We start from the raw sequence: 72,089 nt of genomic DNA, 5'->3' as shown, positions 1-72,089 counted from the left end.
TGCACTTTTGCACTAGCTGCAGCCAACTCTGTTTCAGTTTCAACTCTTTCCATTGTATTTTGCACTTTAATTCTTTCCATTTCCAAGGCTTGTTTTTTCTTCAGTCCTTCAGCACGTTGCAATAGAGCTGCCTTTTCAGCTTCAGCTATTAAACGTGCAGAAGACACTGACGAAGATTTTGAGGAAACACTGCCACCAGAACGTGAAGATTCTACTTTACTGGCACGTGCTGCCACAATGGATATACTGTCCAGAGGAGACACCACAGTTTGGGGTTCATAGCTTTGAGCACTCTTCCACATTTCTACCTCATTCAAAAACATTTTAAAAGTTTGCATCTTTGGTTGATACCAATCATCATTGTCACTTTTCTTTTCCTCTTCCTCATGCAGCACTTGCACAGATTGATGCACATCTTTAAATTCGTCCAATGCCACATGGAGCTGTTCAATGCCTGTGTCAACGGCTTCAATATCTCCACTTTTTAATAATTCCTTTAATTGGTTCATTTTACGTGTACACATGCCAAGTTTTCCTCTGCGCGTTGCGCAAAGCTCATTAATTTTGCCATCAGCCATATTTTAGATTTTTTGAGAACAAAAGAAAAAAAAAAAATTATATATATATATATATATAATTTTTTTTTTTTAAATTAAACAGCACAGTTATCTTCAACTCAGTTCATTCTCATCTGGCTTCATTTAAGCTTATATGTGTATGAACAAAATCATGGTCCGCTCCAGTAGCAAATCCAGTAACAAACAAAAATGCACTCTAATAGTGAACTTGAAAAGGTAAATTCTCAAAAGATCCAAAACTTTGTCCACTCCAAAGTATCTTTTTCACTTCAATAACAGTCAAACAAATGCTTCCATAGGTTCCAAACAATTAGATTGTGAAGCAGCGTAAACGATTGCAAAGTTCTTTACCTGGCTGTGATGGCGGACCACTCTTAGCTGGGACGTATTGCTTAACTTCTTTGGCAAGCTATCCAACACAGAGAAACTTAAATTGTACCTTTTTGCGGTGGATGACACGGAATTCCAGCAGGTAAGTAAATTGGTTGGTAAGCAGAGCAAGGCAGGCAGCGAGCAGGTAAGTAGGTTGGTAGTAGCAGACAAAGCATGGACTCCAGTAATCCAACAAACGATTGGTAGGTGATTGAAAAATGGTGGTTAACAGGCACAACTTAATATCAAAATAATGTCCAAATAGCGATCAAGTAAAAGTTTTGTCAAAAATTCTGGCCAATCGATTAAGATATGACATCTCTTCTACATATAGATCAGGTGGGGTTTATTTGGGGCTACAGCTCTTCTGATAACATTAGTTGATAACATCAATATCGTGTGGTCAGTGGCGAAGGATCAGACTCGGGTCGCTGCCATCTCACTTGATGCCGAAAAGACATTTAATATGGTAGAATGGGATTATCTTTAAAGATTTTGGAAATATATGGGTTTGGGAATAATTTTATTGGATGGATTAAATTTAGCAGCTTTAGACCAAAGGGTCTTAGCAGTGGTACAAACAAATGAATTAATTTCAGATTTTTGCTCTGTTTGTTTGGGGGTAAGAGCACGCTGCTCTCGCGTTGCAGCAGGGCGGGTGCGAGCACTGCGATTTGCTTTAAAGGGGTCATGACATGAGAAACCAAATTTGCCTTGATCTTTTGGTATATAAGAGGTCTTTGTATCATTAAAACGTCCTGCAAGTTTAATATTTTAAGACGTCCTCCCCATTCTAAACGAATCATTTATTTAATCAAGCTCAAAATACAGCTCGTTCTGGATTCATGGTTAGAAGTGACGTGATGGTTAGAAGTGACGTACCAGCATTTGCATATGACCGCCTCCAGCACAAGATAACTACGCTTTAAGCGCAAGACAACTACGCTCATTTCAGTATCGCCGTCGCCTCACAAGTGTTCAGTCGATGGACAGCGAGCTCTGACAGAGACTACTTGTGCACAGGAAAATTACGATGCCACACAGATGTGCTGTTCCTGGCTGTGGTCAAACAAAACCTCTGAATAAGCTGCCGAAAGATCCAGACGTCAGGGAAAAATGGATGCAGTTTATTTTTGTGGACGTCCCAGTCACGGCAGTGTTAACTTAAGCGTTTGTTCTGTACATTTTAAGGATGACTGTTTTGAGAACAAATCTCAATATGATGCTGGCTTTGCCAGAAAACTGTTGCTCAAAGATAAGTCCGTGCCGACTATTCTGGGAACAACGACGACGCAAACTGTAAGTAATCTATTTTAAACTTTAAACTACTTTTTAAAGCGCAATTTCATTCATTATGAATAATCACAGTGTTTTTACTTAGTTTACTTGCATATTGTTCTGGCTGGAGGCGTCAATAATTGATACATAGGCACTGACGTTAGCCAATCATAACAGTGGGCGTTAACACTGAAGTCTTAAATGGAAAACGCCCCCAAAACAGACTGTTTGAATCAGAGGATGAGAAACAGGGTGGGAAAAGGTCATAAATCACTAGATTTTAAAAGTTTTTCTTAAAAAAAAAAATATATTAATACTATAATTGCACCTAAGGGAACATAATAATACAATAAAAAAACCCATGTCATGACCCCTTTAACAGGCAGAGTGCGTCGTGCTCGCCTCGCTTGCTTCCGGGAGTCAGCACTGACGAAAAAAAAAAAAAGATTGTTCGTGGGGCTCTTGCATGGGTTTGGCTGAGGAGCAAGAGACGGGTTGATCCCTTTCTCTCACTCTCTCCCCAAACTCAGCTGGTCCTTCACATGATATCGAAGCGCGTTCCGACGCTTCTTCAGATCGAGGTGGATCGCGATTCTCTTCCCGCCTCCGAGCTTTCCGTCCGCGATAAAAAATCCACGGAGGAATTGCTCGATGTTGTTACTCGTGTGGTTGCCAGATTGGACTGGCCACGCGAAAAAGAGACCCCCAAACGCTCCAAATTAGGGGATAGATTTTATCTTCCAGTCTAAGAAAGGGAACGCCTCATGGGTCCCTTCCCTTCTTTGATAACCTCCATGAAGAGCTTTTTCGCTCTTATTATTATAAAAAATAATAATATATATATTTTCTTCCCATGTTCACATACCCTCGACGTCATTATATTCGACTATCGTGGGTGCTGAGGCACGGGGGTATTCAGTGATGCCGCCGGTCGAAGAGACGCTTGTGGGCTATCTCTCGCCGGGCTCGGCATCATCACTTAAAGCCCTCTCTCCCTCAAAGCCTTGTAGGACAACCTCCACTTTAGTGGGAAGGGCTTATCAAGCAGCAGGTCAGGCTGGTGCTGCTCTGCACACTATGCTGTTTTACAGGCGTACCAGGCTGACCTCCTGGACGACATGAGTGTGGGTTCTGCGCTTGACGAGCAAGCCTCAGACCCGCCTCGGTCCTGACTGAAGGGATGCTCAAAAGCAAAGCGTGGCGAGTCGTGCTCCTCCTCCCAGGGATTGGGGACAGTCTCGCCGCCCTCGCCAGCCCCCGAAGCAAGACCTCAGGACTATAAATTCTAGTAAGAGAAAACCCTGACGGTCTTGCGCCTAGATTAGGGGGTAGCTCCCCTCGGGATGGGGCGCATGCTTCACTTCACCCCTCCCGGTACCCCCTCGAAGCCCACCTCTTGGTGTTTCGGGTTGCAGAGGCTTCCGTCAAAATTGGATGTTTTCGCTGTTCCTGCATTTTATTCAGGACACGAAACACTCGACAACCCCTCAACAGGAAGTGTTAAAATATAATACCCATCTCAGAGATCCTGGCAGCGTGGAAACTTCTGCCGGATATATTCTTTTCTGTGGGTCTTATAAGGGTGTCAGGATTTAATTCACTCGCCGCTTTTCCGTGTTTCAACGGCGTGTTCTCACTACCGTGAACCGGATTTCAATTTATGTAAAAAAAAAAAAACCTCAATCTCCTGGTAAAAGGGGCCATGGTATGTGTTCCCCTTCCAGAGAGAGAGTTAGGTTATTACACTAAATACTTCCCGTTTCCCATGGAGGGTGAGGGGTGGCGCCTGGCTTAGATCTTAAAGCTTGAACTACCCGTGGGTTTTTGCCTCTTACTGATGGCACCGCGCTGGCTGAACAGGGCTTGGTTCTCGGAGCTAATCTCTTCCCTCGACGGCTCGCCTTGGGCGATTCCGAACAGGAAGGATCTTCTATCTCAGGCACAGGGCAATATTTCATCCCTGCCCCGAATTGTGGAATCTTTCATGTTTCATGAATCTTTCAAAGAGGCATCCTCATTATTGCCCGGGCCTACGAGGCGCGCGGTCAAGTTGCCAGTAGGTTTTAGGGTGCACTCTACCAGAGGGCTCTCCTCCTCTAAAACCTTGGCTAGAGGTCTCCCTCTGCAGCAAGTTTGTGATGCGGCAGGTTGTCCTCTCCGCACACTTTCATTAGATTTTTATAGTTTGGATGTTTTGCCACTCCGGGCTCTTATGCCCTTGAGTCGACATCTCAAGCTCATGTCTGGACAAGTGTGTGATGCGGCAGGCTGGTCCTCTCCGCACACATTCATAAAAATTTAATGGTTTATATGTTTATGCTACTCCGGGCTCTTATGCCCTTGAGTGGACATCTCAAGCTCATGTCTGAGACCTCTCGCGTTTTTGTGAGTACACTGCACAACCGTAGGGGTCCGGACAGCCCCAAGTGCGGCGGCGTGGGTATTGCGCAAATATCACAGAACAAATGTTTATAACATAACACTGTGTAATAATGTAATCACAACCAAGAGTTTAGAAAAATTAAATACAACAGTGTACTGTTTAATCATGGTGAGCAAGTGAGCAACACTATAACCGTAGGAGTAGTGTTCATAAGAATTAAGCTATATAAGCTAAGGATGTTCCTCACAGCATATGTACAGTAGGTTTTTGAAGATGAAAATTCTAAAAGACAGTTGTTCAATAACTAACAGTGGTTGATCATCAAGAATTATGAATTGGGTAAGCATCTCTGTTATTTATATAGCTCTTGGGTTATCTCTTGGCATTTTCTCTCGTCTCGCTATGGTTTGCTTCAGTGTTTGATGCCGAGTGCTACCGCTAGCAGCAAATTCTCTGTGCTAATTTTTGTGTTTCAATTCAAGATGTTTTATCATATTACTCGTATTATATGAGCTAGTTTTTGTTCCTCCTCTTGATACTTTTGAAGAACAAAGTTGCAGTCTGCCATGCGTGGGTTGTCATCATTAATTTTGAAATATTTCCACACTGCTGAGACAGACATTTTCTCTACTGCTGCCACCGGTGTTTCTGTGCACTGAAAGTTGTCAATTACGTCACGAGAGGTATCAGTCTTTGGTATCGGAGTATTTTTATGAGTACGAGTACAAGTACATGAGCTCGGTATTGGTATCCCTAATATTTGGTATTTTAAATTCATAATCCCGTTACATGTATTAGGTTTACTGTGTTGGCAGTAGGCCTATTACAAGTGCACACTAGGACGATGGAACATGGCAGCACTTACACAGTGTACATGTATATTCACTGATCAAGCGGAGATTTGCTGCCAAAATTATACAACAACATTAATGTAGCAAAAAAATGATGCGGTGCGGGTGGTTGCAGGAGAGGAAGACAAGCCAAGATAGGCAATGTTATATTTCAAGGGAAAATTGTCTATCAATTTAATTTGTAATAAAATCTGCGGCAACTTTATACCAACTACGTGGTCCTGCACACAAATCTGTGTAATAATTTATTGATGTATGCCTAATTATTTTATCATACATTAATTATTTATTTTTATTGTGTTATTTTATTTCATTTATCTATTCTATGTCTTCATTTTAAATTAGATATTAAATTGTAAAAAGCCTATGTATGCCTAATTGATATAAGTAGACCTATATAATTTATTCTATTAAATATAAATAAACAAAATTTTTAATTAAATTATCATGGTCACATTGTATACTGCAAAAAGTGTAAGAATCCCAAAATTAACTGAATTAAATTGTATGAAGTGTAATTTCTCAATAGTCCTACAGGTGTCTGTATAAGTCTCCTTATGATGCCCTTATGATCACTCCAGAGTCTACTCATAGAACTACGACCATTTTAGGAAACAGCCCTACATTCTACATAATGGAGTGGTGGTGGCGTAGTGGCTAAAGCACAGGGCTGTTAATCAGAAGGTCACAGGTTCTAACCCAACAGCCACCACCATTGTGCCCTTGAGCAAGGCACTTAACTCCAGGTTGTTCCGGGGGGATTGTCCCTGTAATAATTGCACTGTAAGTCGCTTTGGCTAAAAGCATCTGCCAAATGCATAAATGTAATTGTTCTAAGATGATTCGTATGATCGTTTCTACGATCTATTTTGGCACGATGCTTTTGGGAAACGAGGATAATGAGATCATTGCGTGCAATGTCTTAAGTTTAATACTGAGGTAATATGACCTAGTATTTTCAGAGAATCCCTGAAAATATCACATTTAATTTTAGACAAAATACTAATCGTTTTCAGTTTTGTTCATGGTGATTTAAATCAAAGTATTATTTTTTTTAATAACTTTCCAATAACTGACTGTAAAAGAATAGTATTTGAGGTGAAAAAAGCCCCCCTGTTTAAAGGGCAAATCCAGTTTTGTTATGGAATATTTTCATAGTGGGCTCACATTGACTGACCCAGTTACAATGGAGATTAATTTGTTTAAAATATACTTGAGATGTTATGAAATGCCAAATTATTAAAATGAACAGTTAACAGTCAAAAATTCTGAATTGTTTTTTTTATTTTAAATAAGTATTATTAAGTCTTAATTTGTTTCTCAAAAAAGCTTCTTGATGCTTAATTTGACACATTTTGCCCTATTGTCCTAGATTTACACAATATCACTTTAATCCCCTTGAGGGGTAAAAGACTCCATCGCCAGATTTTATTTTTATTTTTTATTATTATTAATTTAATATAAACTCTGAACGGCCATCCGTTATTTATTTTCACACAAATGAAGTTGCTTCATCAATATTATATTAAAATGATTAGATATTTTTTTTTCAATCTTGATACACTTTGTGACAAGAAAATAGCTACATTTCATTTAGCCCCATATCTTTCGCACATCTTTCACAATTTATCTAATAAATTATTATTCATATATTTTGATAATTGAAAAGCCATTGTACACTATTTCAGTGAATAAAAGAAAGAGTAATTAAATAAAATACAATAAAAATCTCGCATTTAAATAAATCTCTGCAATCCGCAGTCTGCGCAATTAGGTGTAAAGAGACTTTTACATTTACGGGTCAATATCACTGTAGGGTGCCTTTTGGTGTCCTGAACATAAATAACTAATTTTCCATTTTAACTTAACATACAAATGACTATGAAAGGGTGTGTTATATAAGGCTAAGTTTTGTATTCATAACAGTAGCATTATTTGGCTCTTTAGATACATTTTCAAGATTTTCTATAGTTTTGTATAAGAGTATGTATGTTATTTTGCTATGTCCCAGGCACTGCTTATCAAATTTGAATGAGAGTAAAATAGTCAAAATCATATTTATTTTTTATTTATTTTTTCCTATTAATATTTTGTTTAATAAGATATTACTCAAATTGAGTGTATTGATCAGTTTATAATAAAAACAATATTTTTATTTAATAAAAAAGAAGAGTTGGTCCATGTCCCTTAAATGGTTGTCCACCCTGTCGTATTGTGGAATCTGCCCCTTTAAGAATAGGCCACTCCCATTAGTGACATCAGGACAACAGATTTTTGTATCTCTTCAGTGGCGGGAAATTCAACTGCTGAGGTGAGTAGCTGCTGATTTTACAACTAACAAATTTTCTTCATATGAGTTTGCTTACTTGTTTTGCCAAAGCTTAACATGTCCACCCTGTCGGCATAAAATATACTGGAAGTGATTCAAATACAATAATTTCCAAATATGTACATTTTAATATACCAAATTCTCTTCAACAACCAGACTAACTATTTACCTAGTCACAGTTTGCTGTAAGCTAATATGCTAATTGAAGCTCAAAATGTCCACCCTGTCGTTGTTCCAAAATGTCCACCCTGTCGGCCACTTAGACTCGATAGGGTGGACATACACATGACAGGGTGGACATAACATTCATTTGTTGTTAATATGTTGAATCAAAGCCAGAGGTAAGAAAATAACCTAAATGTATACCTTACTTTTTTACAATTACCAACGTATATATACATGTACTTATTCATACGTATCTGCTGAAAGAAAATTCAGAGTACGTATACATACAAAATGAATAGTGGATAAAATGAACAGAGCCAGGATTCAAAGTATTGGTTGTAGAACAGCTTAGATGGTATACATCATACATACAACATTATTGTTAAAAGTATTATGTCATTGAATTCTCAAGTTCATACCATCTCTCTTCTCATCACACATCAGATACCTGCCATTGCTCCAATAAAAGGAACAATGAGGGTGCATCAGGTGCTAAGTGTTTCACCAGGCAAACTGAAATACCGGGACATCACATGTCTTTACAAGAGAGAGGCAGGTATGCTGGATTGTCCCTGTTACCAGTTAATGGAGGCAACTGTAAGTAAAGAACATAACCATGCCCCTGCATTTGATGGCACAACTGAAACCAGATGGCGTCCACAATTCATTGAGGCGAAACACATTGGAATTATGTTGTGTTATGCAGAATTGGTGTGTGGTGAATTATGAAGATGAAGCCTATCCTGGCATTATCATTAAAGTGGAGGAGCACAACATTATGGTTAAGTGCATGCACCGGAATGGGATAAATAAATTCTTCTGGCCTAGTCCCAGAGAAGATATTACCTGGTATGCAGACCAACAGATTCTCTGTCTGATTACAGAGCCACAGGGTCTCAATAAACGCTCTGTACAGATAGACAAGGCTTCATGGAGGTATATCGAAGAGCAGTTTAGATGAGCGGAGTTTAGATGAACAGGAATCTGTTCTTTAAAATGACTTATTGCTCGTGTTATTGTTTGTTAATGTGTATCCAGATTTCTTTTCAGAAGTGTGTTTTCCTGTTATGTGGTGTTTACATTAGGTTTTTAGTTAATGTAAAACCCAACAGAACCACACTGGAATACATTTAGGCAAGGGTCAACTGAAAGATCGAATCGTGTTCTGAACACAAATGTATATTTTTTTTCTAAATATCAGTTTGGGGCAAGTTGTTCCACATGTTGTAAATGTTACAAATTGACAGAATTTATTTACTACAATATTTCTTGGCCACAAATAACAAACTAATTGTTACATTTAATGTACTTGCTTTTTCATGTTTTGTTATTATAATTTTCCTTATGTTTACATTTTGCTGAAAAGACGGGCAGGTTTTTGAACTCCCTGCCTGTTTCATCTCAACCAGAGAGGCCATTCTAAATTCTCGGTTATATCAATGTGATTGAGAATGTAATTATATATTTATTTTTTTAAGTTGAATAAATGTTTAATTGTCATATTTTGTCATGCTTTTTGTGTTCTGCTTTATGTGTCCACTCCGTCGTGTGCTCGTCCACCCTGTCATCTTGGTATTTTTAAATAATAATAATAATATTTAAAATAATAATTTAATCATACCTATATAATCCATTGTGCTAGGTGTGGGGGCAATACCATGCAAACAAAAAACTGCATCCAAATAATCAAATATTTCTCCAAATAAGAAAAAATACATGTGCGAATTGTATGAGTTTCTTTAAAAACACATGGTTTACATAAAATCTTTTATGTATTTATAATTTGAAAGCAAACAAATAACCCTGATTAGGAAAGGGACATCATACCTTTCAGAAAGTATCATTTGTATCTTAATAATGCAATGAAAACATATTTAACAGTAATTTATTTGTCCACGACAGGGTGGACATATCTATGCTTTATGCTCTAAAAAATGGCCCATAATTAAAAAAAAAAAATTTGTGGGAGCTCAGATAATATATTTATTATAGTATTTGAGTGTCTACTATTATGACATGACATAAAGCGAATGGTAAATTAAAATCAAAATGTGTGAGTATTGTGAGGGTTGAAAGGCACTCTATGGTGATATTGACCCTTACATGACACATAAATTAGCCTTCTTTGAACAACATAATTATAATGGCAATATAACATTGTGGATTTAGTAAAGAGATTTCTTAAGAAAACATGTGAGTAATGTGACCCTTCTGTTTAAAACTAAAGTGATTCGTCTCTCTCTCTCTCTCTCTCTCTCACTCAATTCAATTCAATTCAATGGGCTTTATTGGCATGAAAGTTTCAAAAACAATGTTGCCAAAGCATCATATAGAATAAATAAAATAGAATAAAAGCAAAATACATTTTGTCCAATAATTTGGACGGTATATAATATTAGTAATATATAAATAACAGCAATATATAAATTATTATTATTATTATTTATTTGACCACATCACATTGTGTGTATTTGTCTAGAATCTTTCACTGTCCCTCAGGTTGTGGCATGCTGATACATATTGGGCAGCAAGATGTGCCCTGTCTCCTCCTAGGAGTATTTTCAATTTTGAGAGGTCATTTAGGTCTTTAAATTCTGAAGTTTCAGAGACAAACTTGTTTAGGTAAACATTCATTATTTCTCTGAATGTTTCACATTTTAGAAGGAAGTGCATTTCTGTCTGGACCTTACCTGTCCAACAGTGACCACATATTCTGTTTTCTTTTGGTTGCCATGATTTTTTGTGTCTTCCTGTTTCAATTGCCAATGTGTGGTCTGTCTCTGTTTTCTATCTCTGACAGTATATTTGTTCATGTCTCTCTCTCTCTCATTTCTCACATTTCAAGAACTAGAGGGGGCTTTGCTTAGGCTACTTTTATAACTTATCAACTGCATTAATTTAGTGATACCGGGAAAAAAAGCTCTGTATACAATATGTTAAGGTTTCACATCTTCATTCTTTGGTAGGGGTTAAGGAATCTAAATGGCAGGAGTTTTTCGGATCAGATACATCCCCTAGGGGTAGCTGGAGGACCTTGTACAAGCCTCCCATTGAGAAAAAGGGCCGGAGACCTTCAGTGGAGGACTGTGCATGGTACAAACAGACTCAAAGGTAGGGGAAGGGTGTCCATTTTGTCAGAAACCGTTTTTCATTTATTTGTTCAATGTGTGAGATTTCAGCCTTTTTTCAATTAGAGGTCTGGTGTCAGGTTTTTGGGGAAGTGTTTTCACCTGTGTTTTTTATTTACAGGCCCAAATCTAATTGGAGTAGAAAAGAGGTTCATGTTTTAATTCATTATTTGTTTGGACAAGACAAAATGGAAATTTGGCTATCACATAAAAAAAATAATAATAATGGTGAGGGGTCAACTGATGTTGTGTTAATTTTTAAGGGTTTAATAAAAGGTTAAACGTGGAATTTGCTTTTTATCGTCTAGTGGAAGATCTGGAAACCTTTATAAATATATGGGAAGCAATGTATTTTTGAAATCAACTCTGATGTCTTTTTTTTTTGAAGATTAATGTTTAAAAGAAGGGTCATAATGATAAAGAAAAATTATGTATATATATATGTGTGTGTGTGTGTGTGTGTGTGTGTTTTTGTGTATATTGTATTTTCTTGAAAGCATTTAAATTAAAGATGTAAATTATTTATTAATTTTTTTAAATAAAGAGACATAAAAAGTCTCTCTCTCCCTCTCTCTCTGTCTCTCACTCTTCATCCACCTCATCATCCTCTTATTTCTTCCTCCAATGTCTGTACAAATCGGCTACAGGGGCCGGTTGCACCAGCTGTGCACAAATTCAAGCTTACCCTAGTTGTTGCGTAAATGGGTACAATTAACGCACTACTAAATATTTGAGCGTAGTGGTGCGTTGCACCATTACATTTACGTAGGATGTAACCCTACACAGTAAAATACTGTAAAAATGCTACAGAAATAAAATGTTAATCGATTAACAAATATTAACTGTAAAATATACAGTAAAATGTTTTAATATATTTTAAAAGTCAATACAGTAGTTTTTGCAATAAAATTATGTCAAAATGTAATTATTTAAATGTAAAAAGTAAGATTTTCTGTGTAATTATTGTAAAAAGAACAAGAGAGTACATGTACTTTTTTACAGTTAATTATAGTTAAAATTACAGTAAAAAACATTAATCGGCGTTCCCACAATTCACAGAGTGACCCATTACATTTCATTATATTTTATGGGAATAGTTATGTTTCATCATATTTTTAATATCAGTCGTGTACACTGGGGTGTTCTGTGTTATTTGATGTAATTTAGTTTATGTTTATGGCATTATTTAAATCTCACATGTGTTACCATGATGGTGTTTAATGTTTGTGTGAGTGATACTGAGCACTGTCCCAGATAACAAAACATATCCGCGCAGCTTCTTTTTGCCGCCGTCCCTTAGCTGTCGGCTATAGGTGCGTTCCACTGGCGGGGATGAAACGTTTGCCGCCGAATTCGTCACTCCCATTTCTTGCGAGATAAGCCGCTTTGAAATACAAGGATTTCTACTCTTAAAATCGACCAGCCATGTTGGCTATTATTATTTTTTGCTCCAAAGCCATTAGGGTTTATAACAGAGTCTTGACTCTTGATTCCATGATAAGGTAAGGTTTAGGAAATGACATTTCAATTACTTTGAAACTCTGAAGCAATTATACAGTAATATATGTAAAATATATTGAATTATTTTATGCACAGGTGAAAATTGTTTACATTTCTTTGATTGCTGCGCATTTGAGACATGCACCAATAAACCAAAAAGAATTCCTTTTGTAAAACTTACTTGGCAATAAATATCTTTATGATTCTGATTAGGTTTTAAAATAGATATTTAATTCATGGTATGAACAATTTAGCAGAATAAATTGATGAAGTTAGACTTTTCACGAATGCCTGACTATCAGCAGTGAAAGACATCTGCAACATGGCCAAAATCTCGGGTATAATTAAATTTTTTTTATTAATTTGCAACCATGGTGATATCTATCATACACATGAAAATCCCTGTTTTGATGTGAAGGATAAACTCAATGAAAAAGCGAAATTATCCTCTGGTTTCACAGTTGCGCAGAAATTTCGTTTATGTCTACATTTTTTCCAACCTCGATTTTTTTTGTTATTTTACCTTTTACAGGTTTTGCAATTATGACCTGTACAACTGTTTAAGAAAGTGTTAAAATCCCTGTAAAGGCAATAAAACAAATCTAAACGCATTATAAATGCTGTCGCCATATCTGTTTCCGGTTTACTTGCGCGTCGCCCAAAATGTCTGTTTTTGCTCGATGTCTCCAGAATCTTGAGACATATCCAGCTGCAGACCCGCAGCACCACCAGTTTCAGAACCCCAGCGCCAGAACCTGAAGTGAGGGGCGGAGTTATTGACAATGAGACAAGCATGGCGGAGAGCATGGTGAGTTGTGTAACGTTGTCTAACGTTTTTGACATCATGTTGAGAAAAATTATCGCATATATTAAGTTCAGCGTTTATCTGCTAAATATTTAATTTGTGCATAACTTTATCATCTTAATGAAGCTTGAATATGTTGTCATACTTTACTGTATTAAAAAAAAAATTCTACGGATGGTTCTGATATATTTATTTATTTATTTATTTTTTTATTGCAAATTAAAGAAATTCTACAATAACAGAGAGCAGAAAAGACAAGGAAAAAAAATAAATAAAAAATAAAAATAATAATAATTACAATAACAATAAAAGAGGGGATACAGACAACAAAATAGAAAGCGTATCGGTTACCTAACGTAACCTCGGTTCTCTCTAGATGAGGGAACGAGTATTGCGTAAGCTAGCTTACGCTACGGGAAAGATTAATCTTTTCTGAGATATTGAAGCCAAAAAATTATCCTTAATTTTTGTATCCATTGTCAACGCAGTGCGGCAGCTGCAGACCTTGAGCGGGCTAGCTAGCGAGCTCATAGGTTGCTCTGCGGCAACTGCTGCAGCCTATAGACGAGCTTGGGCGAACTCGCATCCAATGAGAGGCGTCCGCGCGCTCACTGCATCAAAGCCCGCCAAAATGGGCGTGACTAGAGTGCATATAAGCGTAGTTCGTAGGCTGGAACCCTGGTTTTCATTGACTGAAGCGAAAAGTCGCCACACATATGTCGTGAATGGAAATTCCGCTGGACCATGCCCACGAGGATGCCATGCCTCTAGTGGAGTGAGCCCTAATGCCCAACGGGCATGGCAGGTCTTTTGACGCGTATGCAGCAGCAATAGCGTCCACTATCCATCTAGATAGTGTCTGTTTCGAGACGGCGAGACCTTTGGTGCGCCCTCCGAACGAAACGAAAAGCTGCTCGGAGCGCCTGAAAGCAGCGGAGCGTGCAGTATACAATCTCAGTGCTCTGACCGGGCAAAGGAGATTGGCGTCGCATTCGCTATCCGGTGCTGGCAGCGCCGATAGGGAAATGACCTGTGCTCTGAAAGGAGTACCGATCACCTTGGGAACATAGCCGTGTCTAGGCTTTAAAATGACCTTGGAGTCACTTGGTTCAAACTCAAGACACGCAGCGCTGACAGACAGCGCGTGAAGGTCTCCCACACGTTTGACTGATGACAGGGCAGTCAGAAAAACGGTTTTGAGTGAAAGGTATTTCAAATCCACGGATTGAAGTGGTTCGAAAGGGGGGGCTTTCATAGTTTCGAGAACTATAGAAAGATCCCTGATAGGAACCGATGGGGGGCACAGGGGGTTCATCCTTCTAGCTCCCCTTAGGAAGCGGATGACCAGCTCGTTTTTACCCCATGACTGGCCGTGCAGGGGTTCAGCGAACGCCGCAACGGCCGCCACATACACTTTGAGCGTGGATGGGGATCTGCCCTTATCCAGCAGCTCTTGTAGAAATACGAGCAGCGACGACACCCCACATGTCCGCGGGTCCAGGTCTCTGTCGGTGCACCATTTTGAGAACACAGACCATTTTGACGCATAGAGTCTTCTCGTGGAAGGGGCTCTAGCGTGTATGATGGTGTTTACTACTCCTTCTGGCAGAGCGACGGGTAGTCGTTAATCACCCACGCATGCAGCGCCCAGCGCTCTGGGTGGGGATGCCAGATTGTGCCGCGAGCTTGAGAGAGGAGATCTGCTCTCACTGGGATGGGCCACGGCGCTGTCAGTGACAGCTGCGTAAGCTCCAGGAACCATGTCTGATTCTCCCAACGCGGGGCTATGAGGAGCACCGAGTGACGCGTTTCCCTGATCCTCTGCATTACCTGTGGCAATAGCGAGACGGGAGGGAAGGCGTAAGCGGGCGTCTGGGCCAGTCCTGGGCCAGCGCGTCCTCGCTTTCGAGAAAAATATTGGGCAGTGAGAGTTCTCTTTGGACGCAAAGAGGTCTATCTCTGCTCTGCCGAATAGGTGCCATAACGTCTGGACTGTTTGAGCGTGCAGGGACCATTCCCTGGGGGAATATTGTCTCTGGACAGTCTGTCCGGGCCGTCGTTCAGGTGGCCTGGCACGTGCGTCGCCCTCAGCGGCGCCAGGTGGCACTGGGACCAACTCAGTATGCGTTTTGTCAGATGGAAGAGGTTCCTGGATCTGACACCGCCCTGACGGTTTAGGTAGGATACCACAGATCTGTTGTCCGAACGGACCAGGAAGTGGTGACCCTGAATGACCGGGAGAAAGCGCACGCGGCGTGCTCGACCGCTATCATTTCCAGACAATTTATGTGAAGGAGCTTTTCCTGAACTGACCATAGGCCGAAAACCGGAGAGCCCTCGCAGACCGCGCCCCAACCCGTGTTGGACGCGTCTGTCGAGATGACTTTTCAGCGAGATACAGCTCCCATTGTCACTCCCCGCTGATACCATTCGGCCACTGTCCAGGGCTGCAGAGCTGATATGCAGGTCTGAGTCACCTTGATGGGCTGGCGGCCTGTGGCCCAAGCCCGGCGAGACGCGGGTGTTTAGCCAATGCTGAAGCGGGCGCATGTGCAGTAAACCCAGCTGAAGTACTGCTGCGGCTGAGGCCATGTAACCTAGCACTCTCTGGAATTTCTTCAGAGGCGTGAGGCTGTTCATCTGAAAAGATGCGGCTAGTCGCTGAACACGGCGTGCGCGCTGTGTAGATAAGCGAGCCGTCATTGCCACGGAGTCTAGTTCTATTCCCAGGAAGGAAATGGTCTGACTGGGCTGTAGTGAGCTCTTGGTCCAATTGACTGCAAGACCCAAACTGTTCAGATGGCTGAGGAGAACTGCTCTGTGAGACAGAAGCTCCATATGTGACTGAGCCATAATCAGCCAGTCGTCCAAATAGTTCAGAATTCGCAAACCCTGACTCCGCAGGGAGTGCGGCGCCGCATCCATGCACTTCGTGAAAGTACGGGGTGCTAAGGACAGGCCGAACGGAAGGACGGTGTATTGATAAACCTGGCCGTCGAGGCGAATCTCAAGAATGGCCTGTGACGGGGATTTATCTGAATCTGAAAGTATGCATCTTTCAGATCGAGAGAAATAAACCAGTCCCCTGGCGCACATGCGCGAGGAGTTTCCTGATTGTAAGCATTTTGAGCGGTCTTTTTGCAAGCACCTTGTTCAAAACCCTGAGATCTAATATGGGTCTGAGGCCGCCGTCTTTCTTGGGAACAAGAAAATAACGGCTGTAAAGCCCCGACTCAGCTCAGAGAGGGTGGCACTTTTCTATGGCCCTTTTGCACAGAAGGCTTGCTATTTCTGAACGAAGCAAGCACGCTGCTTCCGTGTTCACAGTGGTTTCGAGCCGCGCTCTGAAGCGAGGGGCGGCGATCGAACTGTAGCAAATAGCCCTGTTGTATTGTGCTTAACACCCACTTGGATATCCCTGGAATAGCTTCCCACACTTTGAAGCGTAACGCTAGAGGGTGAATGGCCAATTCGCTCTGATTGCCGCACACAGAGCGCTGAACAAAATGTGTGAGCGCGTTTAGTGTGTTCATGCATGATTGCTCGCAGACAGCATGAACAGGCTGTTTTGTGAGTGACTTCCGATTGGAATGAATGGGGAAAGAGTCACATCTGTTACGTGATGCGCAAGCATAGTCATGGGCACGGGACTTACACACAGAGGAATGTTTGCTGGCCGTGTAACAGAGCGGGCAGAGAATGGGCGTGCGCACGTATTCGTGGGCGCATTTATTGACTCTTGCGCTCGGCGGTTCAGTAACCGCTTTATGTGAGCGTGCTCTGGTGGGGACACGAGACATGCAGTGCTTGTGTGCAGAAGTGAACACTGGATTGTGGGCACATTTTCTACACATAGGGCTGGTCGTGTGACAGAGCGGCCAGAGAATGGAGCGCGCGCGCATTTGTGAGCGCCTTCATTGACTCTGGCCGTTCGGCGGTTCAGTAACCGCTTTATGAGAGCGTGCTCTGATAGGGGCACGGGATGTGTTATGCTTGTGTGTAGGGGCGAACACTGGGTTGTGGGCACTTTTTCTACACATAAGACATGTTTGCTCTTTACAAGATTTATTTGGGTCGCCGTGAAAGCGGCGTTTGAGTCTGAGCAAGCGGGCAGTGTCACCGGCTTGTTGGCTGCTAAATTCACCACTGTAGTAGCCTGAGAGAAGGGGACTGACAGGGGGCAAAGCTTTGACGGTGGTCCGGCCGCGGCGGGACTGAGCCGTCGTTTGTTCAACACAGTTAGGAAGACTTCGGCTGCTCGGGTTTCAGCGTTACCTTAGATCGAGGCCCGCGGGCGGCGGTCTGCGGCGGCTGTCTGAGCGCGATCGAGGCGGCCGCCCTGTCGGCGCTGAGAAGTCTGAGATTGTTGAACTGGGCACTGTGAAGAGGCTCGTGCAGGAGGCTGATCACGTGAGCGGCCTGCAGAGGAGCTAGCGCGCGCGGCAGGAAGAGGTTCATGGCTTGGGTGGCTTTCTGGACTTCTGAGAAGCGGTCAACAATGCCACTCACCGCGGAGCCGAAGAGACCGGTTGGAGAGAGCGGTGCGTTGAGGAACGTGGAGCGCTCTGCTTCTCCCATGTCGGCAAGTGTTAGCCATAAGTGTCTCTCGGTCACAGTCAGCGAGGCCATGCACTTCCCTAGAGCTTGGGCTGCAGCTTTGGTAGCGCGAAGGACGAGGTCTGTCGCGCTTCGTAGATCAGTAACAGCCTCTGGGTGCCTGCCTTTCTCATCCCACTCCCGAAGAAGGTCTGCTTGTAGGATCTGTAAAACGGCCATTGAGTGCAGAGCAGATGCGGCTTGGCCGGCGGCGGAATAGGCGTGGCCAATATAGGCGGAAGTCGCTCTGCAGGCCTTAGATGGGAGCACAGGCTTGGAACGGCATCTCGCGGAGGGCGGACAAAGGTGTGCTGCTACCGAGTCCTCAACCGGGGGGATGGAGGAGTAGCCTCTCTCAGTGGCGCCGTCCACCCGGCGCGAGAGGTGGAGACGTGTGAACGGGTCCTGGCTGAAAAAGGAGCGTTCCACGACTTTGCAAGCTCCGTATGTAATTCCGGCAGGAAGGGGCGGCCGGGCGCGGGTGTAGAGCGGCGATGGCTTTGAAGAAAGCAGCCGTCGAGTCTGTTGGGTGCCTGCTCAGGGGCGGTGACCACTCGAGCCCGAGGCGGTCGACGCCCTGTGTGAGGAGGCGTGTTAACTCCCCTTCGACTCGGCGCGGGTCCTGCTGGATTCCTGGGCTGAGGAGGAGGCTTGGGAGCCTGTCCACTCCTCGCTGTCCGAAGCCATGATGGAACAGCGGCCCTTATCCTCCGCTCGTCATCCGAGATGGCAGCAGTCGCGGCCGCTCGGCGGCAACTGCGGCGTCCGAGGCGGGGAGGGTGAGCGATGCTCGAGGAGAGGCTCCGGCGAGGCAGTCGCTTCAACCACAGTTTCCGGCAGCCTTTGTGGCGGCGCTTCTTCCTGCGTGGCTGAGGGTAAGGCGGCGTGGCGGTTTCTGCTTTGACCGCCGAGTCGAGCCCGCAGGGTCGACATCGGTAGCTCCTCGCAGAAATCGCATCCGCCCTCAGTGAGGGCGAGCTCTGCGTGCCCCAGTCCCAGGCAGAGAGCGCCAGATGATGTGGCGGTCTCCTGTGCTGAGAAGGGCGACATGAGGCGCAAGTGGAGCGAGGCATCTTGAAAAAGACGCTTCGTACTCTTTTGTGAATAGTTCAGTGAGAACTAGCTTGCTGAATAAAAGGATACGTCGTCGGATGGCGTAGCTTCGCAGGATGGCTGAAGGTGGCTGAGGCGGCCGGCTTCTTCTAGCGCTGTCCACACTTGCTAGATGCCCCTCGAACGGCGACGCGGCTTCCAGGTCAGCGATGCGGAGAGCTTCGCTGAAGAGATGAAAATCAGGGTTCCAGCCTACGAACTACGCTTATATGCACTCTAGTCACGCCCATTTTGGCGGGCTTTGATGCAGTGAGCGCGCGGACGCCTCTCATTGGATGCGAGTTCGCCCAAGCTCGTTTATAGGCTGCAGCAGTTGCCGCAGAGCAACCTATGAGCTCGCTAGCTAGCCCGCTCAAGGTCTGCAGCTGCCGCACTGCGTTGACAATGGATACAAAAATTAAGGATAATTTTTTGGCTTCAATATCTCAGAAAAGATTAATCTTTCCCGTAGCGTAAGCTAGCTTACGCAATACGAGAGAACCTCTCGTAAGAGAACAATATGTTATACAAACAATACAATATTACAATTTGTTAACATAACAAATTAAAGGTTCTTTACAACAGACTCAAGGATATTATACGTTTTAAAAACCTTAGAGCTTAAAGGTTTTGAAAAATTCTTAACGGAAGAAAAAAGGGACTTTATATCAGATGAGAAAATTCTAAAATCAGGATTACAATGAATGGTTCTGGCTTTGTGAAGATGAAACTTGCCCAGAAGACAAAGCAAAAATACCGTATAATTAAGATTAACATCGTTAGAAAGAAAATCTGATAAAAAAATTATAGATTCTGAAATTTGTACCAATTTGTTGCAACAATAAAAAACTAACAAGGTAACATCTGACCAGAAAGACTTAGAAAATGGGCATTGATCAAATAAATGTAGAATAGATTCTTCTTCAATATTGCAAAAGGAGCATAAAGAAGATACATTCTCAGAAAACCTGCTCAAAAATAAATTACAAGGGTAATATCTATGAACAATTTTGAAATGGAGTTCTTTTATTTTATTAGGAATAAAAAGTTTGTGAGAAAAAGCCCATAAGTAATTCAAATCAGAGTTTGGATAACAGATACTCCATTTAGAACGAGCTTTAGGAAGAGTTCTTGTAGTTGAAGAAAGAGCATTCCTAATAAAGAAGTTGTTGCATTTTTTATCAAATACATTAACACCATTGAATGCAAGTATAGGAATAAAGTTGTTTAAACGGTTGTAACTTAAATGCGCTTTAAACAAGGTTCTTACACTTACAGGAATACTTCTAGTCACCTTATTAAAATCTCTTACAGAAATCACAACACTTTTCAGGGACATACAATCATACAAAGAAAGAAGGTCTCCTTGAGCACTAAACAAATCAGAAACAAAAAGAATATTTTGATCCATCCATTCTTTGAAAAAAAAAAGATTTGTTACCACACAGTACATTTTCATTATTCCAAATAATACAGGTGTGTGGGGAGAAGTTATGTTTGAAAGCAATCTTCCAGGATTCAAGAGCTTGTTTATGAATATTTGAGAGTTTAATAGGTAATCTGCTGCACTTAAAATTACAAGATAATAAGAATTTAAGGTCACCACAGTGTTTAAAGATTAAATTAGGGATCCAAAACCAGGGTAAACTATTGTTAGAAATACAATACTTAATCCAATTAATTTTAAATGTCTGGTTAATAGTTTGAAAATCTAAAGCGTTAAGACCACCCTCCTTGTAACTTCTTATCAAAGATTTCCTTTGAACACATTCTGTTTTATTTTTCCAAATAAAACGGAATAGCAGAGAATCAATAGATTTAATCGTTATTTTATCAACATATAGGGAAAGAGCAGGGTAAACTAGGCGAGATATGCCCTCAGCCTTAGATAGCAGGACTCTCCCATAAATTGTCAAGTCTCTCTGCAGCCAGCAACATAGTATTTTTTTGGTTTTATCTATCCTTGGTTGAAAATTGTTATGAAGACGTTCTGAACCTGATTTGCAAATATCGACCCCAAGGTATTTTACCTGATGTTTAACTTTAATACCATCAACAGAAACTTTATCTGAATCATGCACATACAAAATTTCACTTTTCGTAGGATTTACCACCAATCCAGAAGCTTTGGAGAAAAGATTAAAACTGCTTAGAGCACCAGAGACTTGTGAATCATTTTTAAGAAAGAGACAAGTATCGTCAGCTAACTGACTAATTATTAAAGTGTTCTCTCCAATATTTATACCCTCAATATTTGAGTGTTTTATATACAAACTAAGAAGCTCAGCAGCCAATAGAAATAGAAAAGGAGATATGGGGCATCCCTGGCGAATACCTCGACCCACTGAAAATCGGGGAGAAGTGCCGGAAGCTAAGGAGACACAACTGTTAATATCATTATAAAGAGTACGAATCATATTAATAAAGGAACTACCAAAACCAAACTTAGAAAGGGCTTCAAAAATAAAGGAATGCTCAGCTGTATCGAATGCTTTGTAGAAGTCGATAAACAAAATTAAAGCCTCTTCGTTTATTAATTCAGAATAATCAAGAATATCTATAATTAATCTAATATTATTAGAAATATGTCTACCTTTTAGAAAACCAGATTGAGTGTCAGAAATTATGTCTTCCAAACAAGGCTTAAGCTTTTCAGCATATATAGAAGCCAATAACTTATAATCAGAGTTCAAAAGGGTGATCGGGCGCCAATTATCTAAAAATTTGTTATCCTTATTAGGTTTGGGTATAAGAGAGATGAGACCTTGTTTCATAGATTCTGCCAATTCACCTTTCATTGAACACTCAATAAGGGCATCGTAAAGAAGATGTTTAATAGAGTCCCAAAAGACTTTAAAAAATTCAAAAGGTAAACCATCTGGCCCCGGGGATTTATTATTTGGCATTCTTTTGACTATATTATAAAGATCGTCTACATTAAAAGGATCCTCACAAATTTTCCTGTTTTGGTCATTAATTTTAGGAATAACAGATTGAATCTTATGAAAAAACAAAGATGAAGCGCTGGGGTCAAAAGAGGAGGTATACAAATTTTGATAAAATTTAAAAACATGGGAAGAAATCACAGAGGAAACATTAGATAACGTATTATTAATATACAGAGAAGAGATTTTTTTATTACTGCCGCGTTTCTTCTCTAGGTTGAAAAAGTAGGCAGAATTTTTTTCCCCAAACTCAAGCCATTTTGATCTCGATCTAATAAATGCGCCCTTTGCCTTTTCTAGAAAGAGATCATCCAGACAGGCTTGTGAAGTATAAAGAGATTCCTTATCATCCTCACCCAGGTTAGGATTCTGTAAAATTTCATTTATTTTTCTAATTAAGTTTGCAATTTCCTTATTTTGAACAGACATTCTGTTTTTCCCAAATTTAACCGAAAATTTCCTACATTCGTATTTAAATAGCTCCCATTTAGAAATAGCTGAGATATTAGCCTGAGATTTAACACTCTCTGCGATTTTCTCAATCTCCTGACAATATGATTCAGAGAGTAAAAAGGAGCAATTTAACTTCCAGTACCCAGGGTTCATTTTTCTTCTTCGCTTGGATTTATCATCCGATAACGTAATGTCAATTACTGCATGATCAGTTAAAGGTGAGGGTGAAATTTCTGCTGATACCAAAAATGAAATTAAAGAGTCTGACATCAGCCACAGGTCTATACGTGATTTCTGAGAAAAATCTAATTTAAACCAAGTATACATGTGTGTATCGGGGTTTAAATATCTATGTGCATCGATCAGGTTCAGACATTGACAGAGATTAGCTATCAGGGGGTTGACGCTATTAGACACATTTCTAGGCGGGAATCTATCAGCAACTAAATCTGGTGCCTTGTTGAAATCGCCACCAAATAAAATAAAAGCAGAGGGATATTTAAGTTTTAAATTACTTATATAAATGACTATAGTGTCAAGTAGAGTTTTGTTGTTTGCAGAACTATTGAACCCATATATGTTAATCATTATAAAAAAATTGCTGTCCAAGTGAACAACTGAGATAATCCACCTTCCAATCCCTGAAGAAAGCGTTTCTATAACCTTTCCTTGAAATCCACTATTTAGCAATATAGCGACCCCACCTGATGAACTAGAGTTATGACAGAAAGAAATAGTACTCCCCCACTGATTACGCCAGAATTTTTCATCGTTTACACAAGAATGTGTCTCTTGCAAAAAATATATGTCCCTTTTCATGGATTTACAAAACAAAAATAAAGCTTTTCGCTTGTTTAAGTCACGTAGCCCCCGAACATTCAAAGAGAAACATGAGAAATGTGAACTAAACATAAATACAGAACTCGAACTCTTGAGTAGCCTAATACGACTGTCAAAACAAGTACAGTAACTAATATGCTTCTTAGAAGATATGCGGAGCTTATAAGGCTCGAACTCCCAGTAAAATTAGGAAGGTCAACACACACCCTGTCATGGACCCAAAAAAAAAAAAAAAAAAACGCCTCCCCATTTCGCAAAATTCACAATATAAGGGGCATATTAAATATCGTAAACAGAAATTCTCTTCCCGTTAATGAAGGCAACGGGCCCATTAAACCCAGCTTTCTTTCCTTCCCTTCTTGCCTTTTCAACGAGTGGCCAAAGTTTGTTTCTCGCCTCTTTGTCTTCCTGCGTAAGATCTTCCAAGATCCGAATTTTCTTCTGTTTCAAAAGTTCGGAACGTTTGGCTTCAGCCCAAATTGCATCTCGACAAGTGCGGGATAAAAACTGAACGATGATCCGTCACGGAATGGTGTTTCCAGACTTGGGACCAAGCCGATGCGCGATGTCGACCATGTCCTGCAGTTTCTCTGCGGAGTGTGGAGAGAGGTTCCTGAACAGCTCGATGACGACCATTTTGACGTTTTCCCCTTCGTGCTCAGGTATCCCGGCTACACGGAGGTTCCATCTGCGCTTGTAACTGTCCAAACCGCTGCATTTCACATTGAGAGCATTATTTTCCTTTTCCAACTTCACAACTTTAGTTTGCAGAGAAAGCACCTTATCAGTCACGTCCTCCACCTGCTTGTTGATAGATTCAAGCGAGCAGGTGAGGTTACAGATTGAAGCAGTGTTTTCCTTCACCGACGCCTCAACAGAATGCAGTTTTACCAAAGACTCTTCTTGTAGCTTGCTAACCTTTTCGATTGCCGCTAGCAGCACAGAATTAGAGACCGTGTCAGAGGCATTAGAACGAGGTTTCTTCAAAGCAGGGGACTTACTAGGAGTGTCGGGAGAGCCCCCAAATGCATCTTCTAGACGTCTTGAGTAGTTATGTGCCTTTAGATTTTCGTTGTTTGCAGAAGCCTCGACAGAGGCTGTATCCATGTTTTCTTCCATGGTTGTATCAACGGCGCTAATTTACTTCACACAGGCTTAGAAATAAACTAACTAAAATAAACGCAAGGAGGGTCCCAATAAATGTTAAAAACAGACTTAAAAGGATATGTTAAGATTCCACTACAAGTTATATAGAAAAATGAGCATAGAAGTTCAAGCCTTAAGCACAGCACATAATAAAGGATTAGAGCGTAATAAGGTTGCAGTTAACACGGCGCCATCTTGACCCCATCTCTTCGATACATTTTTGCGTGTTGTAAATGAGCCTTGCGGTGACGTTTTGAAGACATCTTGTGAAGGTGTTAAAGTGTTTGTTCCACGTTCCTCTGTTATATGCATTGTTTGTGAGTTAATGTTACCTTATAGTTGAGGGTTTTTTTTACGTTGAGATTATTGTGTGGTGCTTTCATCTCTTGTAGAGACATTTCGAATGAATGAAGACCACAAGGAAAAGGCCCGCAACAATCTCCTGGAACAGTCAGAAGCTTCCAGAGAGCCCTTTCTATTTCATTTTGTGTTCAGGGATGACATGGAGTTATTTTAGCAAGAATGTAAGGACAAAATGGGCCTGAGAGTGAATTCCTCATTTGATACATTTTAAGTTTAATTTATACAGGATTGTCATGATAAAATGGGCCTAGGGGTGAATTGGTCATTTGTTGTATATATTTTTATTGTTTCTTTTAAAATTATGCTGAATTTTCTCTCTTTTTTAGTTTTTTGACATGTTTTATTTTACATAAAGAAAAATGCATGCTGCACATGTTCTTGTCAAATAAAGTATATTTTATATAAAATGCCCATAAGTTTCAAGCATTTTTTTTCACCATCATGATCAGGAAGAAACTCTCCTAATACAATGAAACGGATAACTATATACAATTATATTACACAAGATCAATGTTTTTAAATGCTTATTGTACTGTACCTTAATGTATCATTATAACATACATATAAAGTATGATGTTTCGTTTGTAATAAAAGCAAAGTACTCTCCAAAACGTTAGGTGGCACTACTCGGTTTCGAACGTAAGCTCCGCCCCTCACTTCAGGTTCTGGCGCTGGGGTTCTGAAACTGGTGGTGTAGCCTACTCTCCAAAACGTTAGGTGGCGCTACTCGGTTTAGAACGTAAGCTCCGCCCCTCACTTCAGGTTCTGGCACTGGGGTTCTGAAACTGGGGTTCTGAAACTGGTGGTGCTGCGGGTCTGCAGCTGGATACTATTGAGAATCTTCCGAAAATACGCGTCAGCGATGTTCATCGCATTTTTGATGCCTGGTCCCCTGCTCCGACAAGCAAGAGGGACAAGGGCTTTAAACTCTACATATCGAGTTATCTGCACAACTACAAGGGTAAGTATTTTAATCTAATGTGGTGTGCCGGCAGATAGTGGCTAAGCTAGTTCGCCACATGTTCATTTTTCATGTAAGGTTAGTATAGAAGCTTATTTTTTCTTAGTTTTAAAGCAGACTGTTTGTTAATTTTTGTGATAATTGTGATATAAATTATATTAACTTGCTCTCCTCTAAGTTTCTAATAAAGATCAGGGCACAGGTGAAGTCACTGTCAGGGCATTGTGCTACAGGTCCACGAGGAAAGCAGATAAACCTCACAGTTTGAGTGTATGGTGAAGCTAGAATTGATAAGACCGCAGTTACAGGCTTGTTACTTTAATAGCCCGATGTTCCTGGGGACTCGGCTAAGGTTATTCATGTTTAATGTAACTCAAATCAAATGAAAACAGTTATTGTAGGCAGGTAAGTTTCCCTAGTATGGTTCCCTCTGTGTAAAATGCGTTCTTATTCAAGTTTTCAACTCAGTCATTCGTTTAAGATGCAATCTTGTGTTATAAGTATTAGGCTATCATGATTATACAGTGAGCAAGCTATATAAATAAGTATTTAATATAATAAAAGTGTAGAGCAACAACCGAGGGTGTAAGGTAAAGGCTGAATATTGTAGATTTATTACAATATGTTGCATGTTTGAATTAAAATACCTGTGGATATGCAACTTCCCACTCATGAAAGTGTTATTCAAAGGAGCATACTCGCTACAAAGGCCTGACTGGAGATTTGCCTGATCTATCCGTCCTTCAGGTGAGCTAATCAATATATTGTTACTTCCCAGGTGACAGCGGCTCACTTCAAGAGCAGGTGAAGCAAGTTGGGACAATGTTGAAGTAGTGATGTGTCGTTCATGAACGATTCGTTCATTTTGAACGAATCTTTAATATGACTCGGGACTACCGAGTTGTCTCAGAGAGTGATTCGTTCATTTTGTGTTGACCGCGCATGCGCGCAACATCGCATAAGGTACATGAAGTCATAAATGATTAGTTCATCTTTCGCGAGTCTTCGGGTTCGGCCGGGTCCGAGTCTTTCGTTCTTCCTGTCAGTCCCATAGAGACTATGCTGTCAGTACGGAAGAGAATGATTAGTTCGTCTCTTCGGTTTGAGTCGTTCGTTCTTCAAGTCAGACTCACAAACCCATAGCACTTAGTGCTGTGCTATGGGTTTGTGAGTCTGACTTGAAGAACGAACGACTCGAACCAAGAGACGAACTAATCATTTCTTTCCGTACTGACAGCATAGTCTCTATGGGACTGAAAGGAAGAACGAAAGACTCGGACCCGCCGAACTCAAACCCGAGACTCGAGTCGAGACTTGAACTAATCATTTATCTTTCCGGATCCGGACCGGTATGCTGCATGTGCATGCAGTCAGTGAGTGCATTGGCTGCTGTGTCACACCACACGGCCCACACACAGACACTGACGAGTCGACATCGACAACTAAGTATTTTTAACGTTTTGAAGTTCGAACCCGATGACACAAGAGGCGGAGAAAAAGGAGGTGAGGTGAACTAACTGCAATAGCTTAAACTTAAGACCCAATTAATAAATTAACATTTCGGTTTCTTATAAATTGGCTTTGGCTGCATTACCCTATAGTTTATTTTTATTTATTTATTTCAAATTGAATCAACATTTTCGTAAGTAGACTACTTGATGTTTTGTGCTATTTAACATGACATTTAATTATATTCTGCTGAAATGAACGAAATGACTCGAAAAAAGATTTGTTCATTTTGCTGAACGAGACTCAAAGATCCGAGTCAGTAAAATGATCCGAACTTCCCACTACTATGTTGAAGGCGTTTGCTCGCACTGGGCAATCAGGTACAACTTGCAAACAACACCTGTGGTTGTTGGTTTAATTCCCACTGGGGCCACCTGTACATGTAGTAGACCTAGATATAAATGTCATAGTTTAGTAGTTGAAGGACCAGGACTGACTACTTTATTCTTTTATTCTGGGAACCCCTGTAGGTGCAGATCAAACCCTAATGCTGCGATGTCTTGGAGTTTGGCGATGTTGTGCGTAGCATGGACAACAAAATGCTATGCTACAACATTTCAGTGCCAATGTGTCTGTTGGATAGTTATCCCTGCCAGGGGATCTGTTACTCCCCCCTATAGACACCCAGGAAGATTTGGCGTTGCTTGACAGCAGTTTGAGGCAGGATAAAGAGCTCCAGCAACGATTTGTAAGTGTGCCATTTCGTTTATAATGCCACAGGGTAATCTAAAAAGTAAAATTAAGATCGTACACTGCATATTCTACAGTCTGAATCCACAGCCTTTCACATTTTAAATTTATGAGAAGCTTCAGAGAAATGTAATTTGTAACATGTTTTTTTTTGTATTTTCAGCTTCAGTTTTTGGCAATCAAATGTGGGAGGGACCTAAAGACAACCGTGTGGCGAATGCTTCAGAGTATCTTCTCTAATCACCTTTCCATCAATTCAACCTGGACTGGTGTAGGGGATAAAGCATGTTTTAGAGACATGTTCCTGAAGACCATTGTTCAAAGTAAGTTGGATATTTTTTTTATATTTAAGTAGATGTGTATGACCTTATTCCATTCAAATGGAATGACAGATCATTATTTTCTACAGGAGCCATCCGGAAGAACCCGGCAACCCAGGATGCCACTGATGAGGTGATCCAGGTTAACGTTACGCGTTACCTGAAAGGAGCATCTGAACATGACGGTGGAAAAAGGCGCCGCACAGCTGAGAGGGACCCACAGCCGACCCCTTAAACCTAGGCTGACTACTGACACCCCAGCATCACTGACAACTGGAACCCTTTCTTTATCCTGCAGTCAGTAACATCAAGACCCCTAAAAAAGCCTGCTAAAAGTATCAGACTACACTCACCCAATCCACACTGTTCACTGTGGAAATTGCTCTTTTTATTTTTTTTTTTCTCTCGTGACCCTGCTTTGAGGGCAGCTCCTTGGATGAATATGGGATGGTTTGTCCTTTTATACAGGCGCACGAGGAATCACTGAAGATATGCCAATTTGCACTGCCTCATTCTGGAGGTCGGGGAAAACCGGTGATTCTTAGCCCACTACGCCACGCAGTCCCCAACCTCTCCAGACATTCTGATTGGCTGTGTTCTCTACAGCCAGATTTTCTGCTGTTAATTATATTTGTTCCCACTTGTTGTCATGTGTAAGTTGAATGTCAAAATGTATATTATACCTGTTATCCTGCACATTCCTTGATACCAAAGATCTCAATTATTTCATATACAATTTGCTTATTTCATTGTTACAGTGCTTAACTATTCTATTTTTAAATATATCTTGTAAATCCTAGATTATACATCTAATACTTGATATTTGCACATTATCTGGTATCAAATATTCTACTTACCGTGACTTTAGTATTGGCTTATTTCATTCCGTCAGTGCTTAACGATTCTATTATAGTTTGTAAATCCTATTTCGTACCTCTGATACTTGATATTGCACATTAACTAGTACCAAAAATTCTACTTTCATTCCATCACAGTGCTTAACTGTTATTCTATTGTTAAATATAGCTTGTAAATCCTTGTGCCACAGGTCAGCATTGCAGTTATAATGGTATATTCTACTCCAGAGTGTGTGTGTGTGTGTGTGTGTGTGTGTGTGTGTGTGTGTGTAATGTTTGTATTTTTCTGTTATTTATATTTCAGTGATCTGACATCTTGTTTCAATGACAGTTACTGTACTTTGAAATGTGGAATTAAAACGCCAAATGGAAATTTGTCTGGTTTATACCCCGAAGCCGCCGCCAGGCGCCGCCATTTGCGCCATTTAGAATTTCAGCCGCCGCCAGCCATTAATTTCGTAAGCCAAATTGAGTCGCCATCTGATAAAGTTTGGCTGAGCCGGCTAGAATTATTTGCATCAAATAATAATTCTATCACATAGAGACATACAAACAATACACGAGATCTATTTTCCCACTGGATTCATAACAGCACAGTCTTGTGCTCGTTGCTACGATACACAGACTCACAGTGAATTGACCAATTAAAATTGCTCGTTTTCCGTACAGAAGAAGCGATGCATTTTTTTCTCGCACTGAGGTGAAATGGCGGAAAGAAGCAAGCAAGGTAATTTTGATCTCACTTCTCACATACTTTCCTAATTCCTACTTATTTTTTTTTTTTTACTTAGGCCTACCCAGACTTTTGTTAAATCTTCAGGGCACGGTTGCACAAACACCTGAATTCAAAGATTGATGTTATGAACCAAATATTCTGGAACGGAGAGATTTATAGCACTGAACGTGATATTACTGCAGTAACAAACCACCGTTTCCACATTGCTAATTCACGACGCATGCTTCAGTGTACATTGAAGTGAAATGTGCAAAACTTTGTCCAAAATAATACTGATAACAGTGTGTGTTTATATTAAGGCGAGACACGGCAGGCAAAAACATCGTTTTTTTTTTACTGGTCAATTTTGAGATTTTTGGATATTTGTCTTCACTAACATGTCTTCTTTCAGACTTGTGGTGAAAAAAAGTCCGAAATACACATTTAGGTCTTTATTTTACTACACTTCGTCTGTTTGCGTCTGTAGATTTCTCATAAATTCAACAAAAGTTTGCGTTCTTAATCAACATAGCCTACTTCTCCGCGATCTCTGCCGTCACTCACCCTCTCATCACATGCACCGTTAGGAAGCTCTCTCTCTTCTGTACAATACTGTTGGATCCAAATATGGTCATTTCCTTTTTATCAGCAACCAATCGTGAAAGTAAAAAGACTGAATGCGCGATCTCATTGGCTGATGATAAATCTTTAAAGCCCGTTTTCTCAAAATGACCTTTCTCTCATAGGCTACTCCAAGTCCGAAATCTCCACTTCAGTAGTAGGCCTACCTAGTTATATGAATATTATGAAGACATTTACAGAGGGATTTGTAAATATATTATTCCTAGCCTGATATATATAACATTTTATTCCAAAAAACATGGCGAAAATCATTATATTCTGATTTACAGGATAACAAAAGTAGATATCGATAAATCCCTCTGTAATTTTTTTCCCATCTAATATGTGAACACAATGAAAAAAATATTTTTAACCTGGCTTTATCCAATACTCAGATTTCGTTTTTTAAAATATATGCAAATTAGCACATATTTAATTAGATATTGCCTAATTTGCATATTTAATCATTAAATTAAAGAAAACTTGTTTTACATTTTTTTCTCATCTTAATGTAAGTAATCAACTGGGAAAGTTTCATGGTGATATCTGCTAGTTAAAAATGTTACCCTATTGACCCGTAGTGTCTCGCCTTAACTATAAAGTTGAACAGCACATGTCATAAATATATGCATAACGTTCCTCCGTGAAGTTTGACAAGTGTGCATTCACAGCATCAGGGACATTATTCACTAACGTTACAGTGGCTATTGAATGCGCCTAGCACTATAGCTAATATGTACATACGTTGTGAAAGTAAAATATGGTGTTTTCTTTATTACATTGTATTGCATTTTGTAGAAATATAGTGTAAGCCATGCATTGCATGGAAATATTGAGATCTAGTAAATCAGTATAACATAGACATCTGTAGACATGAAGTGGCAGCTTCAGCCATTTGCAGCTATGAAAACTTTGGCGGCTGCAGCAGCCATTTATGTTTTGGCTGAGCCGGCTAGCCAGCCAATAACTTCATCAGCCAGCCATTATTCTCAAAACAAGTGGCTTCGGGCTCTAGTCTGGTTTGATCAATCATTATTCTTGATAAACTGCATGCTATAAATATATATATATATATATATATATATATATATATATATATATATATATATATATATATATATATATACACAATAAGCGGCGGCAGATCGCTCGAAAAAAGCGTTTGCCGCGGAAGGTCCGTCTTCGATATAACGGCGGATGGCCAGCGGGCCGGCCGCGGAACGAAGGCGGTAGGAAGGCGGCTGCCGCCGGCGGTGCGCCGTCAAACGTGTTTGCGATATCGCCATTCTGCCGCTTCTACTGCGGCCGGAGCACCGCCAGCGGCCCGCCGACTTATTGCTATCTGGGGTCTCCATATGTTATTTGGTCATTACTCCTAAAAGAGCCACTTCTGATGTACTTCATGTCATCATGTCATCATGTGCCCTTCTGAAGTTACTACGGTGATTAACAAATACCTTATAACGTAAACAACAGATTTTTACAGATTCAGAAGGTATGTTTATAATTTTTATTTTATTTTATTTATTTTTTTACAGTGCCAGCATGCTAATTACAACCATTTTAAACTGTAAAATGTACAGGTTGTTCTGTAAAGTGGTTTACATTTTAACTGTATTTATTTACATAATTATTGTGGCAACCACAGCTGCCAGAAATTTTTATTTTTTTGTAAAAACAAAAGGATGTACGTATAAACGAAATATTTTCGGCAGCATTAGCCCGTGAATAACGAACGGATGGAATGAGATGTCAGCCAGATTAGAGTAGGCCTACATCGATGGGATTATCATTGACAATGAAGATAATGAGCCGCACATTCGTCGACGAATTTTACAAGACATCATCCTTTTGATATTAATGATGATGTGGACATATATGTTCGTTTGCTGTTTAAAAGAGAGGGAAAAATGTGGATAACTGATTTGATATCGACTGATATCCAACATGAATCATGCTCTCTCCAAGCCTCCATGTGTGCGTTGCGTTACGTTATTTTGCCACTGGGTCAGTGCAAAATGTAATAGGCGACAGCATACAAATTTATTTGTCCTCCATGTGTAGGCTATGAAAGATATTTTAAATTATATGTGTAAAATGTTAATATAACTTTTTAGATTGTACGTCTTTATTTTGACAGTTCACGCAAGGCAGCAGCTTGAAATGATGCGAGCGGTTCCTGTTTACAAATTTGAAGGCTGCTGATTGGATTACAAAAAACACGTCATTCTGAGCGACTACGCATCACGTTACAGAGAGTTTACGACCTACTAGTTAATTCTGCCTTAAGAACAGGTGGTGCAACCGAATTAAGCACTGACTCTGAAACTAACTAGTAGTTAACTAAGCCCTTAGTGTGAACTTTACGTCCTAATTTACGTGAGAACTTACGCCCAGCTGGTGCAACCCTACCCAGTAGCCTACCCTAGTTTGTTTACATGCCTGACACAAATTGCATGTTGCATAATGTCAGTAAGGTTACAAGTGCACAGTGCCTAGAACTGTATCAGTGATCAGCCACAACATTAAAACCTGTGTCCAACATTAAAACCTTTGCATAAGCTCTGACTGTGTCAGAGCTTATGTGAACTTGTGCAATTAAATTTTGTGAAAATACTGCATGTTATTGCACCCGTGCTAGTTTTTGATGCTCTTCACAGATGCTGGACAACTATATCCCGTAATTATAATTAGTTATTTTATTTTTATATTATTATTATTATTATTATTATTATTATTATTATTATTATTATTTATTTTGCCTTTTACTGCTGTAGGTGGTGCCTTTTTCTCGTGATATCAAAACATTTCAATTTATATTTCTAAATAGGAAAACAATTTCACTATAAACAGAAAGTCACATAATAGTACACAAATAAAAAATATTAAAAAAAAAATAAATAAAAAAAAAACATTAATTTATGTAGGCTATAGGCCTATGGTAATACAAGTTAGCGTGTCAATAGAACATTACTACATTAATATTAGCTACAATACTTAACAGTTTATTCCGTATTATTAATTAGTTAGAGTAATAATTAACCAGGAGTGGTATGAGGAACATGATGGAGAGTTCAAGGTGTTGACTTGGCCTCCAAATTCTCAGTCCGATTGAGCAGATGTGCTGGACCAACAAGTCCGATCCATGGAGGCCCCACCTCGCAAATTACAGGACTTAAAAGATCTGCTGTCTTGGTGCCAGATAGCCTACCACAGTACACACATTCAGAGTTCTTGTGGAGTCCATGCCTCGACGGGTCATGGCCTCGTTTCCCAATAGCATCGTAAGCCAAAGTAGATCGGAATACATCTTACGTTTGCGGCCCGTTTCCCAAAAGCATCGTAACTTAGTACTTGAAAATGCTCGTAGATTTACGAGTGCGAACTTTTATGCCGTGCATGAAAATTATCCGTACAGTATATTAGCTCCTCGTCTACTCTTCCTCTTTGACATTTAAGGGCGCTATCACCAGCACCGTACGCGTTGTGTAGTACCGCACATATTGTGTAGCATGTTACCGTTATCACTTTTGGGAGTAAAGAGCAGATCTCCTTTTGATTGGCGAATGTCTCTAAAGCGCAGCTTCCACGCATTATTTTGCGCTCCGCAATAACTCGGTGAACCATGGTTATATTCAATTAATGCTTGTTATTAGCAAGACCATACACAGGGCTGATCGGTGTATACTGATGATCGACAATTTAATCCTGTTCTGTGTGCATCTGTTCAGAAATGTATTTTCATGTTGAGTCAAACACCTCGAGATATTTGCTTTTGTTTCAGCACCTCAAGCAGGACAGCTCCCATGAGCACTTAAGTTCTATTTTATAACAAATCAAATCAAATCACTTTATTGTCACACTACCATGTACACAAGTGCAACAGTAGGTGAAATTCTTGTGTGCAGTTCCGAGCAGCATAGCAGTCATGACAGTGACGAGACATATACCAATTACAGTAAACAACATACTTGCACAACACAATTTACATATCAAATGTACACATACTTACAGAACACAATAATTATATACAATGTACAGTAAACAATACACACAATATAGAATACACAATATAAAATACAATAAGTAAAGAGTATATGAAATATATATATATATATATATATATATATATATATATATATATATATATATATATATATATATATATATATATATATATATGAAGTATTGAGGAGAATATGTTGACAGTCCAGTGTGAGATTATAGATTAATAGAGTGAACAAGCGATCTATGTGCTGGTTTGGGAAACGGGTGTTGCTCCATTATAAAATAACAAGCGCCGTTAATTATGATGATCCTAAAACCTTATGGACTATATGAAATTGCTCAATCAGTCTTTGCAATCCTGTTCTGTGTGCAAGTTTACAACCAAAGGATGAATTTGTTATCTTAAGGATTGATAGGCTACTTGATCTGTCGGAACCCCTACTTTACTTCGTGTATTTTAAGGTTAATTTAGTCATGCTGGTAATATTTTTGACTTGAATACCACATGAAGCACTTTTTTAGGTTTTATTTTTTATTTGTTTTTATCTTTTGCAATAGCCTAGACCCTTATGAACACATCGCGTGCAATCATACTTACTAAATACGCGATTAGAGTATTATTTCTAAATATTTATTAACTAAAATAGGCTACTTATTATTTATTTTATTAAAATAATACATCGCAAACTATCTAAGTGCTGGTTTGTGATAAATGGGTTGCTGTATTGTAAAGTACATGCACGACAACGATTTTAAAAGCGTAAGTTTAGAAAAAGGACAGTTTTATATTTCATTGTGTTACCAGATGAATAGATTAAAAAAAAAAATAAAAAATACTGTTTTATTTAAGTCAAAAATATTATTAAGCTTGAAGAAATCCTCCTGACTACACGATATTACCCTTGTCAAAGAAAACCCCGTAAAACAAGAACAGAATATATATATATATATATATATATATATATATATATATATATATATATATATATATATATATATATATATACAGTAAATGCGCATATATACGCGCATTTAGGCTACTGTTTAAATTTGATAAAATGAATACAATTTCATTACATTTCTTAATTGCCACCCGTTCACAAAAAGCATGAGCCAAATAACTTAATTACAGAATTTCAACATTTATTGGTAATTTTTCCAACAAAACATCTGTGTTTATCTAGGATATGTCAAATATAGCATGCTTGTTCTGGAAGACTGAAATTACTAGAATATTCATCTCATGTGAGTGTACAGCCTTTACAACATATTTTTCAAAAAAAAATACTATTGTACTATTACTACTGATTTCTTTTTAAAAGTTTAACAATTAGCATAAATAAAATCAAAATAAATAAAGTACTAAGAGCTCATTAAATATAGAGTTCGTAAGGCTAGTACTTCATAATGAATTCTGTTTTTGCAGTGGAGGAGCAACTTTATTTTTTTATTTATTTGCTTTGTTATTATTTATTTTATTGAGCGATACAAAAGTATCGCGGTGTAGCCTGGACACAGGCATAATTCAAATGTTAAATCAACATGGAAACGAAAATGTATTCTAAATTTGAATTGCAATCATATTGTGTAAAGCCTACAATTATATCTATCATACTTATCATAATAATAATAATAATAATAATAATAATAATAATTATAGCATAAATTATTATTATTATTTTTGCTGAATTTCACTACAGCATACTGAATTCAGGTGTCTGTTGAAAAAAATGGACGAACTTTTAAATGATTACCAGTGACTTTCTCGGAGTTGTCTGCGAGTTAATGCAAAAAGGAAATCCTTTTCCTTGAAAACTATCCCACAATCAATTTCAATCACAAGGAAGTCACACTTGGTCGTGAAGTGTGACCACATACATCTAGATCCTCTGAAATTGCTTTGAAACCATCACCTCCCCCATAATTGACAAATTAAAAGACAGTGGTCATTTTGTGGGACCTTTGCCTTGTTCGCACGATAATGGTAGGCTACAGTTTCTTGTTTTAAATCGATGTCGACTTGGCGTGTATGCAGGACTAAATTATAATTATAACTTATCATATATTTTAAAATGACAGATGTAATATAGCCCTATAGTCTTAATATTTAGAATTGTATCATTCTTTCCAGGGCCTTTTTTGATGAGGAATATATTACCAAGGTCGTTTTCGATGCCGTGGGAGGGTGATCTTGATCATAAAAGTGACGTCAGCGTTGGAACCATGAGCAGGCACCGATTCTCGTGGGTTCAGAGAATCTGGCTAGGTAGAGGAACCGTCGGGTTAAAGAGAAACCTGGGTCTAAGGAGCCAAGAGCAATTGTTTGTGTGCACATTATGCACTGGAGTCATCAGGTGGGAAGATGTATGTAAGTTATCTTTTGGATAAGGACACCAGTATGTTCCCCAATTCCGTAAGACACCCAAGCCTAAACCTGAACCCTCAGAATTTTGTACCCGCGCCTCCACAATATCCGGACTTCACAGGATACCATCACGTTCCAGGCATTAACAACGACTCTCACCACAGCCAAACAGCAACGTGGAATCCCGCGTACCCTCCTCCACGGGAGGAATGGACACCTTACGGACCGGGGACTGGACCATCAACCTCAAGCACCGGTCAGATGGGTTTCAGTCCGCCAGAATTTTCATCTGTTCAAGCACCCGGTCTTCTTCCATCTTCCATAAACACATCAGTCGGTCAACTGTCGCCGAACTCTCAACGCCGGAACCCGTACCACTGGTTGCGTCAGACAGCCCCGCCGTCAAACTCAGGTGCATTCAAAAACTAAATGCAATTATTATATTTGGAAAAATGTGATACAATTATTATTATTATCAGGATCGAGTCCACAAGAAAATCACTTGTAAATTAAGCCTATGTAAAGTTACAGGCTAAGACGTACCACATGTGAAATCTTGATTTCATCCAACGTGTCTAAAAGTTCATATTGTGTCTTTTAAGATAATAAATAACATTAATAAGTGACAACAACATAGTATTTCACGGACTTCTCAGCATTCAGACACGAAAAGAACAGAGTAGAGTGTATATTAGATAGATAGATAGATAGATAGATAGATAGATAGATAGATAGATAGATAGATAGATAGATAGATAGATAGATAGATAGATAGATAGATAGATAGATAGATAGATAGATAGATAGATAGATAGATAGATAGATAGATAGATAGATATAAAAATAATAGCACAATATTTGTTTTAACAGTGCCGTAATGCTGGAAGTGTTGAGCCGCTGCACACATTTACGGCTGAAAATAGTTTAGAAAGAAACTTCACTACTTTCGCTGGGTTTGTCATGCTAATATCTGATTTGTCTATTTGCTTTGATGTCTTTCTTTGTTCTTTTCGTGTCTGAATGCTAAGAAGTCCGTTATTTAGTTATAGCCTATTAAATAATAATAAAAAATATATTTTACTTTAATAAAACCAATTACTTTAAATGTTACCACACGAGGCACATTTTTAGGTTATCTACAATTCTTAATTTTTTTATTTGTTTTTATTTTTTTTAAGTGTAGGCTACTTATTTATTTCAGCTATTTATTTTGACTCCTGCATAAACTGCATCCATTATATCAGAATCTCCCTAATATCGTAGCTTACAAAAATAAGTGAATATATCAAAGTATTTAACATTATTATATAATGATATTATATATTAATATATATATATATATATATATATAACGGACTTCTCAGTATTCAGACTTATATAGCCTATTAAATATATATATATATATATATATATATATATATATATATATATATATATATTTAATAGGCTATATAAGTCTGAATACTGAGAAGTCCGTTAAATACTTGTATATATTCACTTATTTTTGTAGGCTATGAATTTAGGGAGATTCTGAAATAATGGATGCCATTTATTGCTGAAATAAATAAGTAGCCTACACTGTAAAAAAAAAAAAAAAGAATAACCTAAAAATGTGCCTGGTGTGGTAACATTTAAATTAATTGGTTTTATTAAAGTAAAATATATTTTTTTATTATTATTTAATAGGCTATAACTAAATCAACCAGACAATAGGTTACACCAACGAAAGTTTTTTTTTATTTTAAGGGGTTAGATCAAGTAATAAATAATTGATTACGTGTCGATAGATAGATAGATAGATAGATAGATAGATAGATAGATAGATAGATAGATAGATAGATAGATAGATAGATAGATATAACCTAGTCAGTAATATATATATATATATATATATATATATATATATATATATATATATATATATATATATATATATATACACACACACACACACAGCTCTGGAAAAAATGAAGAGACCACTGCAAAATTATCAGAAATTATCCATTTTTCTCTTGATCACATTCCAGAGGTTTTCAATGGGGTTCAGGTCTGGAGATTGGGCTGGCCATGATAGGGTCTTGATCTGGTGGTCCTCCATCCACACATTGATTTACCTGGCTGTGTGGCATAGAGGATTGTCCTGCTGGAAAAAAATCCTCAGAGTTGGGGAAAATTGTCAGAGCAGAAGGAAGCAATTTTTCTTCCAGGATAACCTAGTATGTGGCTGTGATGAGGAGGGCGGGCTGTAAGGATGGATGCCTGGCACTGAATTACCCCAATCAGCCGGAAGAAGGAATAAGAGGAGCCAGAGATGCCAGCAAGAGAGAGAGAGAGAAATGCATGCAGCCGACGAACATGTGCATTCTGCATTGGGCCAGGAAAGCCAACATTGTGAGTGACACACAAGAGCTGTGTGTGTGTGTGTTTGTGCACTGGCGAGTGTGTGCTGAAAAGCAGTTTTATGTTGTGTCCAACTGGAAATGTGTCTTCTGTGACCTGTTCACCCAGCTCCCGCTTCCTCCTTCATAGGGAAGGCAGAGATCTGCCACACTGGTGACAAATTCTGCGAAGAGTTCCTGGATGTCTGCATCAGAGATGCCAAAGTCAAGACTGGACATGAGGAGTTTTCCATCGGTCCCCATGTCAAATAGGTCATGCTGCGACTTGTCTGGGAGCTGCTTGGGTCTGCTGGACGGCGTAGGTCTGATTCTGCCGCTCAGGTTCTGGCAGTATCTCATGGGGCCTGATCCTCTGCCATGGCTTCTGCATGTGCCTCCCTGGCTGCCACAGCCTCCTCTCCTCCCGCCGTGCCTGCCTCCACCTTGCTGCTGCCTGTTTTGCTTGATGACGTCATTTAAGGACATATCCATCTTGTCTGCCATTGTGTGGCCTCTGTTAATGCTAAACACTGTCGTTAGCATGAATCTCTCTCTCTCTCTCTCTCTCTCTCTCACTGGCATCTCTGGCTCCTCCTTATCCCTCTCCCAGCTGATTGGGGAAATTCAGCACCAGGTGTCAATCCTTACTGCCTGGCCACGCCCTCCACGTCACAGTGGCTTGATTCATGTGTCCTTCACAAAGATGAATTTGCCCGATTCCATTCTTACTGAAGCACCCCCAGATCATCACTGGCTCAAGACCCTGTCATGGCCAGCCCAATCTCCAGACCTGAACTCCATTGAAAACCTCTGGAATGTGATCAAGAGGAAGATGGATGGCCACAAGCCATCAAACAATGGAGTGGCATAAAGTCATCCAACAGCAATGTAAAACACTTGTAGAGAGCATACCAAGATGCATGAAAGCTGTGTTTGAAAATCAGGGTTATTAAACCAAGTATTGTGTTGTTAAAAATTTATATGAACTTGTTTTCTTTGCATTATTTGAGGTCAGAAAACACTGCACTGCTTTTATTTCTTTCATCACATTCCCAGCGGGTCAGAAGTTTATATACACTTTGTTAGTATGTGGTAGCATTGCCTTTAAAGGGGTCATGACATGGGTTTTTTTATTGTATTATTATGTTCACTTAGGTGCAATTATAGTATTAATATATTTTTTTTTAAGAAAAACTTTTAAAATCTAGTGATTTATGACCTTTCCCACCCTGTTTCTCATCCTCTGATTCAAACAGTCTGTTTTGGGGGCGTTTTCCATTTAAGACTTCAGTGTTAACGCCCACTGTTATGATTGGCTAACGTCAGTGCCTATGTATCAATTATTGATAACCCCAGCCAGAACAATATGCAAGTAAACTAAGTAAAAACACTGTGATTATTCATAATGAATGAAATTGCGCTTTAAAAAGTAGTTTAAAGTTTAAAATAGATTACTTACAGTTTGCGTCGTCTTTGTTCCCAGAATAGTCGGCACGGACTTATCTTTGAGCAACAGTTTTCTGGCAAAGCCAGCATCATATTGAGATTTGTTCTCAAAACAGTCATCCTTAAAATGTACAGAACAAACGCTTAAGTTAACACTGCCGTGACTGGGACGTCCGCAAAAAATAAACTGCATCCATTTTTCCCTGACGTCTGGATCTTTCGGCAGCTTATTCAGAGGTTTTGTTTGACCACAGCCAGGAACAGCACATCTGTGTGGCATCGTAATTTTCCTGTGCACAAGTAGTCTCTGTCAGAGCTCGCTGTCCATCGACTGAACACTTGTGAGGCGCACGGCGATACGAAATGAGCGTAGTTGTCTTGCGCTTAAAGCGTAGTTATCTTGTGCTGGAGGCGGTCATGTGCAAACGCTGGTACATCACTTCTATCCGTCACGTCACTTCTAACCATGAATCCAGAACGAGCTGTATTTTGAGCTTGATTAAATAAATGATTCGTTTAGAATGGGGAGGACGTCTTAAAATATTAAACTTGCAGGACGTTTTAATGATACAAAGACCTCTTATATACCAAAAGATCAAGGCAAATTTGGTTTCTCATGTCATGACCCCTTTAAATTGTTGAACTTGTATCAAACGTTTTGGGGATTCTTCCACAAGCTTCTGACAATTAGTTGCTGAGATTTTGGCCCATTCATTCAGACAGAACTGGTGTAATTGAGTCAGGATTGTAGGCCTCCTTGCTTACTTATGCTTTTTCAGTTCTGCCCACAAATCGGATTGAGGTCAGGGCTTTGTAATGGCCACTCCAATACCTTGACTTTGTTGTCCTTTAGCCATTATGCCACAACTTTGGAGGTATGCTTGTGGTCATTGTCCATTTGGAAGACCCATTTGTGACCGAGCTTTAGCTTCCTGGCTGATGTCTTAAGATGTTGCTTCAATATATACACATAATTTTTCTTCCTTATGATGCCAACTGTTTTGTGAAGTGCACCACTCACTCCTGCAGCAAAGCACCCCCACAACATGATGCTGCCATCCCCCATCCTTCAGGGTTGGGATGGTTTTCTTTGGCTTGCAAGGCTCCCCCCTTTTTCCTCCAAACATAACAATGGTCATTATGCTCAAACAGATAAATTTTTGTTTCATTGACCAGAGGACAATTCCCCAAAAATATATTTCCCCCATGTGCACTTGCAAACTGTAGTCTGGCTTTTTTATGGATGTTTTGAAGCAGTAGCTTCTTCCTTGCTTAGCAGCCTTTCAGGTTATGTCAATATAGGACTCGTTTTACTGTGGATATAGATACTTGTCTACCTGTTTCCTCTAGCATCTTCACAAGGTCCTTTGCTGTTGTTCTGGGATTTATTTGCACTTTTCACACCAAATTACATTCATCTCAAAGAGACAGAATGCATCTCCGTCATGAGTGGTATGATGGTGTAGTACACACACTTGTGAATGTGGTACCTTCAGGCATTTGGAAATTGCTCCCAAGGATGAACCAGATTTGTGGCCAATTCCTTCAGACAGAACTGGTTTAACTGAGTCAGGTTTGTAGGCCTCCTTGCTCACTTATGCTTTTTCAGTTCTGCCCACAAAGTTCGAATTGAGGTCAGGGCTTTGTAATGGCCACTCCAATACCTTGACTTTGTTGACCTTAAGCCATTTTTCCACAACTTTGGAGGTATGCGTGGGGTCATTTTCCATTTGGAAGACCTATTTGCAACTGAGCTTTATATTCCTGGCTGATGTCTTGAGATCTCACTGGTTGTAAATGTATGCTAATTATATGTTTTATTGTATGCATCAGACTAGAAGTATAAATCTGTTTTTGGTATGGCTTATGTATTTACAGTTGGACCTAATATCTCTATTAGTAGTGCTCAAAATGTGGCCGGTACTCAACGGTACACTTTAGGCTACCGGCGATGATACAAAATGCTTTTACAGTAAGTTTCGGAGGCTCTCATAAACTGCCGAAACTCTCGTCTATCCCTTCTCCACAAGACTAGTCTAGGCTAACTAAAAACACAAACAGTGACATATCTTTAATTAGGGTGACCATACATCCTCTTTTTCGGACCTTAAAAAAGCCTCCAGCTGGGATTTCTATATTTGCGAAAATGTCCGGGATTCGGCTTTAGTTGCATTATAATGTGCATCTGGTCTAATACTTCATTGTGTGTGCTCACATATTTGCATTGCTTTAAGCCCGTCTTTGTAAGTCCTTCCTTCTCGCACACCAATTGTTCGATTATAAGAGGCTTGCAGTAACTATTGGCCAAATTCCTGCCTGTCAATCTCTCAGTAAAAGTGCGAAGCGCTGTTGTGTTTGGCATTATAAAAAAAAACATTTTCTTTTTTTTTTTTTAGTATATTCATGTTTCATCATTATATGGACATGTTAAAGATTGTCAAGCTAAAGTACAAAAACAATTCAGATGTCCATTTAGTTAAATGGCAGCATCAGGGTGGAAAATAAAAGGGTGGACATTCAGTGGAAAAATGAGCCACTAAAAATGGTCTGTGATTGATATCTAGCAAAAACATTTGTACATTTATATTAATGATTTTATTTCTGTTAACATAAATATATTGAAATTTAAAAATTACATTAATTTCCCATATATTTTTCCATAACAGGGTGGACATATTATGCTTGACAACATATGATTAACACCACAAAATAAAGAAAAACTTAAATAAAACAAAAGAGTTACAAACTTCAAATAGCTCAAAAGAATTTAGCAGAATGACTGAAGTCCACCTCTAGTGTGTGTGATGTCATTTCATAACATATATCTTCAATGAAAGGTAATAGTATCATGACATAACAGGGTGGACAATAAATCATGGGACACAAAAAAATCCTCCATTATCAGTGTTCAAATTACACATTTACCACAAATGAATACATGTTAGTGAGAGAAAGTAGTATTAAACTCTTAATTGTATGGGGAAAAAAATAGAAATCCAATAATTTAGCACTTATTTTTGTCAAAGATGTTTGACGAGCAGTATTGGGGACATGAGGAAATGACAAAGTGCAATAGTTGAAAAGGATTTAACTTATTTAAAATGTAACTTTAAAGCCCACAAAAGTGTGTAACATTATAAATAGTCTTTGTTCTTTTTAACAAGCCTATCAAACTTGTAATCAGTTGAATTTTAAAAATATAAATACCATACACTTGTACTGGGGAATTTAAAGCCACCAAATTGTAGGAATTGTCATTTATACAGCAATGTTGTTGATTAATTGAATTGAGTTGAAACGTGCAGCCTTATTATCGTGTCGCAGGCGATTGAGTCATAAGTGTCCCAATGTTCAGTGGCTGAACACCCTTGCCAGTACCCAAATTCATGCTCACGATAAACTGATTCACAACATATGGAGACAGGGAGCTCACTGAGACACAGGTTATGGTAAAAGTGTGGATGTTGTTATGTCAGTATGGAAGATCTCTGGTACAAGAGTTCAAGTCTGACCTGCGAATCCGTATGATCCTCGAGGATGTGTGATCGAAACGTCACATGCTGTCCACTTGGCTAAATAAAAAGAATACATGTTTCAAAGCTGCATGTTTTATTGTTGCAGAGTGTGAGACAATTTATTGTAACATTTTAAATATAATATTATTTGTTATTTGTACCAAAAGCCCTCCCTGGTGACACCCTATCCTGGTCCATTGCTTTTGTGATGCTTTTTTGGTCTGTTTTCATCCAAAATTATTTGATCGCCTCAGAAGACATGGATTAAACCACGATGAGAGAATTATAATTTTTGGGTGAACTAATCCTTTAATGTAAAAAAACAATCTATATGATTATTAATGTCCTAAATTATTTTGCAGTCCTGATCTACCAACCTAATGTAAGCTATAATGGATACACAAAACACGTTGTTTTATGTGTGTATGGGTCTTTAAGAAATATCCTCAATATCCTCTTTAATGTTACAAAATAAAACAATACTTGACATTTTGGTACAGAATGCCACAGTAAGAAATAGCTTTACAGCTCTCAAAAGAAAAACTCCACAAAATGGTGCAGAACTACTGTGTGATGCACTTTTCTTAAAGAGACAATAACCATATTAGCGGTGTCATAACGTACAGTACTGTGCAAAAGTCTACAGCTTTGGTGAGTCAATAGGAATAGAACAGAACAGATTAGAATTGAAGAACAGGGAGCCCCCCACTGAACATTGTGTCTGTCTGAGATTATATATAAAGACAGAAGCAATTGAGACAGCTGAAATAGATTGAAGAACTGTGGCGAATTCTTCCACAGTTTGGAAAGCTTGGACCATCCTATCTGCCAACAACTAAGAAAAACTGTGTTCAGGTGTACCTAGTTGAATTGGTGATGTTTTAAAGGCAAAGGTGTTCACACCAAATATTAATTGAGCTTTTTGTGTTTACTGGACTTTTGCACCATTGGGCTGAATGTTTCTGAGCACAGTACAGAATGGTTACAGTAGCATTTCCACTTATGCAAACTTCGGCACAGCATGATTATAAACCGTTCATGGACCAGAAATCTTGGCATGGTAAGCTAACCGTACTCAACCACTCTCAACCGTGCTGGTTGAATGCTTTAGTACGTGGCGACTAATGATTGTCAATTTTTCAATGAAAAGGTAACTTAATTTGTTTCTAGCTTGACAAGTTTGCTAATATTTGGCTGAAGTTAATAAAAGTAAATAAAAAATAGGGTATGTTTAGTGTATCTTCGTGATTTTAGGATGATGGTATAATTAGTGTTTTAGCCTACATTTAGCCTATTTTTCTACATCACTTTTTCATCAGGGAAGTAGATTTCAAGCTAATTAAAACATAAAAATATTAAATGTATACTCATATACTATTTTCATATAATACTTAGATAATATTTTGTCAACAAATATCCTTTTTAGCCAGTCTGGGAACTTTGTTTGTGTGTGGTGGCATACAAGAGCCCTCATGATGGTAAACCTTTTTCTCTTTGCTTTCCTTTTTGCAACATGGGCCTTTACTTTTCTGTGTATTAGCAGAGTAAAACCAGGGGGTTAAAAGCAGTCCTAAAAAAAGTCCATGCCAACTGGCCTGGATCGGCACAGAACGATACGGTTTTACGATTGTGGAAAAGAGACCTGTTGGATGTCTGTTGGAAGGTAAAAGTTAAGCAAAACTTGGAAGCTTGTAGATTTGCATGTACGTCAATGCACATTACTGGAGTAAAGTTTGCTTTGACTCATTCTGTGTAATGTGTGTTCAAAGATGAAGATTTAAAGATTTTCATTTTCTGATGTCTCTTTGATATCCTATTTGTTATTTACATTCAGTTCATGATCAAAAAGTAAATATTAATTTGAATCACACTTTGCACGGATGAGGTAAAAATAACCGTGCAACTTCTCTCTTGTTAATGTTCACTCAACTATAAACACTTGCTCACAGAACTGTCACACTGAAAAAAATTTTTTTGCCTATTTTTAAGATGTATCCATTCCAATTGAATAACAAATTTCCATCTAATTGAATTGAATAGTCTTGAAGAAAATGTAATTAATAAAACTTGTATTTTTAAAGATTTATACATTTTATTTTGTTAAAGATTAGGCAATCAATTAGATGGAAATTTGTTATTCATTTGAAATGGATTAATCTTAAAATTACGCAAAAATATTTTTTGAGTGCAGTACTCTTAAATAGACCATTTCAAAGCTTGTGATACTTATTGTCTAGGTTACGGATGTAACCTCTGTTCCCTGATGGAGGGATGGAGGCCTTAGAGTCTTAGGATCACATTTGTGCCTGCCGGACAGAACTCCAGGCAAGTGTCGCTCACAGAGAACGCTTGCAGGTCCCCGACCCTCTTGATATAGGCGAGCGCGATCAGCAGGGCCGTCTTTAGGGGTCCTGAGTCCAACTGATTCTAGCGGCTCGAAGGCCTGAGAGGACCACTGAGAGATCACAGGAGGGCTCCTGATAATCAAGTTGTGCTTACCCAAAGACTTGCCGTCTACTGCGTCATGGTGGGCTGCGATAGCAGCTACATACACCTTCAAGGTGGACGGGGACAGCCTCTCCTCCTACCTCTCCTGCAGAAATGAGAGCACTAACCTTACTGTGCACCTTTGTGGGTCTTCAGCCCGAGAAGAACACCAATTCGTGAACAAGCGCCACTTTAGGGCGTAAAGTTGCCTGGTAGAAGGGGCTCTGGCTTGGTTGATCGTGTCTACGTCGGCAGGTGGTAGATCAGATAGATCTTCTGCGTCCCATCCAGGGGCCAGACGTGGAGGTTCCAAAGGTCTGGGTGCGGATGCCAGAGCGTGCCCCGTCCCTGAGAGAAGGTCTTTCCTCAGGGGAATTTGCCAGGGAGGGGCTGTCGTGAGGAGTACGAGGTCTGAGAACTAAGCCCAGGTGGGCCAATAGGGAGCCACTAGAGTGACTTGTTCCTCGTCCTCCCTGACCTTGCACAGCACCTGCGTACTTGCACAGCCCTGTGGGCCAGCTGTGTGCCAGTACATCTGCCCTGAGGGGAGCCTCTGTTTGGGCATACCAGAGGTCTCCTGGGAGGCGAACAGGTCTACCTGAGCCTTGCTGAACCGTTCCCAAATCAGCTGGACCGACTGGGGGTGAAGCCTCCACTCTCCACTGGGCAAGTGTTGTCGTGATAGCGCGTCCGCCACCACATTGAGGTTGCCGGGGATGTGAGTGGCGAGCAGCAACTTGAGTCGCTGCTGTCTCCAAAGGAGGAGACGATGGGCGAGTTGTGACATGTGGTGGGCCTTGCCGATTTATGTACGCTACCACGGTGGTGCTGTCTGATCTGATCAAGACGTGTTTGCCCTGAACCAGCGGGAGAAACCTCCACAGGGCAAAGAATACAGTCAACAACTCTAGGCAGTTGATGTGCCAGCGCAGTGGGGCCCCTTTCCAACGGCCCGTGGCTGCATGCCTATTGCAGACAGCGACCCAACCCAATTTGGAGGCGCCTGTCGTGACCAGGACGCATTGGGACACCTGATGCAAGGGGACTCCTGCCCGCAGAAAGCAGAGGTCTGTCCAGGGTTTGAATGTTTGGTGGCAGGTGGGGGTGACCATCACACGTGCGTGCCACGGCGCCATGCTCGTCTCGGGACTCGAGTCTTGAACCAGTGCTGAAGCGGTTTCATATGCATCAAGCCCAGCGGCGCTACCGCCACGGAGGACGCCATATGCCCCAGGAGCCTCTGGAAAAGTTTTAAAGGGACCGCAGTGCCTGGCCTGAAGGCGGCGAGGCATTCCAGCACTGACTGCGCACGCTCGTTGGTGAGGCGCGCTGACATTGAGACTGAGCCTAACTCCATGCCGAGAAAAGAGATGCTCTGAACCGGGGTGAGCTTGCTTTTTTCCCAGTTGACCTGAAGCCCTAAGTGGCTGAGCAGCTGGTCCTTGTGTGCACATAGTAACTCTCGGGAGTGGGCCAGGATGAGCCAGTTGTCGAGGTTGTTGAGTATGTGGATGCTGGCTTCTCGGTGCGGGGCAAGGGCTGCCTCTGCGACCTTCGTAAAGACTCCGGGACAGGGAAATGCCGAAGGGGAGGACCTTGTACTGATACGCCTGGCCGTCGAACACGAACCGTAGTAAGGGTCGGAAAACTCGCAAGTCCAAGATCGGTCGTAAGCTGCCGCCTTTCTTGGGTATGATGAAGTAAGGGCTGTAGAAACCCTTCTTCATCTCGGTTGGAGGGACAGGCTTCATGTCTATCACGTCTTTGAGTAAGAGGGTCGCAATTTCCGCGCGAAGGGATTTGGCATGTTCGCCGTGTACTTTACAAGCAGGCAAAGGGGTGCTGGCAAACTAAATTGAGTAACCGAGTCGGATGGTCTGGGCCAGCCAGCGTGACGGATTGGGAAGTGAAAGCCACACATCCAGGCTCCGTGCTAAGGGCACTAACGGGAAAATTATTTTTGACGTACCTGGATTATTTTTGACGTACCCTCGAAGCACTTACCTTGCTCCGCACTACCGGCAGGGGGCGGGTTAGTGACTGAGGAGGAGGTCCGGTGGAGGTGTCCTCTAGACTCGTCAGAACCGTCCGGCCAGGGAACAGTCATGGGGTTGAAGGTGGGGGGTCCACAACCAGCATACCGGGACTGTTGAGGTGTGGCGGCAGCGTGCCGTGAGAATGCCATTTGCTGGCCAGGTGACCCAGAGACAAAGGAAATAGCTCTTTTATTGAGAATGTGGGCAAATGAAATAAATTAAAACAAGGATTCTCCTCCCGGCTCTCCACCGGGGGACGGAGTGGTCTGCTTATCAGCTCCGGAGCGAACCTCTTGGTCTCTGGGTCGAGACGGGGCTTGGCCCGTGGCGGCAGGTTTGCGGCGGGGCAAGATGTGTGAAATGGCCTCCGACTGCTTTTTCACCGCGGAGAACTGCTGGGCGAAGTACTCGACGGTGTTGCCGAAGAGGTCGAACTGGGAGACAGGGACGTCGAGGAAGCGTGTCTTGTCCGTCTCGTGCATCTCGACCAAGTTCAGCCACAGATGACGTTCCTGAACCACAACTGTGGCCATCGCCTGCCCGAATGACTGCGCTGTGGCCTTCGTGGCCCTGAGGGTGAGGTCGGTCACTGAGTGCAGTTCCTGCAGCACGTCGGGATCAGGACTACCCTCGCGCAGATCTTTGAGTGCCTTGGTCTGGTGGACTTGCAGGAGGGCCATGGCATGCAGGGCGGAAGCAGCCTGTCCGGTGGCGCTGTAGGCTTTGGCGGCCAATGATGACGTCATCCTACAGGCCTTGGAGGGGAGCACAGGGCGACCCCGCCAGGTGGCAGCATTCTCGGGGCATAGGTGGAACGCAACCACCCTATCCGCCTGGGGAATCGCCATTTACCCATGGGCCGCTCCGCCGTTGAGGGCAGTGAGAGCGGATGAGCGAGGGGCTTTGTGACAAGTGGAGAGGGGTGCTCTCCATGCAGTGGTCAGCTCATCATGCACCTCTGGGAAGAAAGGGACCAGGGGGGGGCGTGGCTGTGAGCGGCGCGCAGACCCCAGGAACCAATCATCCAGCCGCAATGGCTGCGGGGAGGATGGAGGGTTCCAGTCCCGGGCAAGCATGTCGGACATCTGGGCGTTGGCCTCAGCCTGGGCGTGCTATCCAGAAGGCGGCAGCCCAGACGAGTCTCCCGTGTCAGATGCTCTCCAATGGAGCGGCGAGTTCATCCAGCTCGGGGAGCCCCAGAGGATAGGCAGGCTGGCTGTGAGGCGAGCTGCTGTTACCTCGAGCCAGACGGAAGTCAACGAGCGTGCCGGGGGGCATGTGGTTCGCGGGGGCGTACCCAGCGAAACCGAGCCTGCTGCCATCCCCAGATCGCCTCCATCGCCAGCCACGTCGTCCTCAATCCTGTGGGATGAAGGAGCGACGGGGGGTGGCTGGAGTGGCGTTCCTTCGGTTGAAGGAAAGCCGCGACCGCAACGTTACAATGGTCATGGTCTCGCAGTGAGAACATGAACCATCCACAAATGCTGCCTCGGTGTGATCGCATTCCAGACACATGCCTGTGGCTGTCTGAAGCGGAGAGCAATCTACCGCATCCAAGAACTACACGGGCGGAAAGGCATCTTTATAAAGACACGTCCTGAAAAGGACGTTCAACGCCCCTGTGTATTGCTCTTTTAGAGGAAAATACTCTTTTAGAGAAAATCACTCTTTTAACAACACTCTTTTAAGTTTGCACTTTCGACGCACCCAGGGGCAAACTGCACTGCTGTGCAGAGAAGGAGAAAGCCGCTGAAGTGCTCCGTAAATCCAACAGCAGATCGCTCAGAGGTAGAGGAACAGGTGTGTGACTCGCAACTCGCTGCAAACACGACCATCGGCTCCTCAGAACATTTCTGAATGAAACAGATGCATTTCCATTTCATACCCATATGTCCGGGGGCGGGACATGCAAATTCTGCCTGCCAACGTCTCATTGGCCTTTTTTCATAGATCAGAGGTATATTCGGCGCTCAAGAGAGACCCCTAGTGTCGCTTCTTCGACACAACGACACAACATATAAACTCAATGTAAATACTTTTGTATTAATAGAACAAAATGTAGTGATGTAGTAAGTGTAATAAATCCATAAATAAATGCATATTTAAAAGGGAAAATCATACATTATGAAAGATTTTAACTTCAACAAACACTGTAAATATTGAAGAATTAATAAATAGGCTCTTGCAATATCTATGCAGGGGTTTGGTAAAAACCTGTGCAAAGCCCCACCCCATAAACCTAATTTTTATTTTTTTCTTATATCTACTTTTGATATAGCAGCACTTACATGTTAGATGTGGAATTCTATTTTCATTCTTAGGTTTCAACTTTGAGTATTTTGTGTATGAAAAATGTGTATCATTATTAAAAATGCAATTTTATGACATCATATACATTTATAGAATATGAAATCTTTAAAAATCTCAAATGTGATTGAAATGATGAAAGCAAAATATGAAATAATATATACACTCTCACATATTTATCCTGTGAAGACATATATACAGTATAAATAACATATATATATATATATATATATGAAGATGTCTGCTTCCAGTTTGCTTCGTATCATTTTCAGTTTTACGTATTTCAGTATTACGCTTACATGGCGTCAAAGAACAAAAATACACTTGCTAATATCGAGTCTTTCTCAAACGTGTCCATGTAGGATTGTGAGGGAGTAACGGAAAATATGCCATCTTTCTCTCTTCTGAATCCACAGCTCTCCATTTTTCTGATTTTAAAAAGATGTGAAAGTGTAAAAGTGCTTTTCTTCATCTTCTTCTTCTTCTTCTTTTGTTTCTAGAGCAAATAGGTAAGCAAAAATTTTATTTGCTGTGGCCACCTTTTCCCCACTATACAAGGTAAACCTGCTATCATTTACTTCTGCATTCCAAACCCAGATATGTGATAAGGGTCCAGTACTGTTTCAAAACAACTTTGATATTTCAGCATATTTCTAAACAATGTATTCCATCCCTGTTAACATAGTCCCTCTCTATTCCTCTGTATTGTATCCTCTCTCTCTCTATGAACTGTATGAAATGTATGTCATGACATGACATCATTAGAAAGTTACAAAAAGTAACAGCTCATGGGCTGTAATATCTGTGTGAAAACTACTTCATTTCTGTTGAATAAGATAAGAATAATAAGAATCTTGTGGCAATTCCTAAAGACAGTAGTTTTAATTGCCCATGTTATGTTTTGTTAGCTCACTATCAAAGTTATATTCAAATATTAAAAATATTTTATGCAAACCGATTAGAGAGTATGGTCTCTAATGAGATTTTCAATGTAGATGGTATGGTTGAGAAGCCTAATAATCTGGAGTTCCTCCCTCTGTGGCTGTTGCCCTATACAGGCTGTGTCCTTCCCTTTGCAGTTTATGTTTTAATATTTAACTTGGTAGCCACCTGAGCACTTCAGTCCCCTTTTGACAATGACATGGTTAACTAAGTTTGAAATATAGAGACAGGATTCCAGACCTTTATAACATGGACATGTTGGTGTTTATACGCAGTTCCCATAGATATTGTTCAATAGAAAAGGATACATAAACACAATTACATAAAAAAGGGTCATATTTTTGGTTTTTAGTTTCTCATATAATTATTTATATTAATTATTGTCCCAGTGATTGCACTTTGATTCTTAATAAATTAAATACACAGTAATCAATATTTTATAAAGTGAAGGAAAGAATTACAATTCAAAACCTAATACAAATTTTCTTTGTCAATATACAGTGTAACATGTTTTGTTAGGTAACATATTAACTGTTTGTCAAAATAAATAAATAAATAAATAAATAACAATTGCAGGTTACACCTTTTCAGTGTTTGAAGATAAAATAAATTAGAAGTGTGAAATATCTGAAATAAATTCCATCATGTTCACAGGGACATATTCAAAATTATCAGAATTTATTCACTGCATTTGAAGTAAAACTGTTTTGTTTATTTCCCCTTTAGGAGGGAAGACCAGAACAAAAGACAAATACCGGGTAGTGTACACGGATCATCAGCGCCTAGAACTGGAGAAGGAATTCCATTACAGCCGTTACATTACAATAAGAAGAAAAGCAGAATTGGCAACAGCACTCAGTCTATCAGAGAGACAGGTTAGCTACTCTAATACAGTCTACTTTTTCCTAAGAGCGCTTTGAAATAGTAATACAGCACAATACAATCATTTTACTGCAGCTCTGTAATTAAAGATTTAGTTTATAGGGGATAATCACTGAGTTTTTGCTTCATATTGTGTACATTAGCCTATCGCTACTTTTAAAATTGATTTTGAAGTATTGTGATGTAACTTACAACATTCTCTATTTATGAAACAGCAATGTAACAGAGGACTTTTGTAAACATTTACAAATGTAAAATTTGCTCAAACAAACACAGAATGTATGATGTTGACCCTAAAACCAAACAAAGTAATCTGTCATCAACTTATGTCTTTGATTCTGTGTCCCACCTCAACATAATGTGGGCTTAGTGTCATAAAGCATGTCTTCGTCTGTCTAGTCAATGGCAGAGCAAGATAAGAATAAAAAGGTACCTGGTTGGTTTCCTTAAGACCCTATAACATTTCTTGAAAATGAGGCTGAATACAGTCAAATTTATTTGTTAATAGTTGGCCATATCTGCTAAAAAAAATTTGTTTCCAAATAATTACAGAATCCTAATGGAAAAAAGCAGGAAAAGTGTTTAAAAAAAAACAAAACATTTAAATAGGTATAGACATTTGATTTATAATATAGATATTAAGGAGGGTGATTACTCAAAGTAAAGCAAGCGCAAATTAGACCCACTTAGTTATTTCTCACAACACAACTTTAAGGTTCATTGTTCTTTGTGATTTGGCTTATGTCACACGAAGGTCTTCATGTTGTTGACAGGTGAAGATTTGGTTCCAGAACCGACGTGCTAAAGAGAGGAAAGTCAACAAAAAGAAGATGCAGCAACCACAGCCTGCATCCACAACCACACCCACCCCACCTGGCTCAGCTCTCCAAGGCAATGTTGCCATGGTGACAAGTAGCAGCAGTGGCCTGGTATCTCCGTCTATGCCAATGACTATCAAAGAAGAGTACTGAGATGAGTAGAAGAGCCAGATGTTTACTTTTTTAATACTATAACAGATCCCATTAAAAACATTACAATAACACAGAACTTCAAAATCATCTTTCGCACAATGAAAAAGAAGTACCACAAATATGACAAATGTAGCAAAGAATTCCTCCTGCACCCTAGGGTTTTAGTGAAAACTTGGCAACAACCATTGCAAAATAATGAAATATACAGTCCAAGTACACATTCATTTGAAATGTTGTGTAATATTTATCTGGTTCTGTTGGCTTCTTTTATTCTAGTACTTTAATAGTTTTGCCTTGCTCATCACTGTAAACTTTGAGATGTTTTCAGATTCTTATGTTGAATTAAAATAACTGTATCTTTCTAAGGTAATTCGTATGAATAAAATAAATGTTTTATTGTCATTTGTTGTCACATTATGAATTGATACCTTTCAGAACTGCAAATAGTTTTTACAGACAAATCAAAGCAACTGAAGAGAGCAACATTTCCATTCATCAGCTGTACACTTTATATTTACTGTATCTGTCATTGTGTTATGTTGTATCTTCACCACAGATATCACAAATAGAGCTCAACAACAGCCAAGAGCCAATGTTGATCCTTTTGTTCGGGTACATTTTGGTTTCTAAAAAACATTGATATTCAGCATCAGTTTATAGTGGCTTTAAAGCAAACCTTTCATTTTAACTCATTGTGTTAACACTTAAAATTTAATTTTATTTAAATCGCTGACTGAAAAATAGTCAGTTTTTTCAAAAACTTTCAGTTGCTTCCTCATGTTTTATCTAACTTTCATCTACATTTAGAGAAAACGTCTAACTTTATGGAATATTACTGCCTGTAAAAACTAGTGTGAAGTCGAGTAAGAGTGAACAGACAGCACTCTTGCAAGAGCTCAAGCTGTTTGCACAGTGTAACGGCATTGCTGGATAAGAGACGAGTGCACATTAAGAAACTGTGTGCTATTTCATTATCAAACGCACTCTGAACTCTCTTATCAATGGTGTGACAGAGAATCTCAGCTTGACGGGCAGAACATATCTCATCGAAAGCGTCGCTTCAACAGGACCTGTTTTATGACCATGTTAACAAAGCCAGGGTGCGGTGTCCAAAGGGCGAGCAAACAGAACAATACACATCTGCCTGTGTAGATCTCTATTCACAGACAGTGTCTATATGCCCATGCTGAATCTTAATAAAGAGTATAGTTTGATTGCAGAACAGATTTTCAATTTAGTTTCATTTTCTTGCTTTGTAATAAATCAATTTACTTCTCTTATGGCCATCAGATAATAATGTTACACAATATACAGGAATATATTGCTTTGAAGACAGCACTCTTAACAATAAAGGGGTTCAGCACAAATTATGTTGAAGTATATATGAAAAACAAATATATATATTTGTATGTTTTTCAGTAGGTTATATTAGACATCCTCACAATTTAACATAACAGAAACCAACTGGTTGGACATGGCTTTATAAAGAATCGTAATCACATAATTCTGATAACAATTAATAACTAATTAACTTAATTTCTATCTTTTCATTTTAACCGCAACAATTAATTTATACATGGGATGTATCTGAGCAGTTTGATTTGCAGTTGCAATCAAAAAGTATATATGCATAAAATACGTTTATATGAATTTTGAATAGCAATACATGAAATTCAGTTATAATGTGATAATGAAATCTTACTCTGATTGAACCTGAATTATCTTCAGTGATTATTGGGATTACTACAGGGAAATTGGGATGCCCTGCCCATGTGTCACTTTTTCTCCAAATCATCCATATCTTTGAGGATAAACATGAACTTTGGTAAGGGCTGTCATAAAATAAACCTACAAAACAAATACACTTGAGCTTCATTTTTATGTTAAGACTCCTGATTTTGAACTGATTGATGCATACTCTACAAATATATTGGCACATGCCAAGTAAAAGCATTCTAACATGTATAGAGTCAAATTTCTGTCTAGAGTAATCTATTCTATTTAGTAAAAACATACATTCTTGAATGAGATTTTTCCCCTCTGGTAGGTAGAGTGTAATGTTCCATTTTCTTTATCATTGCTCTGTATCTGGCAAGGGGAGGGAGAACTGTATAAACAAGCTTGCTGTTAGCTCCCTCTGGAGTCATAAAGTTTATTGGGGGTGAGTTGTAAAATTATCCTCACTACAGCAACAAAAACTTGCTTGTTAAAGTGTTCACAATGTTCAAGGGATGCAATTACTTCTATATACATTTTCTATTTTTTTTTTGAGTATCTTCATGTGTATAATTCCTCAAACAGAAAGAATGCCTACATTTATAGAAGATTAAACCATTTTAAAAAGTATTTGATCAAAAGGTGGGTTAACAAAGTATCAACAAAGTTATATTTAAAGATATAATCTAAGGGTGATGATAACTTCTATCTTTTTTTTTTAAAGGTCTTATAGGACAATTTAAAGCTACAATTTCACAGGAAAATCTGCAAACAGATTAGTGAAAATAAAATAAAATCAAGGTATACCCTATCTCAAATTAAAAATATCCTGTTTTACTTGTCTAGTCTATATAATACTTATATAGCTGCTTCTTTATGAGGCTGTTTCATCATAAACCTTCAATTACAATACATGCACACACTAATGTCCCCTATAATAGTTAAAATAATTCTGCATAAACACTGGTGCTGTAAAGCAGTAACTGTCTATAAATAGCAGATATGTTTAAGTGTTTGTGACACCTTTTCATTGAGACCACTGGAATTTACTGCTGGCAATGTCATCAAAAAGTACATTTAATGTGCCAATTTTAACCACAGTTTTTGCCTGTGTATTAAACAACAACAACAATGACAATAATAATCATATTACATATTTCTAACAATATGCTGGTTTTGGATTTGTAAGGCATTTTGCCTTCTGCAATTTACCTCTTTATTGAATATGATTATTTACATATTGACGAAGAAGACAAATAGAACAACAACAAAAAAAATCAACAACATCAATTTGATCACAATTTTTTTTAATACACAGACACTAGTAGAGACAAAGTATTTAGGTAGCACTATTAATATTTTAAGAACTTTGATATTTATTTAAATATAAATGACAATTATTATAATAAACTGGGTCAAAGACTGTGAGGTAAGACCAAGAGGTCAAATTGCATCCATTTAACATGTCTTGATATCAAATATAAAATGAATGAATTTCCCCCCAAAAATCTCTTTTGCTCAGAATAAAGTGATAAAATGTTTATCCAATTAATTAATTATTAAGAAAATAATTCAGAATTTCATATTATCTAAACATGTTTTTATGTTTTATCAAATGCAGCTTTAGTAATAACAATACATCCTACAGAACAGTATTCAGCATGAGTAAATTTGAAATATATAGCCTAATTTAAGTGTATTTTAGGAACTATCAAAGTCTTAGATGCTTGTGAAGCTATTGTTTTCTAGGCAAAACTACAATGAGGTCTGTTTTGACAAAGAAGATGAGCAGATAATTATTGGTCGATTTTGAAAAACATTATCCTTCACCTTAATAATTAACCTTTGCCTTTGTTGATAATTTAGAGGATTTCAACATGACAATGCAGAATCTATGTCAAACCAAGTTCATGTTTGGCAATACAAGATAGACATTCAAGAAACAAACCTCAGTTCCTGAGATGTGAGTGTGAATGATTAACCCACCCAAATGCTCTGTAATCTTTAACATCAATAAATCGGCAGAGATTTCAACTGAGAAAATTAAATAAAAAAATTTAATAAAATAACAACTAGGGCATTCTAGTTTAACAAACACATTTATCTCAATATTTCAAATAAAAAAAATATATTTGTTACTGTGTAATTATTTGTTATAGTGTTTTCTCTCTTCTAATTAATTTTACCAATCATTCAGGATCATGAAAATGAACTGAAATTCTAAATAAAGAATAGCAACTCAAAACCACATGTTGACAATGTCAACAATAGGTGATGACCCATTACAACACACAAAAGGCACGTATACATACAATTCAATAACATCTCTTAAAAAGACCAAAAATGTAAATAACCTATTTTAGTCGCAGGATTTAATTTAATTACTGTAAGAGCAACCATGAGATCTGTTTGGCTTTTTTGGATCACTGCCTGCATCATTTTAGTCTACTAAGATGGACATCACAGAGATTTAACTACTGCCGACTAGTGGCCAGACTCCAAGTGTTACTGGCTCTAGACCTAGTCCAAGGGAATATCTGAGCTGGCAGCAAGTGATACACAGACTAGGAGCAGTGTGGATGCGTGAATGTACTGTGGGAAACACGAAGAGACAGACTAAAGTTACATATTTCCCCAATCGCCTACAGCTTTTATTATAGCATTAATATAATTTTAATATATTTCTATATTTCTCAGGTTGTAAAGTGCATATGGCAATACAAAATAAACACATACAAATCATTATAAATATGTCGTAAGCCGCCGCCTTTCTTGGGTACAATGAAGTAAGGGCTGTAGAAACCCTTCTTCATCTCAGCTGGAGGGACAGGCTCTATCGCCTCTTTGAGTAAAAGGGTCGCAATCTCCGCAATTAGGGTGTTGGCGTCTTCGCCATGCACCGAGGTAAAGCGGATGCCGGCGAAAAGTGGCAGGGGCCTGGCAAACTGAATCAAGTCAGATGGTCCTGGCCAGCCAGCGCGACGGTTTGGGAAGTGCAGCACTAAGGGGACGATCGTTTTTGATGTACTCGGCGAGGCTTCGCAGCGGGGCGGAGCAGGTAGTGTGGTGTCGGGAGGCAAAAGCGCGTCCCGAGGCTTTGGTGCAGAGAGAAGTCTCAAAGCACTTACCCTGCTCTGCGCACCTGGCAGGGTTAGTGACTGAGGAGGAGGTCCCGTGTAGGCGTCCTCTAGACTCGTCAGAACCGGCCAGCCGGGGGGCAGTAGTCGTGGGTCCGGAGGCGAGGGGTCCGTGTCCGGGGTGCCAGGAATGCTGGAGTGTGGCATCGGGCTGCCGTGAGAACCGCATTTGCGGGCCAGATGAGGAAATGAGGAAATTGCTCTTTTATTGAGAATGTGGGTACCATTTCAAATAAGGATTCTCCTCCCAGCCCTCCACCAGGGGATGGAGTGGTCTGGTTACCAGCTCGGAGAAAACATCTCGTTCCCTGGGTCGTCTGTCTCAGGAACGCTTGAGATCCTTCCGGGTCCTCGAGGATATTCGGGAGACGAGGGCATGCGCTTCCTGCGGGCGCTTGATGCTGTGACTGATAGCTGGGCCCAGGTTGAGGCGGAGCTGCCTGGCGTTTGGAAGCTGCAGGTGGACGCCCTCATGACACCCGGCAAGCAAACGGAGCACGGCCCATGCTGGAATGGCGGCGGGGCATTATGTGGGAAATGGCGAGGTCGGTCGCAGAGTGCAGATCCTGCAACACATCCTGAATAGGACATTCAATGGCAGCTGTGTATTGCTCTTTTAGATAAAATAAACTCTTTTACAAATTCTCTCTTTTAGCAGTGCTGTCGAAGCACCCAGGGACAAAGCTGCACTGCCGTGCAGAGAAGGAGAAAGCCACTGATATGTGCCGTAGATCCAACAGCATACACTCTGCAGAGGTGAGTGGAACAGTAAGTGATCCCAGCTCGCTGATCGCACAACCTCTCGGCTTCGAAGAAGAAATCTGAACGAACAGATGCATGCTTCCCTCCCTCCACATACAAATTCTGCCTGCCAAATTCTCATTGGCCTTTTTTCAAGTTCAGAGGCCATCAAGTGTCGCTTCACTCAAAACAACGTCAAAGTGAGCGACAGATGGGGAACTAAAGTTTTGCAAAAACACTTTTACTAGCCTCGTTGTCGCTGCAGTTTTCTGGTGAAATGAACACTCCAGGTATTTACTTTCACACAAATCACGAGTAAAACAGCAGATTAAAGGTTCATAAACACATATTGTTTGCACCGTTGCCCACACAATGCTATCTTATTTCATTGAAACACATACTCACTGACTAAAAACAAAATGTTTTTCATTTAGCTTCATTCTGAGCAGAAACTGTATTTTTTCCATTCAGTTCCGGAGTTCCACAGACTCCTTTTCAAATGGTAGCCGTTAGAACAAAATAGAAGAACGGTTAATAACGTTCTTTTTAAAATTGCCTCACTCTGTGCACATAATCACCCTTATACCAGCTGCAGTGTTGCCAGATTTCACATGAGAAACAAGTGACCTGGGGCCTCATGTATAAACATTGCGTACGCACAAAAATGTTGCATAACCTGGTTCTCACTCTCACAATGGGATTTATAAAAAACAAAAACATTAATGTGAAAATTTTGCTGTACCCCTTGCTTTTTACTGCTGTGTGTGATTTGCCGAACTCTGAATTTCATTTAATACATCATATTTAGAATTTAAAAAAGTATGTAGTTCCACACTTGAATCAAAATTAATCATTATCCAGCCAATATTAAGCTAGATTCATTTTTTGTAACTAATTGAAAAGGCATTTAAATATAAACTGAAATAAGGAAATATTTGTAGTGGAAAAGTATCTGTAGTAGAGGTTGCTTGCTGAAAGAATAAGGGGAAGCTGCCATGAAACACCTGTGGAATAAGTAGTAGATAAATCTGCAGATGCTTATAAAAGAAGCAGTAAGAGATCCACTGACAACTGCCAAGGCGATAATGAAGTGCTCATGGATAGCTATAAAAGAAATGTGAAGTCTTACTCAGAGGACAGGATATAAATGTTCGTCTTTTGTCCTTGCTACAATGTATAGATCACCCGGGCCTTATTCTGATTTCCTTGGTGAATTTGCTTATTTTTTATCAGATCTTGTAGTTACTGTAGATAGAGCTTTAGTTGTTGGTGACATTCACATAGATAATGAAAATGATACATTGGTATTAGCATTTATCGATATTCTCAACTCTCTTGGAGTCAGACAAAATGTAACAGGGCCAACTCATCGCCATAATCATACACTAGATTTTATACTGTCATATGGAGTTGATGTTGATAATATAGAAATTCTGCAGCAGAGCGATGACATCTCGGATCATTACCTCGTCTCTTGTATGCTGCAATCTGCTAATGTTACTCACTGTACACCATGCTATCGTTCAGGTAGAACTATTCTTTCGACCACTAAAGATAGCTTCACTAATAATCTTCCAGATCTATCTCATACACTCAATAATGAAATAACAAAAAATATAAATGCAGTCTTCTCTAGCACTCTTGACATTGTCGCTCCACTTCGATTGAAGAAAAATAAAGAAATAAGCCTGCACCATGGTACAATGATCACACTCATGCTCTCAAGAGAGCAGCTTGGAAAATTGAGCGCATGTGTAAAAATACAAAATTAGAAGTATTTCATGGTGCATGGAAGGATAGTGACACTAAAAGCTGCCAGGTCAGCATATTTTAGTAAACTCATAGAAAATAACCACAACAATCCTAGGTGTTTATTCAGTACAATGGCTAAATTGGTTAGGAATAAAGCCTCAACAGAACCAGATATTCCGTCGCAGCACAAGAGTAATGACTTCATGGATTTCTTTACAGATAAAATTGAAATAATCAGAAAATTTTTTTTAATTTTGCAATCATCTGTCATAGCACCTCAGAAAACAGTGTCTAATAATTTTCCTCACGTGCAACTTCAATCCTCCTCTGTCATAGGTCATGAAGAGCTAACAAAACTTATCGAAACATCAAAAGCCAAAGCATGTTTTTTAGATCCTATACCAACTAAGCTCTTAAAAGAGGTATCTCCTGTAATTTCAGAACCTCTTCTTAATATTATTAACTCCTCGCTATGCTTAGAACATGTCCCAAGAAACTTTAAAATACCACTTATTAAGAAGCCACAACTTGATCCTGGAGAACTGGCTAATTATAGACCAATTTCAAATCTCCCGTTTATGTCAAAAATACTAAAAAAGGTCAATTTCAGTCAGGATTTAGGCCTCATTACAGTACAGAGACTGCATTTATCAGAGTTACAAATGACTTGCTCTGATCATCTGATCGCGGCTGCATTTCTCTTCTAGTGCTTTTAGATCTTAGTGCTGCATTCGACATGATAGATCACGACATTCTCTTGAATAGGCTAGAGAATTATGTTGGCATTTGTGGAGATGCATTAGCATGTTTTGGTCATATTTAGCAGACCGCTACCACTAAAATTCTTAATTAAATCCAAAATGAACATTACTAATAACACACTACAACTGGCAAAATTACATGATGAGATATCAAAATTATTTCCAAACTTTACAATGTAAATGAGCAATTGTAAAACCAAACAAAAGTAAAATATGGAGTGCTACAAGGATCAGTTTTAGGGCCTCTCCTTTTCTCCTTTTATATGCTTCCCCTGGGAGATATTATCAGGAATCGTGAAATAAGTTTCCACTGCTATGCCGACGATACACAACTATGTATTTCTTCAAAACCTGATGAGATTTCACAATTCACAATTTCAAAATTAGCAGAGTGTATCAATGAACCAAAAGATTGGATGGCCAGAAATGTCCTTCTACTCAATTCTGACAAAACAGAGGTACTAATTATTGGACCAAAAAACTCAAAAAATAAGCCACTACAATATAATTTAACTCTCGATGGATGTACTGTTACATCATCTTCAACAGCGAAGAACTTAGGTATTATATTTGATACCAATCTATCCTTTGAAAATCAAATTACCAATGTTTGTAGAAAAGCATTCTTCCACCTAAGAAATATTGCTAAATTAAGGCACATGCTCTCTGTTGCTGAAAAACTAATTAATGCGTTCATGACCTCAAGACTAGATTATTGTAATGCATTACTGGGAGGATGTCCAGCAAGATCAATAAATAAACTTCAAGTGGTTCAAAATGCAGCAGCCAGAGTGCTAACGAGAACCAAGGAATATTATCATATTAACCCCATTTCATCATCAATACATTGGCTACCTGTTAAATTCCGTATTCATTTAAAAATTCTGTTAACAACGTACAAAGCTTTGAATTGTCTAGCTCCGCAGTATTTAATGACCTTCTACCATGCTATATTCCATCACGTTCATTACGATCGCAAAATTCTGGCCTGTTAATAGTTCCTAGAATATCAAAATCCACAAAAGGACGTAGATCCTTTTCATATTTGTCTCCTAAACTATGAAATAGTCTCACTAACAATGTTCGAGATGCAGACACACTCCCTAAGTTTAAGTCTAGGCTAAAGACTCATCTATTTAGCCAGGCATACACCTAATTTGTCCTCCAACCCACAATTAGGCTGCTTTAGTTTAGTCTGCCGGAACCAGAAACACTGATCATGATTTATATCTCTGCAATAAATTGAATGGCATCTATGCTTATATAATTTTATTTGTTTCCCTGTCTCAACCTCGGGACTCCTATCCTGAGGTCACCAAAACCGTCAGGATCCAGCAACATTCCTGCTTCATGTTGGACTCCACTGCTACGTGTCACTGAATGATGATGACTAAATGCAGCCGGTGCCAGCCAAACATCACTTCAGTCTATTATGATGGATTTCAGAGGATGAACTGATGCCAACTCCAACCATAAGACATGGGATACTTCATATGCCATTGTTTGAACCTTGGATTTAGGATGGACCACACCGAACCTCACCGAAATTACCGGCCAGGTTAAACTGCGTTTCACATCCCTGATCTCTGCCTATATCACCTTGGTCTATTGATGGACTACGATCTTGAAATGGAATGCATAGACTAACAATTGCCAACAAAAGCCTTCATCAGCCAATTAACAAGGACAATTGCATCTATGTGAACTTCTGCAGTTAATCCAGAATGGACTTCAAAGACATTAGTCATTAATATTACAGTTCAAACAAAATCGATGTTTAAACACTGACCCTTAACACTTACTTAGTTTAATAATTTTAAACCATGAATTTAACTATACTGCCCTACAAAGGCTAAGTGCAGTAACTACGCAAACAAAGAAACAAGGCCTTTAAAGTTGTTATACCAGCCAGTCAAACATGTTATGGGTAGATTAGTGGTAATGCATTTATCCTGAAACGGGACATAATTTAACCCAGATATTTTTTCACAAGACAGAACACATGTCAAAAAGCCCATTAGAAGTCTATTTTTGACCAAATTTGTGGTTACTGCACTTAGCCTTTGTAGGGCAGAATACTACTATGATATTTACATTATATTCATGATGTTAGCCACTGAGGGGAACTGGCCCCCACAGTGATTCTGGTTTCTCCCAAGGTTATTTTTCTCCATTAATCAACATCTTATGGAGTTTTGTGTTCCTTGCCACAGTCGCTTTCAGCTTGCTCACTGGGGTTATTAATAAAATTAATATTTAATTATATTTAAAAACGATAAACAATCGTATTTTATCTAATTACACAATGATGATTCATCGACATTATAGACATTACAGTTTTATCGTCTGTCAATGCCTGATCTTCTGTAAAGCTGCTTTGAAACGATGTGTGTTGTGAAAGGCTATACAAATAAAATTGACTTGACTTGACTCTATCAGATCTTGGGCTGCAGAATTCCATTGTACCCATCACTATGTCTTCTGGGTGATACTACACAAATTACTCTACCAAATAAATATAAAAACCAGCTACTCATTTCTCTAACTGTCACTAAGAGAGTAATCTTTCAAAACTGGAAATCCAAGAATTCTTGTCACATCACCACACTGGATCAATCTACTCACAGAATATATCTCAAACTTTCTTTCCTCTGTTAGGAGTTAGAATTGGCTAGACAGTGTGCAGTGAATATTTTTCTCTTCTGTTTAGAAAATATTATGTATTTATATATTTAAAAAAAAAAAGAAAGAAAAAAAAGAGAGAATGACTGAAATCCGCAAACACTGCTTAAGTTTTTGCTCTGTTTGTTTGGGGGTAAGAGCACGCTGATCTCGCGTTGCAGCAGGGCGGGTGCGAGCACTGCGATTTGCTTTAACAGGCAAAGTGCTTCATGCTCGCCTCGCTTGCTTCCGGGAGTCAGCACTCACGAAAAAAAAAAAAATCATTCGTGGGGCTCTTGCATGGATTTGGCGGAGGAGCAAGAGACGGGTTGACCCCTTTCTCTCGCTCTCTCCCCAAACCCAGCTGGTTCTTCACATGATCTCGAAGCGCGTTCCGACGCTTCTTCGGATCATGAGGAGGATCGCGATTCTCTTCCCGCCTCCGAGCTTTCCATCCGCGATAAAAAATCTACGGAGGAATTGCTCGATGTTGTTACTCGTGCGGTTGCCAGATTGGACTGGCCACGTGAAAAAGAGACCCCAAACCCTCCAAATTCCCTTCCCTTCTTTGATAACCTCCATGAAGAGCTTTTTTGCTCATGGAGAACCCCTAAAAAAAATAAAAAATAAATAATAATATATTTTTTTTTTCCTGTGTTCACATACCCTCGACGTCATTATATTCGACTATCGTGGGTGCTGAGGCACGGGGGTATTCAGTGATGCCACCGGTCGAAGAGACGCTTGCGGGCTATCTCTCGCCGGGCTCGGCATCGTCACTTAAGAAGCCCTCTCTCCCCTCAAAGCCTTGTAGGACAACCTCCACTTTAGTGGGAAAGGCTTATCAAGCAGCAGGTCAGGCTGGTGCTGCTCTGCACACTATGCTGTTTTACAGGCGTACCAGGCTGACCTCATGACGAGCAAGCCTCAGACCCGCCTCGGTCCTGACTGAAGGGAGGCTCAAAAGCAAAGCGTGGCGAGTCGTGCTCCTCCTCCCAGGGATTGGGGACAGTCTCGCCGCACTTGCCAGCCCCGAAGCAAGACCTCAGGACTATAATTTCTAGTAAGAGAAAACCCTGACGGTCTTGCGCCTAGATTAGGGGGTAGCTCCCATCGGGACGGGGCACGTGCTTCACTTCACCCCTCCCGGTACCCCCTCGAAGCCCCTCCATTCTCTTGGTGTTTCGGGTTGCAGAGGCTTCCGTCAAAATTGGGTGTTTTTGCTGTTCCTGCATTTTATTCAGGACGCGAGACACTCGACAACCCCTCAACAGGAAGTGTTAAAATATAATACCCATCTCAGAGATCCTGGCAGCGTGGAACCTTCTGCCAGATATATTCTTTCTGTGGGTCTTATAAGGGCATCAGGATTTAATTCACTCGCCGCTTTTCTGTGTTTCAACGGCGTGTTCTCACTACCGTAAACCGGATTTATTTTTTATGTAAAAAAAATAAACTCAATCTCCTGGTTAAAGGGGCCATGGTATGTGTTCCCCTTCCAGAGAGAGAGTTAGGTTATTACACCAAATACTTCCCGTTTCCCATGATGGGTGAGGGGTGGCGTCTGGCTTAGATCTTAAAGCTTGAACTGCCCGTGGGTGTTCAAGTCCAAGATGATGCCTGTCAGGACGGTCGTGTCTCAAGCCCTACAACTCGTTTGGCTGGTCACCATCGATCTAATGATGCACTTCTATACTTCATTTAGAAGTTCTGCCACAGCATGGAAAGTTCCTGAGGTTCGCTTCTGGGGGCGAAGTCTTCCAGTGTCAGGTTCTTTCACTCGGCCTAGCCCTTTTTACCCGCACATTCACAATGCATGATGTAGCGCTGGCTCCTTGTGACTCCGGGGCATCTGCATTCTGAATTATGTAGACGACTGGCTGATCCTAGTGCAGTTCCAGGAACTGGCAGTTCAGCACAGGGACATCGTCTTAGTTCATCTGTTTCTCTGGGTTTGAGGCTCAACGCCAAGAAAAGCGGCCTCTCTCCCACTCAGAACACTGTCTATCGGGGCATCGTATGGAGTTTAATCACAATGCAGGCACAACTGTCTCCCGCTAGGATTGAGTCCATTCAGATCACCCTGAGCAAAGTCAGACTAGGTCAAGGTTGCACTGTTATCAGTATCAACGATTTCCAGGTCTCAGGGCGACCGCGTCCATGGTGATCCCTCTGGACCTTCTGCTCATGAGACCGTTTTTGTTGTGGCCAAAAGCTAGGGGATTTCTTACAAAGGCCAAAACCCCTAGGCTAAAAAGGGTTACGCGCCTCAGGCTTCGTTCCCTTTCTATGTGGTTCAGACCTCGGTTTTCTGCCTTGGGTCCCACTCTAGGTGCGTCTTGTTGTCGCAGGCTGCTAACGATTCCGAACAGGAAGGATCTTCTATCTTAGGCACAGGCCAATATTTCTAAGGGTACCAACTGAGGGACACAGGGCTCTCTCCTGAGGTTATCGAGACCTTTTTAAATGCCGGGCTTTTTCCACTTGGAACAAGTTTGGGTGAGATCTTAGGGCAGAAGAGGACCTCTTCGCCTCTATGAATAGCGCAATGTCTCCTCTACTTCTCCCTGAAATCACCCAGCCCCCTTGGGTCTGGACGTTAAGACACATACATGACCCAGAATGCGTCTTTCCCCGGTTTCTCTGCTCCCGGGAGTCTTGGCAATGTTCACCAGCAAGGGTCTTGCCTCCTATTAATGGCACTGCGCTGGCCGAACTGGATATGTTTCTCTGAGTTAATTCCTCTCCTCGACGGCTCGCCTTGGGCGATTCCGAACAGGGAGGACCTTCTCATCCTTGGCCCAAATTGTGAAACCTTTCATGTCTAGCCCCTAAGGGTACCAAATGAGGTTCACAGGGTTTTCTCTTGAAGTTATCGAGACCATTTCAAGTGCTAGGGCTCCCTCCACTTGGAACTGATCTGGGTAGATTTTACAGGGCAGAAGAGGACCTCTTCGCCTCTGTTGATAGCGCAATGTCTCCTCTACTTCTCCCCGAGTCGCCCAGCCCCCCCCCTCGGGAGGTGCTGAACGTAGTAACGCAAATGCGCCTGCATGCGTTTCCTTCTACTAAAGTTCTTATTACAGAAGCAGCTAACTGCCAGTTTGCTTCAGTTCTGGATTTTCTGTAGAAAGAACTGTCAGCGGGCACTTGCCTCGCCACTGCCAGGTTCTATGTGGCCACTGCGGTTTGCCACGGCTTGGTGGGCGGGGTGCCCTCAAAGAGGCACCCTCATTATTGCCCAGGCCTACGAGGCGCGCGGTCAAGCTTCGCCAGTAGGTTTCAGGGCGCACTCTACCAGAGGGCTCTCCTCCTCTAAAACCTTGGCTAGAGGTCTCCCTCTGCAGCAAGTTTGTGATGCGGCAGGTTGTCCTTTCATTAGATTTTTATAGTTTGGATGTTCTGCCACTCCGGGCTCTTATGCCCTTGAGTCGACGTCTCAAGCTCATGTCTGGACAAGTTTGTGATGCGGCAGGCTGGTCCTCTCTGCTCACATTCATCAGTTTTTATGAAAAGTTTGTGTTGCGATAGGGTTCTCTTCGCACACATTCATCGAACTTTATGGATTAGATGCTTTGCTACTCCGGACTCTTATGTCCTTGAGTCGACATCTCAGCCCATGCTTAGACAAGTTTGTGATGCGGCAGGTTGTCCTCTCCGCACAAATTCATTGGACTTTTTTAGTTTGGATGTTCTGCACTCCGGGCTCTTATGCCCTTGAGTCGACATCTCAGCTCATGCCTGAACAAGTTTGTGATGCGGCAGGCTGGTCCTCTCCGCTCACATTCATCAGTTTTTATGACAAGTTTGTGTTGCGATAGGGTTCTCTTCGCACACATTCATCGAACTTTATGGGTTAGATGCTTTGCTACTCCGGACACTTATGTCCTTGAGTCGACATCTCAGCCCATGCCTAAACAAGTTTGTGATGCGGCAGGCTGGTCCTCTACACACACATTCATCAAATTTTAATGGTTTGGATGTTTATTCCCTTGAGTCGACATCTCAAGCTCATGTCTGAGATCTCTCGTGTTTTTGTGAGTACACTGCACAACCGTAGGTGTCCGGACAGCCCCAAGTGCGGCGGCGTGGGTATTGCGTTCCCCGTAGCGCTTAGCAGCGCAGCATCATAGTGAAGCTTTTTGTAAAGGGAACGTCTCGGGTTACATGTGTAACCCTTGTTCCCTGAAAAAAGCGGAACGAGATACTACGCTGCTTTGCCGCACTGGGAGGTCCCAGGACTGCTCTTCAAAAAGAAGTATCTAAACGCAATCATCTGTCGGCAGGCAAAAGAATGGTGAGAAGACCAGCAGACTTGCCCACATACTCTGCACCGGGGATTATGCAGATATGATCACAATGCAGGAGCAAGACCCGGCCATCCAAACTGTCTTGCGGCAAGTTGCAAACCCTGCAACACAAGGGGCCTCTCAAACCCCTACGTGCTCTCCTTCATGACCAGCTGCGTCTTAAACTGGAGAAAGTTTTGTTGGTCTATACCCAAACTGACCTGGGACCAGCACGCTGGGTTGTCCCAACTGATCATAGGGGGGTGATATTAGCCCACGCTCACAACTCCAATTGGCCATCAATGGCCCATGACACCCGTTCCTATGTCAAAGGGTGCCTGGTCTGTAGCCAGTTCCATCTGTCCAGACCGCTGGATTGGGGCCCACTCTGAGGGATCACATTCCCGTGGTCCCACCTCCAGTTGTATTGGATTGGACCAGTCCCAAAGTCCTTACGAGGTAACAAGTACTTCCTCATATTTACCTGCGCTTTCACTAAGTGGCTGGAATGCCTCCCTGCCCCTAAAGACACAGCCACAACAACCGCAGCAGTCCTGCTACTGAACCATATTTTCAGCCTCTGGGGGCTACCCCTCTCTTTTGATTTGGATCGAGGCACCCATTTCTATGTACATTTAGATCCCTGGGATGTATACCGTAAACACATCCGCCTACCCCCATGATTGACTGAAGGCAGGCTAAGCAGAACCCAAATGCAGCATCGGTGCGCTTCAAAGGCATATGGGTGAACTTGATGAGAAAATGCCAGAAATCCAACAGAGACTCCTCCTCCAACAAGAACAATTACAGAGCTTGGTTAAAACCCTTCAGGGTACTATAGTCACTGTAAATCTGCACTCTGCTCTTTTCACACTTTGCATGCTTTAGGGACTTTGTCAGAGGTTGTCAAAGAAGACATAACTTATGTGCGTATCGTTAGAGATCTAATGAAGGACCTCATCTGGGAAATCAGCTCCTCAGTCAACAGTCTGAGTGGTGGAAGGATTTCAGCTTACCTGGTCTCCCTAGACCTTGTCGAACAAATCCTTAGATCTGCTACTACCTCCGTTGGGCTACCATCACAGATACATATGGCATATAGTCATGACAGTGCAATACCAATCTATGTAAATCATCAGAACCTCGAAATAGGATTCATCCTCAATCTACCCAACATAGAAAGGCAAAATATATTCTGACTAAAGTCTGTATTAAATGTTGGTTTTAGGAGAGATAATACACACATTCACCTCATAACACCACTAACACTCGCCTACCACAATGAGGACCCCTCTCTCTACCTTAACTCTAACCTAAGCATGCGTACAAAGGACATTAATTGAGTTTGTCCAAGCAACCCCGTTGTTAGAGAGGTGACTAACTACCTCTGTGGCCTAAGAGTCAAATAACAAAACAAGTGACAAGGTATCATGTCTGTCAAAGATGAAAGGACATAGACAAAGGTAGAATGAGCAGGCAATTGCTGGCTCGTTAACACACCAGCCACAGAAGTTCTATTGTCATACGACCACCATGATACAGCAACTAACCTAACGCTACCAAAACAGATGGTGTTTTTTTTTCTCCCCCTTTTCTCCCCAATTTGGAATGCCCAATTCTCTCTCTAAGTTTTCCTGGTTACGTAGTGACTCGCCTCTGCATCTGAGACCATCAACCCGTGAATCTTATCAAGAGCTTGTTGAGCGCATTACCGCAGAGACATAGCGCATGTGGAGGCTTCACGCTATTCTCCGCAGCATCCACACACAACTCACCACTCTCCCCACCGAGAGCAAACCACATTATAGCGATCTTGAGGAAGTTACCCCATGTGAATCTACCATCCCTAGCAACCGGGCCAATTTGGTTGCTTAGGAGACCTGACTGAAGTCACTCAGCACCCCTTGGATTCAAACTCATGACTCCAGTCATGAGTTCGAATCCAGTCTGAACTACCCAGGCCCCCAGATGGTGTTCTTAACAGTTCCCCAAGGGGCCACCATGCACATTGAAGATATTGTCCTCCATCATCTCAGCATAAAAAAACATGACATGGAAATTGAGATCATGGATACATTTAGAGGTCAAAACCTCACCGTGGATGACACCCTTCAACAGCAGCTTCAGGCTGAAGGGACGGAATTAGTGGTCTCAAACCGATTGGCTTGACAACTATATTTCCTAGTCACATATACAGATCGTCATAAAGCCTGACTGAGGCCTGTCAGAACACTCAAAGCCAAACGGTGCCAAAATCAAACAAAGGGAGTACAAACGGGCAACAGATCCATCAAGCCTTGCTCACTTTACACCTATGTATAAAATTCTGAAGGATCGAACTCTCAACTCCTATTGGATGAAATGCACGACAAAACACGCCCCTCAACCATGATGTCATCGACATCCTCCTAAGCCTTGCTTCCAGTGGCAGTATTCACCACCTCTAGTTGCAGCCCTGGTGCTCCCAGGTGTAGCCTCGCTGCCCAAGGAAGTAGCGTATGTACCTGATCTTTGGCCATACGATCTCTATCTTGCTGGAAGAGCCGAGTTTCTCCGTGTTCCGCCGAGCATGCTAACGGGTCCGAAGGAGACCGCTGAGCAATCCTTTGAAAAGTCTCACCCTTTTGCCTGCAGAAGTAAAGATAGAAGATTTCTCTTCCTTCTTCAAACGAGTCAACTTCACTGATTTCTCTACCAAACCGCTGAGAATCAGCCGCAGTACCGCCTTTCGACAGAGCGAGGAAACTGTCTCCTGGCATCACCTGAGCTTTGAGGAACCGAGTCGGAGTCAAATGACGTATGAACACACATTCTGCCCACGTCCTCACGTGACGTAAGTAAGAGGTTTATGTCTGGACTGAGATAGATTATTATAGTGTCTTATTCTTGTGTATCATTCTTATACAGTTTTACGAACCGCAGAGTCCACTCATTGCTGCTAATAATACTCAAGGTAGTACTGTAAATTACTGTCACCATCGCGAATGAGACGTCACACTGAGTTTATCTATTAAAGAACCAACGACCACGGTGGACTGATTACGAGCCATTCACCGCATCTCTGAGTGATAAAACTAATGGTTGCCATCCCTCCCACAATTGCTAAACTGGCTTCAGTGCCATCACCCTGATCTCTCTCTCTCTCGTACTAACCGCACACACATATGACCCCTAACAAACATACCCGCACACACATAT

The 72,089-nt window shown here is 40.5% G+C and overlaps 1 protein-coding gene across 1 annotated transcript; it reads left to right on the top strand.

Moving 5' to 3' along the window:
* Nucleotides 1–36,867: 36,867 nt before the first annotated feature.
* LOC127628136 (homeobox protein CDX-1-like) lies at nt 36,868–54,080 on the top strand. Its single transcript, XM_052104838.1, has 3 exons — nt 36,868–37,282; nt 52,708–52,856; nt 53,637–54,080. Exons 1-3 carry the CDS (start codon nt 36,868–36,870, stop codon nt 53,832–53,834), a joined length of 762 nt encoding a protein of 253 aa, XP_051960798.1. The 3' UTR covers nt 53,835–54,080.
* Nucleotides 54,081–72,089: the final 18,009 nt, after the last annotated feature.

The sequence above is a fragment of the Xyrauchen texanus genome, chromosome 34, assembly GCF_025860055.1.
Source record: "Xyrauchen texanus isolate HMW12.3.18 chromosome 34, RBS_HiC_50CHRs, whole genome shotgun sequence".
In the NCBI taxonomy this organism is placed as follows: Eukaryota; Metazoa; Chordata; class Actinopteri; order Cypriniformes; family Catostomidae; genus Xyrauchen; species Xyrauchen texanus.
This window is presented reverse-complemented; position numbering and strand designations above follow the sequence as displayed.

Bases quoted from the DNA above. Each gene is read 5' to 3' on its own strand.
- LOC127628136 (XM_052104838.1), top strand. From the start codon at position 36,868: ATGTATGTAAGTTATCTTTTGGATAAGGACACCAGTATGTTCCCCAAT. The intron at 37,283-52,707 runs GTGCATTCAAAA...TTTCCCCTTTAG, and splicing joins AGCCCCGCCGTCAAACTCAG to GAGGGAAGACCAGAACAAAA. The intron at 52,857-53,636 runs GTTAGCTACTCT...TGTTGTTGACAG, and splicing joins TCAGTCTATCAGAGAGACAG to GTGAAGATTTGGTTCCAGAA.